Genomic DNA, 72,089 nt, shown 5'->3' with positions numbered 1-72,089 from the left:
TTTGGACCGTGGGCTATAGCCCATATCGTACGGCATACTATGGCACGCCGTTTTTCATCATTTTTGAGGATTTGAAAAAAATGAAAAATTGAAAAAAACGATGGGTTATAGCCCATGTTTTTTGAAATTTTGAAAAAAAAAGGTAGCCTCGTTTCTCATCATTTTGGACCGTGGGCTATAGCCCATATCGTACGGCATACTATGGCACGCCGTTTTTCATCATTTTTTGAGGATTTGAAAAAAATGAAAAATTGAAAAAAACGATGGGTTATAGCCCATGTTTTTTGAAATTTTGAAAAAAAAAGTTAGCCTCGTTTCTCATCATTTTGGACCGTGGGCTATAGCCCATATCGTACGGCATACTATAGCGCGCCGTTTTTCATCATTTTTGAAGATTTGAAAAAATTGAAAAATTGAAAAAAACGATGGGTTATAGCCCATGTTTTTTGAAATTTTGAAAAAAAAAGTTAGCCTCGTTTCTCATCATTTTGGACCGTGGGCTATAGCCCATATCGTACGGCATACTATGGCACGCCGTTTTTCATCATTTTTGAGGATTTGAAAAAAATGAAAAATTGAAAAGAACGATGGGTTATAGCCCATGTTTTTTTAAATTTTGAAAAAAAAAGTTAGCCTCGTTTCTCATCATTTTGGACCGTGGGCTATAGCCCATATCGTACGGCATACTATGGCACGCCGTTTTTCATCATTTTTGAGGATTTGAAAAAAATGAAAAATTGAAAAAAACGATGGGTTATAGCCCATGTTTTTTGAAATTTTGAAAAAAAAAGTTTGCCTCGTTTCTCATCATTTTGGACCGTGGGCTATAGCCCATATCGTACGGCATACTATGGCACGCCGTTTTTCATCATTTTTGAGGATTTGAAAAAAATGAAAAATTGAAAAAAACGATGGGTTATAGCCCATGTTTTTTGAAATTTTGAAAAAAAAAGGTAGCCTCGTTTCTCATCATTTTGGACCGTGGGCTATAGCCCATATCGTACGGCATACTATGGCACGCCGTTTTTCATCATTTTTGAGGATTTGAAAAAAATGAAAAATTGAAAAAAACGATGGGTTATAGCCCATGTTTTTTGAAATTTTGAAAAAAAAAGTTAGCCTCGTTTCTCATCATTTTGGACCGTGGGCTATAGCCCATATCGTACGGCATACTATATAGCGCGCCGTTTTTCATCATTTTTGAAGATTTGAAAAAATTGAAAAATTGAAAAAAACGATGGGTTATAGCCCATGTTTTTTGAAATTTTGAAAAAAAAAGTTAGCCTCGTTTCTCATCATTTTGGACCGTGGGCTATAGCCCATATCGTACGGCATACTATGGCACGCCGTTTTTCATCATTTTTGAGGATTTGAAAAAAATGAAAAATTGAAAAAAACGATGGGTTATAGCCCATGTTTTTTGAAATTTTGAAAAAAAAAGTTAGCCTCGTTTCTCATCATTTTGGACCGTGGGCTATAGCCCATATCGTACGGCATACTATGGCACGCCGTTTTTCATCATTTTTGAGGATTTGAAAAAAATGAAAAATTGAAAAAAACGATGGGTTATAGCCCATGTTTTTTGAAATTTTGAAAAAAAAAGTTAGCCTCGTTTCTCATCATTTTGGACCGTGGGCTATAGCCCATATCGTACGGCATACTATGGCACGCCGTTTTTCATCATTTTTGAGGATTTGAAAAAAATGAAAAATTGAAAAAAACGATGGGTTATAGCCCATGTTTTTTGAAATTTTGAAAAAAAAAGTTAGCCTCGTTTCTCATCATTTTGGACCGTGGGCTATAGCCCATATCGTACGGCATACTATGGCACGCCGTTTTTCATCATTTTTGAGGATTTGAAAAAAATGAAAAATTGAAAAAAACGATGGGTTATAGCCCATGTTTTTTGAAATTTTGAAAAAAAAAGTTAGCCTCGTTTCTCATCATTTTGGACCGTGGGCTATAGCCCATATCGTACGGCATACTATAGCGCGCCGTTTTTCATCATTTTTGAAGATTTGAAAAAATTGAAAAATTGAAAAAAACGATGGGTTATAGCCCATGTTTTTTGAAATTTTGAAAAAAAAAGTTAGCCTCGTTTCTCATCATTTTGGACCGTGGGCTATAGCCCATATCGTACGGCATACTATGGCACGCCGTTTTTCATCATTTTTGAGGATTTGAAAAAAATCTAAAATTGAAAAAAACGATGGGTTATAGGCCATGTTTTTTGAAATTTTGAAAAAAAAAGTCAGCCTCGTTTCTCATCATTTTGGACCGTGTGCTATAGCCCATATCGTACGGCATACTATGGCACGCCGTTTTTCATCATTTTTGAGGATTTGAAAAAAATGAAAAATTGAAAAAAACGATGGGTTATAGCCCATGTTTTTTGAAATTTTGAAAAAAAAAGTTAGCCTCGTTTCTCATCATTTTGGACCGTGGGCTATAGCCAATATCGTATGGCATACTATGGCACGCCGTTTTTCATCATTTTTGAGGATTTGAAAAAAATGAAAAATTGAAAAAAACGATGGGTTATAGCCCATGTTTTTTGAAATTTTGAAAAAAAAAGTTAGCCTCGTTTCTCATCATTTTGGACCGTGGGCTATAGCCCATATCGTACGGCATACTATGGCACGCCGTTTTTCATCATTTTTGAGGATTTGAAAAAAATGAAAAATTGAAAAAAACGATGGGTTATAGCCCATGTTTTTTGAAATTTTGAAAAAAAAAGTTAGCCTCGTTTCTCATCATTTTGGACCGTGGGCTATAGCCCATATCGTACGGCATACTATAGCGCGCCGTTTTTCATCATTTTTTAAGATTTGAAAAAAATGAAAAATTGAAAAAAACGATGGGTTATAGCCCATGTTTTTTGAAATTTTGAAAAAAAAAGTTAGCCTCGTTTCTCATCATTTTGGACCGTGGGCTATAGCCCATATCGTACGGCATACTATGGCACGCCGTTTTTCATCATTTTTGAGGATTTGGAAAAAATGAAAAATTTAAAAAAACGATGGGTTATAGCCCATGTTTTTTGAAATTTTGAAAAAAAAAGTTAGCCTCGTTTCTCATCATTTTGGACCGTGGGCTATAGCCCATATCGTATGGCATACTATGGCACGCCGTTTTTCATCATTTTTGAGGATTTGGAAAAAATGAAAAATTGAAAAAAACGATGGGTTATAGCCCATGTTTTTTGAAATTTTGAAAAAAAAAGTTAGCCTCGTTTCTCATCATTTTGGACCGTGGGCTATAGCCCATATCGTACGGCATACTATAGCACGCCGTCTTTCATCATTTTTGAGGATTTGAAAAAAATGAAAAATTGAAAAAAACGATGGGTTATAGCCCATGTTTTTTGAAATTTTGAAAAAAAAAGTTAGCCTCGTTTCTCATCATTTTGGACCGTGTGCTATAGCCCATATCGTACGGCATACTATGGCACGCCGTTTTTCATCATTTTTGAGGATTTGAAAAAAATGAAAAATTGAAAAAAACGATGGGTTATAGCCCATGTTTTTTGAAATTTTGAAAAAAAAAGTTAGCCTCGTTTCTCATCATTTTGGACCGTGGGCTATAGCCAATATCGTACGGCATACTATGGCACGCCGTTTTTCATCATTTTTGAGGATTTGAAAAAAATGAAAAATTGAAAAAAACGATGGGTTATAGCCCATGTTTTTTGAAATTTTGAAAAAAAAAGTTAGCCTCGTTTCTCATCATTTTGGACCGTGGGCTATAGCCCATATCGTACGGCATACTATGGCACGCCGTTTTTCATCATTTTTGAGGATTTGAAAAAAATGAAAAATTGAAAAAAACGATGGGTTATAGCCCATGTTTTTTGAAATTTTGAAAAAAAAAGTTAGCCTCGTTTCTCATCATTTTGGACCGTGGGCTATAGCCCATATCGTACGGCATACTATAGCGCGCCGTTTTTCATCATTTTTTAAGATTTGAAAAAAATGAAAAATTGAAAAAAACGATGGGTTATAGCCCATGTTTTTTGAAATTTTGAAAAAAAAAGTTAGCCTCGTTTCTCATCATTTTGGACCGTGGGCTATAGCCCATATCGTACGGCATACTATGGCACGCCGTTTTTCATCATTTTTGAGGATTTGGAAAAAATGAAAAATTTAAAAAAACGATGGGTTATAGCCCATGTTTTTTGAAATTTTGAAAAAAAAAGTTAGCCTCGTTTCTCATCATTTTGGACCGTGGGCTATAGCCCATATCGTATGGCATACTATGGCACGCCGTTTTTCATCATTTTTGAGGATTTGGAAAAAATGAAAAATTGAAAAAAACGATGGGTTATAGCCCATGTTTTTTGAAATTTTGAAAAAAAAAGTTAGCCTCGTTTCTCATCATTTTGGACCGTGGGCTATAGCCCATATCGTACGGCATACTATAGCACGCCGTCTTTCATCATTTTTGAGGATTTGAAAAAAATGAAAAATTGAAAAAAACGATGGGTTATAGCCCATGTTTTTTGAAATTTTGAAAAAAAAAGTTAGCCTCGTTTCTCATCATTTTGGACCGTGGGCTATAGCCCATATCGTATGGCATACTATGGCACGCCGTTTTTCATCATTTTTGAGGATTTGGAAAAAATGAAAAATTTAAAAAAACGATAGGTTATAGCCCATGTTTTTTGAAATTTTGAAAAAAAAAGTTAGCCTCGTTTCTCATCATTTTGGACCGTGGGCTATAGCCCATATCGTACGGCATACTATAGCGTGCCGTTTTTCATCATTTTTGAAGATTTGAAAAAAATGAAAAATTGAAAAAAACGATGGGTTATAGCCCATGTTTTTTGAAATTTTGAAAAAAAAAATTAGCCTCGTTTCTCATCATTTTGGACCGTGGGCTATAGCCCATATCGTACGGCATACTATAGCGTGCCGTTTTTCATCATTTTTGAAGATTTGAAAAAAATGAAAAATTGAAAAAAACGATGGGTTATAGCCCATGTTTTTTGAAATTTTGAAAAAAAAAATTAGCCTCGTTTCTCATCATTTTGGACCGTGGGCTATAGCCCATATCGTACGGCATACTATAGCACGCCGTTTTTCATCATTTTTGAGGATTTGAAAAAAATGAAAAATTGAAAATAACGATGGGTTATAGCCCATGTTTTTTGAAATTTTGAAAAAAAAAGTTAGCCTCGTTTCTCATCATTTTGGACCGTGGGCTATAGCCCATATCGTACGGCATACTATAGCGCGCCGTTTTTCATCATTTTTTAAGATTTGAAAAAAATGAAAAATTGAAAAAAACGATGGGTTATAGCCCATGTTTTTTGAAATTTTGAAAAAAAAAGTTTGCCTCGTTTCTCATCATTTTGGACCGTGGGCTATAGCCCATATCGTACGGCATACTATGGCACGCCGTTTTTCATCATTTTTGAGGATTTGGAAAAAATGAAAAATTGAAAAAAACGATGGGTTATAGCCCATGTTTTTTGAAATTTTGAAAAAAAAAGTTAGCCTCGTTTCTCATCATTTTGGACCGTGGGCTATAGCCCATATCGTATGGCATACTATGGCACGCCGTTTTTCATCATTTTTGAGGATTTGGAAAAAATGAAAAATTGAAAAAAACGATGGGTTATAGCCCATGTTTTTTGAAATTTTGAAAAAAAAAGTTAGCCTCGTTTCTCATCATTTTGGACCGTGGGCTATAGCCCATATCGTACGGCATACTATAGCACGCCGTCTTTCATCATTTTTGAGGATTTGAAAAAAATGAAAAATTGAAAAAAAACGATGGGTTATAGCCCATGTTTTTTGAAATTTTGAAAAAAAAAGTTAGCCTCGTTTCTCATCATTTTGGACCGTGGGCTATAGCCCATATCGTATGGCATACTATGGCACGCCGTTTTTCATCATTTTTGAGGATTTGGAAAAAATGAAAAATTGAAAAAAACGATAGGTTATAGCCCATGTTTTTTGAAATTTTGAAAAAAAAAGTTAGCCTCGTTTCTCATCATTTTGGACCGTGGGCTATAGCCCATATCGTACGGCATACTATAGCGTGCCGTTTTTCATCATTTTTGAAGATTTGAAAAAAATGAAAAATTGAAAAAAACGATGGGTTATAGCCCATGTTTTTTGAAATTTTGGAAAAAAAAATTAGCCTCGTTTCTCATCATTTTGGACCGTGGGCTATAGCCCATATCGTACGGCATACTATAGCACGCCGTTTTTCATCATTTTTGAGGATTTGAAAAAAATTAAAAATTGAAAAAAACGATGGGTTATAGCCCATGTTTTTTGAAATTTTGAAAAAAAAAGTTAGCCTCGTTTCTCATCATTTTGGACCGTGGGCTATAGCCCATATCGTACGGCATACTATGGCACGCCGTTTTTCATCATTTTTGAGGATTTGAAAAAAATGAAAAATTGAAAAAAACGATGGGTTATAGCCCATGTTTTTTGAAAATTTGAAAAAAAAAGTTAGCCTCGTTTCTCATCATTTTGGACCGTGGGCTATAGCCCATATCGTACGGCACACTATAGCGCGCCGTTTTTCATCATTTTTGAAGATTTGAAAAAAATGAAAAATTGAAAAAAACGATGGGTTATAGCCCATGTTTTTTGAAATTTTGAAAAAAAAAGTTAGCCTCGTTTCTCATCATTTTGGACCGTGGGCTATAGCCCATATCGTACGGCATACTATAGCACGCCGTTTTTCATCATTTTTGAGGATTTGAAAAAAATGAAAAATTGAAAAAAACGATGGGTTATAGCCCATGTTTTTTGAAATTTTGAAAAAAAAAGTTAGCCTCGTTTCTCATCATTTTGGACCGTGGGCTATAGCCCATATCGTACGGCATACTATAGCACGCCGTTTTTCATCATTTTTGAGGATTTGAAAAAAATGAAAAATTGAAAAAAACGATGGGTTATAGCCCATGTTTTTTGAAATTTTGAAAAAAAAAGTTAGCCTCGTTTCTCATCATTTTGGACCGTGGGCTATAGCCCATATCGTACGGCATACTATGGCACGCCGTTTTTCATCATTTTTGAGGATTTGAAAAAAATGAAAAATTAAAAAAAACGATGGGTTATAGCCTATGTTTTTTGAAATTTTGAAAAAAAAAGTTAGCCTCGTTTCTCATCATTTTGGACCGTGGGCTATAGCCCATATCGTACGGCATACTATAGCACGCCGACTTTCATCATTTTTGAGGATTTGAAAAAAATGAAAAATTGAAAAAAACGATGGGTTATAGCCCATGTTTTTTGAAATTTTGAAAAAAAAAGTTAGCCTCGTTTCTCATCATTTTGGACCGTGGGCTATAGCCCATATCGTACGGCATACTATGGCACGCCGTTTTTCATCATTTTTGAGGATTTGAAAAAAATGAAAAATCGAAAAAAACGATGGGTTATAGCCCATGTTTTTTGAAATTTTGAAAAAAAAAGTTAGCCTCGTTTCTCATCATTTTGGACCGTGGGCTATAGCCCATATCGTACGGCATACTATGGCACGCCGTTTTTCATCATTTTTGAGGATTTGAAAAAAATGAAAAATTGAAAAAAACGATGGGTTATAGCCCATGTTTTTTTAAATTTTGAAAAAAAAAGTTAGCCTCGTTTCTCATCATTTTGGACCGTGGGCTATAGCCCATATCGTATGGCATACTATGGCACGCCGTTTTTCATCATTTTTGAGGATTTGAAAAAAATGAAAAATTGAAAAAAACGATGGGTTATAGCCAATGTTTTTTGAAATTTTGAAAAAAAAAGTTAGCCTCGTTTCTCATCATTTTGGACCGTGGGCTATAGCCCATATCGTACGGCATACTATGGCACGCCGTTTTTCATCATTTTTGAGGATTTGAAAAAAATGATGGGTTATAGCCCATGTTTTTTGAAATTTTGAAAAAAAAAGTTAGCCTCGTTTCTCATCATTTTGGATCGTGGGCTATAGCCCATATCGTATGGCATACTATGGCACGCCGTTTTTCATCATTTTTGAGGATTTGAAAAAAATGAAAAATTGAAAAAAACGATGGGTTATAGCCCATGTTTTTTGAAATTTTGAAAAAAAAAGTTAGCCTCGTTTCTCATCATTTTGGACCGTGGGCTATAGCCCATATCGTACGGCATACTATGGCACGCCGTTTTTCATCATTTTTGAGGATTTGAAAAAAATGAAAAATTGAAAAAAACGATGGGTTATAGCCCATGTTTTTTTAAATTTTGAAAAAAAAAGTTAGCCTCGTTTCTCATCATTTTGGACCGTGGGCTATAGCCCATATCGTATGGCATACTATGGCACGCCGTTTTTCATCATTTTTGAGGATTTGAAAAAAATGAAAAATTGAAAAAAACGATGGGTTATAGCCAATGTTTTTTGAAATTTTGAAAAAAAAAGTTAGCCTCGTTTCTCATCATTTTGGACCGTGGGCTATAGCCCATATCGTACGGCATACTATGGCACGCCGTTTTTCATCATTTTTGAGGATTTGAAAAAAATGATGGGTTATAGCCCATGTTTTTTGAAATTTTGAAAAAAAAAGTTAGCCTCGTTTCTCATCATTTTGGATCGTGGGCTATAGCCCATATCGTATGGCATACTATGGCACGCCGTTTTTCATCATTTTTGAGGATTTGAAAAAAATGAAAAATTGAAAAAAACGATGGGTTATAGCCCATGTTTTTTGAAATTTTGAAAAAAGAAGTTAGCCTCGTTTCTCATCATTTTGGACCGTGGGCTATAGCCCATATCGTACGGCATACTATAGCGCGCCGTTTTTCATCATTTTTGAAGATTTGAAAAAAATGAAAAATTGAAAAAAACGATGGGTTATAGCCCATGTTTTTTGAAATTTTGAAAAAAAAAGTTAGCCTCGTTTCTCATCATTTTGGACCGTGGGCTATAGCCCATATCGTACGGCATACTATAGCACGCCGTTTTTCATCATTTTTGAGGATTTAAAAAAAATGAAAAATTGAAAAAAACGATGGGTTATATCCCATGTTTTTTGAAATTTTGAAAAAAAAAGTTAGCCTCGTTTCTCATCATTTTGGACCGTGGGCTATAGCCCATATCGTACGGCATACTATGGCACGCCGTTTTTCATCATTTTTGAGGATTTTAAAAAATTGAAAAATTGAAAAAAACGATGGGTTATAGCCCATGTTTTTTGAAATTTTGAAAAAAAAAGTTAGCCTCGTTTCTCATCATTTTGGACCGTGGGCTATAGCCCATATCGTACGGCATACTATAGCCCGCCGTTTTTCATCATTTTTGAAGATTTGAAAAAAATGAAAAATTGAAAAAAACGATGGGTTATAGCCCATGTTTTTTGAAATTTTGAAAAAAAAAGTTAGCCTCGTTTCTCATCATTTTGGACCGTGGGCTATAGCCCATATCGTACGGCATACTATGGCACGCCGTTTTTCATCATTTTTGAGGATTTGAAAAAAATGAAAAATTGAAAAAAACGATGGGTTATAGCCCATGTTTTTTGAAATTTTGAAAAAAAAAGTTAGCCTCGTTTCTCATCATTTTGGACCGTGGGCTATAGCCCATATCGTACGGCATACTATAGCGCGCCGTTTTTCATCATTTTTGAAGATTTGAAAAAATTGAAAAATTGAAAAAAACGATGGGTTATAGCCCATGTTTTTTGAAATTTTGAAAAAAAAAGTTAGCCTCGTTTCTCATCATTTTGGACCGTGGGCTATAGCCCATATCGTACGGCATACTATGGCACGCCGTTTTTCATCATTTTTGAGGATTTGAAAAAAATGAAAAATTGAAAAAAACGATGGGTTATAGCCCATGTTTTTTGAAATTTTGAAAAAAAAAGTTAGCCTCGTTTCTCATCATTTTGGACCGTGGGATATAGCCCATATCGTACGGCATACTATGGCACGCCGTTTTTCATCATTTTTGAGGATTTGAAAAAAATGAAAAATTGAAAAAAACGATGGGTTATAGCCCATGTTTTTTGAAATTTTGAAAAAAAAAGTTAGCCTCGTTTCACATCATTTTGGACCGTGGGCTATAGCCCATATCGTACGGCATACTATGGCACGCCGTTTTTCATCATTTTTGAGGATTTGAAAAAAATGAAAAATTGAAAAAAACGATGGGTTATAGCCCATGTTTTTTGAAATTTTGAAAAAAAAAGTTAGCCTCGTTTCTCATCATTTTGGACCGTGGGCTATAGCCCATATCGTACGGCATACTATAGCGCGCCGTTTTTCATCATTTTTGAAGATTTGAAAAAATTGAAAAATTGAAAAAAACGATGGGTTATAGCCCATGTTTTTTGAAATTTTGAAAAAAAAAGTTAGCCTCGTTTCTCATCATTTTGGACCGTGGGCTATAGCCCATATCGTACGGCATACTATGGCACGCCGTTTTTCATCATTTTTGAGGATTTGAAAAAAATCAAAAATTGAAAAAAACGATGGGTTATAGGCCATGTTTTTTGAAATTTTGAAAAAAAAAGTCAGCCTCGTTTCTCATCATTTTGGACCGTGGGCTATAGCCCATATCGTACGGCATACTATGGCACGCCGTTTTTCATCATTTTTGAGGATTTGAAAAAAATGAAAAATTGAAAAAAACGATGGGTTATAGCCCATGTTTTTTGAAATTTTGAAAAAAAAAGTTAGCCTCGTTTCTCATCATTTTGGACCGTGGGCTATAGCCCATATCGTACGGCATACTATGGCACGCCGTTTTTCATTATTTTTGAGGATTTGAAAAAAATGAAAAATTGAAAAAAACGATGGGTTATAGCCCATGTTTTTTGAAATTTTGAAAAAAAAAGTTAGCCTCGTTTCTCATCATTTTGGACCGTGGGCTATAGCCCATATCGTACGGCATACTATGGCACGCCGTTTTTCATCATTTTTGAGGATTTGAAAAAAATGAAAAATTGAAAAAAACGATGGGTTATAGCCCATGTTTTTTGAAATTTTGAAAAAAAAAGTTAGCCTCGTTTCTCATCATTTTGGACCGTGGGCTATAGCCCATATCGTACGGCATACTATAGCGCGCCGTTTTTCATCATTTTTGAAGATTTGAAAAAAATGAAAAATTGAAAAAAACGATGGGTTATAGCCCATGTTTTTTGAAATTTTGAAAAAAAAAGTTAGCCTCGTTTCTCATCATTTTGGACCGTGGGCTATAGCCCATATCGTACGGCATACTATGGCACGCCGTTTTTCATCATTTTTGAGGATTTGGAAAAAATGAAAAATTGAAAAAAACGATGGGTTATAGCCCATGTTTTTTGAAATTTTGAAAAAAAAAGTTAGCCTCGTTTCTCATCATTTTGGACCGTGGGCTATAGCCCATATCGTATGGCATACTATGGCACGCCGTTTTTCATCATTTTTGAGGATTTGGAAAAAATGAAAAATTGAAAAAAACGATGGGTTATAGCCCATGTTTTTTGAAATTTTGAAAAAAAAAGTTAGCCTCGTTTCTCATCATTTTGGACCGTGGGCTATAGCCCATATCGTACGGCATACTATAGCACGCCGTCTTTCATCATTTTTGAGGATTTGAAAAAAATGAAAAATTGAAAAAAACGATGGGTTATAGCCCATGTTTTTTGAAATTTTGAAAAAAAAAGTTAGCCTCGTTTCTCATCATTTTGGACCGTGGGCTATAGCCCATATCGTATGGCATACTATGGCACGCCGTTTTTCATCATTTTTGAGGATTTGGAAAAAATGAAAAATTGAAAAAAACGATGGGTTATAGCCCATGTTTTTTGAAATTTTGAAAAAAAAAATTAGCCTCGTTTCTCATCATTTTGGACCGTGGGCTATAGCCCATATCGTACGGCATACTATGGCACGCCGTTTTTCATCATTTTTCAGGATTTGAAAAAAATGAAAAATTGAAAAAAACGATGGGTTATAGCCCATGTTTTTTGAAAATTTGAAAAAAAAAGTTAGCCTCGTTTCTCATCATTTTGGACCGTGGGCTATAGCCCATATCGTACGGCACACTATAGCGCGCCGTTTTTCATCATTTTTGAAGATTTGAAAAAAATGAAAAATTGAAAAAAACGATGGGTTATAGCCCATGTTTTTTGAAATTTTGAAAAAAAAAGTTAGCCTCGTTTCTCATCATTTTGGACCGTGGGCTATAGCCCATATCGTACGGCATACTATAGCACGCCGTTTTTCATCATTTTTGAGGATTTGAAAAAAATGAAAAATTGAAAAAAACGATGGGTTATAGCCCATGTTTTTTGAAATTTTGAAAAAAAAAGTTAGCCTCGTTTCTCATCATTTTGGACCGTGGGCTATAGCCCATATCATACGGCATACTATAGCACGCCGTTTTTCATCATTTTTGAGGATTTGAAAAAAATGAAAAATTGAAAAAAACGATGGGTTATAGCCCATGTTTTTTGAAATTTTGAAAAAAAAAGTTAGCCTCGTTTCTCATCATTTTGGACCGTGGGCTATAGCCCATATCGTACGGCATACTATGGCACGCCGTTTTTCATCATTTTTGAGGATTTGAAAAAAAATAAAAATTAAAAAAAACGATGGGTTATAGCCTATGTTTTTTGAAATTTTGAAAAAAAAAGTTAGCCTCGTTTCTCATCATTTTGGACCGTGGGCTATAGCCCATATCGTACGGCATACTATAGCACGCCGACTTTCATCATTTTTGAGGATTTGAAAAAAATGAAAAATTGAAAAAAACGATGGGTTATAGCCCATGTTTTTTGAAATTTTGAAAAAAAAAGTTAGCCTCGTTTCTCATCATTTTGGACCGTGGGCTATAGCCCATATCGTACGGCATACTATGGCACGCCGTTTTTCATCATTTTTGAGGATTTGAAAAAAATGAAAAATCGAAAAAAACGATGGGTTATAGCCCATGTTTTTTGAAATTTTGAAAAAAAAAAGTTAGCCTCGTTTCTCATCATTTTGGACCGTGGGCTATAGCCCATATCGTACGGCATACTATGGCTTGCCGTTTTTCATCATTTTTGAGGATTTGAAAAAAATGAAAAATTGAAAAAAACGATGGGTTATAGCCCATGTTTTTTTAAATTTTGAAAAAAAAAGTTAGCCTCGTTTCTCATCATTTTGGACCGTGGGCTATAGCCCATATCGTATGGCATACTATGGCACGCCGTTTTTCATCATTTTTGAGGATTTGAAAAAAATGATGGGTTATAGCCCATGTTTTTTGAAATTTTGAAAAAAAAAGTTAGCCTCGTTTCTCATCATTTTGGATCGTGGGCTATAGCCCATATCGTATGGCATACTATGGCACGCCGTTTTTCATCATTTTTGAGGATTTGAAAAAAATGAAAAATTGAAAAAAACGATGGGTTATAGCCCATGTTTTTTGAAATTTTGAAAAAAGAAGTTAGCCTCGTTTCTCATCATTTTGGACCGTGGGCTATAGCCCATATCGTACGGCATACTATAGCGCGCCGTTTTTCATCATTTTTGAAGATTTGAAAAAAATGAAAAATTGAAAAAAACGATGGGTTATAGCCCATGTTTTTTGAAATTTTGAAAAAAAAAGTTAGCCTCGTTTCTCATCATTTTGGACCGTGGGCTATAGCCCATATCGTACGGCATACTATAGCACGCCGTTTTTCATCATTTTTGAGGATTTAAAAAAAATGAAAAATTGAAAAAAACGATGGGTTATAGCCCATGTTTTTTGAAATTTTGAAAAAAAAAGTTAGCCTCGTTTCTCATCATTTTGGACCGTGGGCTATAGCCCATATCGTACGGCATACTATAGCGCGCCGTTTTTCATCATTTTTGAAGATTTGAAAAAAATGAAAAATTGAAAAAAACGATGGGTTATAGCCCATGTTTTTTGAAATTTTGAAAAAAAAAGTTAGCCTCGTTTCTCATCATTTTGGACCGTGGGCTATAGCCCATATCGTACGGCATACTATAGCACACCGTTTTTCATCATTTTTGAGGATTTGAAAAAAATGAAAAATTGAAAAAAACGATGGGTTATAGCCCATGTTTTTTGAAATTTTGAAAAAAAAAGTTAGCCTCGTTTCTCATCATTTTGGACCGTGGGCTATAGCCCATATCGTACGGCATACTATGGCACGCCGTTTTTCATCATTTTTGAGGTTTTGAAAAAAATGAAAAATTGAAAAAAACGATGGGTTATAGCCCATGTTTTTTGAAATTTTGAAAAAAAAAGTTAGCCTCGTTTCTCATCATTTTGGACCGTGGGCTATAGCCCATATCGTACGGCATACTATGGCACACCGTTTTTCATCATTTTTGAGGATTTGAAAAAAATGAAAAATTGAAAAAAACGATGGGTTATAGCCCATGTTTTTTGAAATTTTGAAAAAAAAAGTTAGCCTCGTTTCTCATCATTTTGGACCGTGGGCTATAGCCCATATCGTACGGCATACTATGGCACGCCGTTTTTCATCATTTTTGAGGTTTTGAAAAAAATGAAAAATTGAAAAAAACGATGGGTTATAGCCCATGTTTTTTGAAATTTTGGAAAAAAAAGTTAGCCTCGTTTCTCATCATTTTGGACCGTGGGCTATAGCCCATATCGTACGGCATACTATAGCGCGCCGTTTTTCATCATTTTTGAAGATTTGAAAAAAATGAAAAATTGAAAAAAACGATGGGTTATAGCCCATGTTTTTTGAAATTTTGAAAAAAGAAGTTAGCCTCGTTTCTCATCATTTTGGACCGTGGGCTATAGCCCATATCGTACGGCATACTATGGCACGCCGTTTTTCATCATTTTTGAGGATTTGAAAAAAATGAAAAATTGAAAAAAACGATGGGTTATAGCCCATGTTTTTTGAAATTTTGAAAAAAAAAGTTAGCCTCGTTTCTCATCATTTTGGACCGTGGGCTATAGCCCATATCGTACGGCATACTATGGCACGCCGTTTTTCATCATTTTTGAGGATTTGAAAAAAATGAAAAATTGAAAAAAACGATGGGTTATAGCCCATGTTTTTTGAAATTTTGAAAAAAAAAGTTAGCCTCGTTTCTCATCATTTTGGACCGTGGGCTATAGCCCATATCGTACGGCATACTATGGCACGCCGTTTTTTATCATTTTTGAGGATTTGAAAAAAATGAAAAATTGAAAAAAACGATGGGTTATAGCCCATGTTTTTTGAAATTTTGAAAAAAAAAGTTAGCCTCGTTTCTCATCATTTTGGACCGTGGGCTATAGCCCATATCGTACGGCATACTATGGCACGCCGTTTTTCATCATTTTTGAGGATTTGGAAAAAAATGAAAAATTGAAAAAAACGATGGGTTATAGCCCATGTTTTTTGAAATTTTGAAAAAAAAAGTTAGCCTCGTTTCTCATCATTTTGGACCGTGGGCTATAGCCCACATCGTACGGCATACTATGGCACGCCGTTTTTCATCATTTTTGAGGATTTGAAAAAAATGAAAAAATGGAAAAAAAATCCGCAATTTCCGCAATTTCCATTTTCGCAATTTTCGCAATTACCATTTCCACAATTTCCACAATTTCCACAATTTCCACAATTTCCACAATTTCCGCAATTCCGCAATTCCGCAATTTGACAAAAACGATGGGTTATAGCCCATGTTTTTTGAAATTTTGAAAAAAAAAGTTATCCTCGTTTCTCATCATTTTGGACCATGGGCTATAGCCCATATCGTACGGCATACTATAGCACGCCGTTTTTCATCATTTTTGAGGATTTAAAAAAAATGAATAAATGAAAAAAAACGATGGGTTATAGCCCATGTTTTTTGAAATTTTCGGTTTCGGCCAATAGTTTCCCTTTCGGTGCATCCCAGTAATTTCCTAATAATAATGACTCAACCAGGCAATCCGGTACACTTCCCTGCCTTGTCTTTCTTATTCTGTTTTCTTGAACTCCAACTTGTCAGTAAATTACTACATGGATGATTATCATAGGTCATAGGTCATGATTATCATAGGTCATAGGTCATGATTATCATAGGTCATTCATTTCACTGATTCTCATCAACTAGTGGAAAGCAATTTCTTACTAAATGAATGGCCACTTGATCACTGGTCAGGGACCACTTGCAATTCTTCCACGGACCACCAGTGGTCCACGGACCACCTGTTGAAAACCCCTGTCACCTGAGGAAGTTATAGTTGTTTTTCAGTTTTTGTTACATTCATCTTACTTGTACTAACTAATGCATGCATCATCATAGTCTTTCTACATCTCTTGACCATAGATCAAAATGTCACTTTAGTCACTGCTGTGACTGAAGCTCTGCCTCCTGCCAAGTGCCCCATATCAACAATTGCATAATTGTTTATAGAAAAAAAAGAGGAAAAAAAAAGCATAGCCTACAATGCACTTTTATTTATTTTTATTTGAACATTACATTAATTGTTGAGTAGGCCTATACATAAGACTGATGTGGTTGAATACTTGAAAATGGTGTACTTATAGGCATATACCTATATATAAGTTAAATAACAAAATAGGCTTCAGTCTATTGACGATATGCAAATTAAGAAATGGTATAGATCAAAAATAGTAGATAGGCTACATATAGAACATTGATATGATGTTTTGTTTTCTCGTTTTGTGTTTTGTTTTGTTGTTTTTGTTGTTTGTTGTCTTGTTCCTGTTAACTGTATTGTCCTGTCTGTCTGTCTTTGTTTTTGTTTTATGTTATGTTTGTTTGTTTTAGTTTTGTTTTCTTGTTTTTTTTCCCCTTCTGTTTGCTTTGTTGTATTATTTTACCTATGAAAGCCATTTATTTGTTAGAAGGGGTATAGGCGCTATAAGCTTAGGCTTCAGCCTACACCTTTTTGGTCAATGTTTCTTTTGCAACAAAAAAAAGCAGGCACTGTATTGATTTGTTTTAATGACCAAAATAAATAAACTCTCTTTCTCTCTCTCTCATTGCTCACACAACAAAGTGTTTGTTTAGGCTAATACAATTGCGTGTGTGTGTGTGTGTGTGTGTGTGTGTGTGTGTGTGTGTGTGTGTGTGTGTGTGTGTGTGTGCGTGTGTGCGTGCGTGCATGTTATGTACTGTTGTACATGCATAGTATGTCTTATAAATGAAATGTAAAACTGGATTTATTCTGTGGAATTGGAATTATTTTGTGTCACAAAGTGTCGTGAAGTGTCGTGAACACGGCATATTACAACGACTATAAACCCTATAAACATAGATTATTATTTATTCTAACTCTACGGAGGGAGGGAGTCTGGCGCCCCTGTGTGGCCGTGAGGGGAGGTGTTGCGTTGTAGCAGCGGTCGGTAGCAGCCAGCCGAGTAGACCGACGACCTGCTGGGTAAACAACAGTGGATGCCTCGGAGAGAACCAGGAATGGGAACTTCGTCGAGGGCTAACGGTGAGGCGTCCGTGTCTTGTCTTACGGAGAACACACCGGGCGGATCGCACGACGCGGCCGGAATGCATCGCGGCGCATTAATCGTCAGAAATCACTTGAGTAATCATCGGTTCTTTTTGGTCAGTGAAGTGTAAGCTAACGTTAGCTTAGCTCGTCGCTAAAACCAGGGCCCTTTCCCTTCTCTGTGGTTCCTCTGCTGCTCGGGCTGTGTTGTCAGTTTCACAACCCCAGCTAGAGCACCAACCGACGGCGTTGGATCGCGATTTGTATTTAGGCCTCTCTAGTTTATGGCCAGCCGGTTGTGGATATTTCAACATTTGTGATTGCCTTTCCCACTGGCTTTAATCATAGACGTTACCAAAAAGGCCGGGGTGGCAGATTTTTGAAAAAGACTATCGTTGGCTTAAGGTATGTTTTGCCTTTGTTGTCGTCTCTCTCACATAGTATTATGTGCTACTAGGCTAGCTCGCTATAGCTATTATGACTGATCCTTCATCTGCTGTTTGCAATACCTATACGTCCAGGGCTTCTTCTTGCCAGACATATTAATATATGCCAGACTGTAATTTGTACTAACGCGAAATGTCATGTTGTATCATATGACCTCAAAAGCTGTGCTCAGTGATGTCATTTGGGGGCTGTGTGTGTGTGTATATCCCAGCAAACGATGGTGGGAGAAATTGGCGTCACCCATGGCTGTCATGATTCGTTTATATACCTATATTATGCTCGAAGAATACATGGAACAATAATAGCTTATAGCTCTTATTGCGACTGGTAGTTGATTGATTGCCTGCGAGGAATGGAGTGCAACATTACAACAGTCCTGGCTCAGAGGTTCATCTGGTGTTGGGATGTTGTATCAGACACGTATTGTGTTGTTGTTATTTATAGTATTCTATCGCGTGTGTAAACACGTACGGTAGTTGGGGGGGGTATTATAATCTGACTGGAAGTCATCCTCGTCATGTTGCATGTTGTATCCCTCCCTGCTGCCTCAGGGAGAGATTGCCTCCAGTGTAGCTCCTCTGAGGCCTGTTTTCATGCATGTCATTGCGCAGTCTGTTCTGTGGTATGTAAAAGGACTAGAGACTCATCAGTGGCTCGGAGAGAGAGTCTCTGTGGACGGTGGCATAGGTTGGGCCCCGAGGCTGTCTTTCGTTGGCAGGCAGCAGCTCATTTCTTCACTTATTAGTATGACAAAAACATCTCTGTTTCAACTAGTCATTTAATAATGATGACAAAAATAATAACACATGCAGTCATGATGATGAGCTTCAAAACGTTTTCCAAAAAGACTAATTCATTTACAAAGTAGATTACATTTATGTTATGTCAACATAATGTAAACATTAACATTTCTGTTAAATATCAGACACCTTTTGTGGCTCAGTGTAATGAAGACAAGGGCATAAATATTATGCATTTCCATATCATGAAAAACTGGCTTGCCACATCATGACTTACTTCCAATCTTGCAAGTTGGATCATTTGTCACCCTGGTTCCTTCTAAAAACAATTCACCTAGGCTGTTTTTTCCTACAATTATAATAGCCAAAGATTATTGTTGTCCATAAAATAATATATGTGCTCATTGTGCAGACATTCTGGTTTTACATTGTTTGCTACCACCAACAACTCATCCATTGTGGCTTTCATGAAAATTAACTTAACATTTTAACAATTTCTGATGTGAATAATGTTCTTGTAATAGAACCTGTAGCCTATAGTATACATTCATACAGTACAGTATACATTCAGTGCTCCCGTATGAATTTCACTTTATTTGTTCTCGTCAAAAAACATGGTTTTTCATACATTTCTGTTACGTTTTCTGTTTTTCCAATTTCAAAATATAAAGAATAATAACAATACAAAAAAAAAAAAAAATCCAAATCTGTTAGCTGGCCTATATAGTTATCATATCTATGCATAGTTATCTAGATATATGAGCATGTAAATAAATATCGCAAAACTCAACAATATAGATATCATTATCAATTTTCCCTCACCTGCCCTGCATACAGGTACAGCCAGCCAATCGCAACTATCCCTTGTATTATCAAGCCTCAAAGGAAATTCAGCCCTACTTTCCATTTGTGTCGATGACGAAAAAGTTAAAGAAAATTCCAATCTGGCATGGCGTAATAACTAATAATATAATAAATAATAATGTATTTATGGGGTGGGTGTGGATGAGACAAGCATGAAAGTTTCACTTGAATTGTCTCATATTGATCATTGCCTGTATAATTACCTGCTTGCTCGCATCTCATTGTATTGAATTATTATTGTATTATTACAGTAGCTTTTGTCTGGAAAGTCATTAACATCATTAATACATTTGAAATAAGTTGTAATATAGTATATACTGGTTTTGGAAGAACCTATAAAATGACAGGTGTGACTGAACGCATAGTCATATTGCTACAAAGATATTTGCATAAATATCGCTATATAAAATGTTGTCCATATTGTGCAGACTTTGTACACCACATGTTCTTACAGAACCTAGTAAGTAACTGTGCATCCTTCTCTTGGAAACTGGTTTAGATAAATACACAATCTGAAAACGTTATTTTGTGAGGGAGGGACGATTGGGCCGTAGAAAAACACCACAAGTATCGAGTAACTAAATTAGCCATTTGTGGTTAATTTAGGTTAGTTTGTGGCATATTATTTGAACCTCCTGTGGAATACCATGCAGCAGGCCAGATCATTTTGAAAGTAAGGGCTAACGCTGATTAATAGTCATAGTATATAAAGATGAGATGACCATTATGGCTGCACTGTTTTTGGCTTAATTGGATTTGCAAATGTTATTGTCGGCAAACAAGGTGCTTCTGTCAAACAATAACATGCAGTGGTTTGCATGAATGCTAATGGCGTCTTGTAATGGGAGAAAATGTATTTATGTTACAGTATGCACCATTGAGAATTAATGGCTTCGTTCACTTGACCTATACCTACAGTAGCAACTTGAGTTAACACAAATGTTAATGGTATATAATAATTAAAAATCTGTTTCCTTTGGGCATTTATGTTATGTAGATGTACTTATAAATGTTTTGCAATGAAAATGCAAATCTATTAGTTACACCAACATTGTATTGGAATTATTATATTTTTTTTGGTGAAGATTAAAATACTCACTGTCCTCAGAGACAAGCCTACTCTAAACTGACCGTTGCCTAAATACCTTCACCTAACCACAGCTAAATCCTAAATCCTAAATACTTCACCTAATCACAGCTAAATCCTAAATCCTAAATACTTCACCTAATCACAGCTAAATCCTAAATCCTAAATACTTCACCTAATCACAGCTAAATCCTAAATACTTCACCTAATCACAGCTAAATCCTAAATCCTAAATACTTCACCTAACCACAGCTAAACCCACAGACTACATCAGCAGAAAGGGGAAGTATTCTTTGAGTGTAGAAGCATTGAACTTATTGAAGTACTGTTTCATGGATGTTGTTGTGAAATGGCTGTCGAATGCATTATGGAGCATGGACTGTGGAGATTATTTATGAATTGAAACGTATTCGTGTGGATAGATTATTAGATTGTTTTAATTGTCATTTTCTTTTAAAAGATGAACACAATTAGCGTGCATGTATGTAACCTTAGAAAATATTTGGGCCAGTGGTCTATTAGGTGGTTGCCATTAGTGTGTGTGTGTGTGTGTGTGTGTGTGTGTGTGTGTGTGTGTGTGTGTGTGTGTGAGACTGTGTGTGTGTTTGCATAATTAATTAATTATGCACGTGCGTGTCTTTTTAAGATTCAAGTTAGTATTCAGTGTGATTCATGCTTGGAATGTTTTTTACCGCAAATATTAAGCAGTTCTGGAAGTTTTTATTTAATTATTTCATTCAAAATTACTAAAGGGGTGCAATATGTTACATATTAATTGCATATTGTGCAAGTGGCTGTATGGGAATACATTGAGGTCCTTACCTTTATGGTCATATAGCCCTAGTACACACAATAGTAAATAGTACAAAAGTTGAAAAATGATGCATAATAAATGTTAACTGATGTGGTTTGGTTAAAACAAAAAATGATGGGATCAGCCGAGTGAAGGAAAGGTTAGAATTACAAGCTATTCATTAAGACAAGTCCCTGATTGTAGCATTAAACTTTGAAAATGCCATGCTTAAAGTTTTTATGAGGATTCATGGCGTGCATGATGTTTAACACCCTCTCATTCTTCCTCTCCTTTCTCCCATGCTCCAGGTTGAGTGAGATGTCACCCATAGAAGCCTAGGACCCGGTGTGTGTGTGTGGGTGTGGATGTGTGTGTGCGCGGGTGTGTGTGTGCGCGTGTGTGTGTATATGAACCTGGCATTTCGTCTGTGAGGTGAGGACCTGCCACCATGAAGAGTGAGCTGCCAGCTGAGGCCACGGGCAGACAGGAGAACCTGAAGGAGCCACTGGTCCACCCACTGGTCCACCCACTGGTCCACCCACTGGTCCACCCGGAGCCGGGAGTGGAGGCCGCCAAGAGCTTCCCCGGAAGCATGGAGGTGATCGGCAAAGCGGGCGGTGAATTTGCGACGCTGTGCGCCGAGCCCCGGCACCGGTCCCTGAGGGACACCGGGGCGCGCAGAGACTCAGAGCGGAGCCTGCCGGGGCGCAAGAAGCGCAAGAGCCAACAGGCGGGGCCCTCGGACTGCTCCCTGAAGGAGGGCCACATCAGCGAGAGCTCGCTGGCCCCGCAGCGCCCCCGGGTGGAACTCTTGGAACACCCGAGCGAGGAGGACGAACACAACGACGAGTCCTCGTTCAGCGACTGCGCGTCCTCCCCGTCGTCCAGCCTGCGCTTCGGCGACTCGGACACCCTGAGCTCAGAGGACGAGGGGGGGGAGGGGGCCGGGGGGGCGGCGGGGGGAGGGGGGGGCCACCACCAACACAAGGCGGCGGCGGCGGAAGCAGCGACGGGTCTCGGCGGGCTGCGTCCCGTCCCGGGTCGGACTCGGGGAAGCCGCGGCTCGCACAAGTGGGCGCGGTCGGAGGCCACGGAGCCCGTGCTGCTGAAGCGGCCGTGTCTGAGCGCACGGCGTCTCACGCCCCACAGGAAGCGCTTCCTCAAAGCGACGCCCAGCGGGGGGGCGCACCGGACCCAGAAGCAGAAGGAGCGGCTGCTTCTGCAGAGGAAGAAGCGGGAGGTCATCGCCCGCAAGAAGTACGCCCTGCTCCACAGCACCTCCTCCTCCAGCGAGGAGCTGAGCAGCGAGTCGTCCTCGCCATCCTCCACCGAGGCCGAAGACGAGCTGTACGTCGACGTCAGCAGCACCAGCAGCCAGCCCAACAGCACCGCTGTGGCTACAGGTGAGAACCCAACAGAACCATGGTTATTACTGTATTATTACTGTATTCACCAGCAGCCAGCCCAACAGCACCGCTGTGGCTACAGGTAAGAACCATGGTTATTACTGTATTATTACTGTATTATTACTGTATTCTCCAGCCCAACAGCACCGCTGTGGCTACAGGTAAGAACCATGGTTATTACTGTATTATTACTGTATTATTACTGTATTCTCCAGCCCAACAGCACCGCTGTGGCTACAGGTAGGAGAACCCAACAGAACCATGGTTATTACTTTATTATTACTGTATTATCCAGCCCAACAGCACCGCTGTGGCTACAGGTAGGAGAACCCAACAGAACCATGGTTATTACTGTATTATTACTGTATTACTGTATTCACCAGCAGCCAGCCCAACAGCACCGCTGTGGCTACAGGTGAGACATGGTTATTACTGTATTATTACTGTATTCTCCAGCCCAACAGCACCGCTGTGGCCACAGGTAAGAACCATGGTTATTACTGTATTATTACTGTATTCTCCAGCCCAACAGCACCGCTGTGGCTACAGGTGAGACAAAACCCAACAGAACCATGGTTATTACTGTATTATTACTGTATTCTCCAGCCACACAGCACCGCTGTGGCTACAAGTGAGAGAGTTATTACTGTATTGTCCATCTTAAGATGGTGTCACGTGCCAAAAAGATATTTATGGCACACAACACAGACAGTTTGAAGTGTTGTGAGCTTGTACATTTCTGCGATTCATACTACAACAAAGTATATTGGGCTTGGGGATAAATGTGCTATATATATATATATATATATATATATATATATATATATATATATATATAGCTTTACAACACATGAACACACCGGCAGGCAGCAGAGAAAAGTCATACCGTTTGGGAGCAGTTCGGGGTTCAGTGTGTTGCTCTGCTCAAGGAAAGGACACTTTGACAGTAACACAATATGAGCCGGGATCGAACCAGAAACCTTACGATTCCTTTGAGACCACTACTGTACCTCCTGAGCCACTACTGTACCACTACTGTACCTCCTGAGCCACTACTGTACCTCCTGAGCCACTACTGTACCTCCTGAGCCACTACTGTACCACTACTGTACCTCCTGAGCCACTACTGTACCACTACTGTACCTCCTGAGCCACTACTGTACCTCCTGAGCCCTCCTGCGTACTTCCTTTTCATACAGTGCCATTTGAAATATTCACAATTTTTGTCAATTCAAATTGCTTTATCGCTAACAACCATATCCAGTAATCATATTGTCAGAGACAGTGAGATGAGAAGAAATGCTATTTTAGTCATGACTAGTTGTTATGAAGTCAATCACATCTAGTCACTGATGGTGAATTCATTCAATCACATCTAGTCACTGATAGTGAATTCATTCAATCACATCTAGTCACTGATAGTGAATTCATTCAATCACATCTAGTCACTGATAGTGAATTCGTTGCCATTTCCAGTTTTGAAGCCAGCTTCTCATCTTCATGGGTCGCCTCTTTGCTGACTAAAAGGCTTTAGTATCAATAATAACATTGTAATGCTTATAGGACAATCTACCATACTAGTGTTGAGGTGAATTTATTTAAGGAGAATATAACGTCTCGTTATGATGTTAGCGTAACCCATTTCAATCTGAGAACCCATTGGCAAATAAAGGAAAAACAGCGCCCCCTTTTCCTATGAATTTAACGGAGTCTGTCTTGAGAGACTAAACCCATTTACATTCTTAAAAACTCCTTCAATCCTGACTTTTCTGAAAACCTTCAAATATTTATTTCAAAATGGAAAGGTATAGTTACGTATAGGGGTTCCCGGTCTAGTCTGGTTAATGGCATCATGCAAGTTTCACTTACTTGAAGATGAAAACCAATACATCTGATAATGTATTCTGTGTGCCTGTGCCTCCTTTGAACGAGGGCTGAATCACAGTTGTGTTGCGCCTAACGCAAAACTACTGGAGGAGTTTCATTGGCTCTGAAATGGGTTGGGGCAGCTGTTGGTCCAAAACAAGCTAACCGATGCATCATTAGTTCAAAAGCAGTGGTGATGAGCGACCTTTTCCATCTCCCCTCGGCTCCCACACCTGGTCATCTAGAGCTCAGACTACAGACATCTCTGCTCCCACACCTGGCCAACTAGAGCTCAGACTACAGACATCTCTGCTCCCACACCTGGCCAACTAGAGCTCAGACTACAGACATCTCTGCTCCCACACCTGGCCAACTAGAGCTCAGACTACAGACATCTCTGCTCCCACACCTGGTCATCTAGAGCTCAGACTACAGACATCTCTGCTCCCACACCTGGTCATCTAGAGCTCAGACTACAGACATCTCTGCTCCCACACCTGGCCAACTAGAGCTCAGACTACAGACATCTCTGCTCCCACACCTGGCCAACTAGAGCTCAGACTACAGACATCTCTGCTCCCACACCTGGCCAACTAGAGCTCAGACTACAGACATCTCTGCTCCCACACCTGGTCAACTAGAGCTCAGACTACAGACATCTCTGCTCCCACACCTGGCCAACTAGAGCTCAGACTACAGACATCTCTGCTCCCACACCTGGCCAACTAGAGCTCAGACTACAGACATCTCTGCTCCCACACCTGGTCATCTAGAGCTCAGACTACAGACATCTCTGCTCCCACACCTGGCCAACTAGAGCTCAGACTACAGACATCTCTGCTCCCACACCTGGCCAACTAGAGCTCAGACTACAGACATCTCTGCTCCCACACCTGTTCAACCAGAGATTAAAATAGGGTGCATTTTGCATCCCAAAACGCAGTTTATAGTTAAGGGACACAATAAAACAACAACCTCTGCATCCACGGAATGCACTACTGTACTGTTTGTTTTTATTCTAGTTTATTTTGCTAGCTTTAGTTATAAGAATAATGTCTTCTCGTTTTTTCTACATTAATATAACATATAAAATGAAATGGGAGTTAAATGCTGCAATTTGTAAAAATGGCAAAATATGACTCCTAACGTTGTTGAAGTGGGACTCATAAAATGTCCCTGGGACCATCGCTGCATCCCGGGACTCATTACATTGAAAACCTATTTACATCACTGGTCAACTAGAGCTCAGACTACAGACATCTCTACTTGTGTCGTCAGTTCTTAAGTCATCTGAGTATGATGACACAGCTCAGTTCAGCGTGCGTCTAACAGGCACCCTCTGTTTCCTGAGCTGAAAAGAGGACTTTGTCACAAGAGAACTCTGTGTTTTAAAGGAAATGCGAACTGCCCTTGGATAAGTCTCACCTCTATCTCACTTCGTTGTATTCCTCTTCATGTAGCCTTGACAATGTTTGGCACGGCTGCGACCCTGAGGGGGCTATGAAGGGGGTCAGGGGAGATGGTTTGTGGTTGTGCCTCTGATCGTCATGGGAGGCAGGTGGGTGGAGAAGACTCTGCACTGCAGCTTCTACTGCTTAGAAACAGAGGGTCTCTGAGGGGAGCGAGGGATTTGTTTACAACCCAGCTGTGGAGGGAGGGAGGGAGGGAGGGAGGGAGGGAGGCAGGGAAGGAGGGAGGGAGGGAGGGAGGGATGGAGGCAGGGAGGGAGGGAGGCAGAGGAGGGAGGCAGAGGAGGGAGGCAGAGGAGGGAGGCAGAGAGGGAGGGAGGCAGGCAGGGAGGGAGGAAGGCAGGGAGGGAGGGAGGGAGGGAGGGAGGGAGGGATGGAGGCAGGGAGGGAGGGAGGGAGGCAGGGAGGCAGGCAGGGAAGGAAGGAGGGAGGGATGGAGGGAGGGAGGCAGGGAGGGAGGGAAGCAGAGGAGGGAGGCAGAGGAGGGAGGCAGAGAGGGAGGGAGGCAGGCAGGGAGGGAGGAAGGCAGGGAGGGAGGGAGGGAGGGAGGGATGGAGGCAGGGAGGGAGGGAGGCAGGGAGGCAGGCAGGGAGGGAGGGAGGGAGGCAGGCAGCTGCTGGAGCAAACTTTCTAGCCCAATGCTTTGGTACAATCGTACCTGTAATGGGGCACAGACTGTTTGGAATTCGTATACACATTTTTCAGCCTAGATCCAAGATTAAGAACCCATATATTGAAAAATTAACACATAATCAAGAGCACAGGTGACAAAATTGCTTCTTTTTTTACACAAGATCTGAGTGAGGTGCACCATCTGAGATATCAAAACGGTTTAGAGTCACAAGAACAAGTGCTTCTGTTCAAACATAAACCAATTGCAATTCATATGTATTTTCATTATTAACTGTTTGTGTAACAACATCCCAGGTAGCTAGGCTAGGAGAGGGTGCTAAGCAGCAGCTCCTAGGAGACCGTTGGAATAGAATTTACCTTGTGGGCAATAACTGAGTTCACCAGCTAAGCCGCTAGTTATTGCACACTACGACACCGCCTTGTTTAACCCTGTATACTTAAACACAGCTATTAAGCTTTTTTAATACATTATTTTACAATCGCCTATGCATTATTTTTTACATGTTTTATTTTAGTTATTTCTTAAAGGGCCACTTCACCCCTTTTGCAACCAGATACTTATTCTATTGATGTTTAGGACACAAGAAACACATTCCTGGGGTTGTGTTTTTAGATATTTTAGTAATGACGCCGTCTTCATGAAACATTTCAGGAAAATGTAGTCTCACTTCCTTCCTGGACTATAAGTCATGGCTTCCCCCCCTCTCCACAAGGAGGAGCAGTGCACCAAAGCATTATGGTCATTGTAGGAATTCAGCTATCCAGTCAAACCCTAGTCAAACACAGGGACTGCAGCAAAGCATTATGGTCATTGTAGGAATTCGGCTATCCAGTCAAGCCCTAGTCAAACACAGGGACTGCAGCAAAGCATTATGGTCATTGTAGGAATTCGGCTATCCAGTCAAGCCCTAGTCAAACACAGGGACTGCAGCAAAGCATTATGGTCATTGTAGGAATTCGGCTATCCAGTCAAGCCCTAGTCAAACACAGGGACTGCAGCAAAGCATTATGGTCATTGTAGGAATTCAGCTATCCAGTCAAACCCTAGTCAAACACACAGACTTCATTATTGTTCTGGCCACAGGGTGCACATTTCAAATACAAATGCTACTGTTATCTACTACAAATCCTTTTAACATTAACATTGAGTGACTGCAGTTTCTTCCAGCGGTGAAAATGTGCCTTTTAATTGTTAGCAGAACTGCTTGAGATGTCCCCCCCCCCCCCTGAGATCTGTACAGGACCAATCAGAGGCTAGATCAGCAAGGCCAGGCAGGGCGAGTGGAGAGAGAGAGAGAGAGAGAGAGAGAGAGAGAGAGAGAGATCTGTACAGGAACCAATCAGAGGCTAGATCTCTTGATGCAGCTGGAGGGGGAAAAAAGCCAATCCCACTGCAAACAGTTTGGAGCAGCATTAGATGACCTACATTTGTTTTAGGCCTAGTACTACACACACACACACACACACACACACACACACAGAGGGAGGAGTGACTGACCTTAAAGGACCATATATATATATATAATTTACTTGCTACTTGAAGAGGGCGGTCGCTCTGCAAGGAAGAAACTAGTGGCGGCACACTCAGTTGCAGCTGCTCAGTGCGCTCTTTGTACACCCTTCATTTCATTGTCTAAGTATTTGTATACTCTGTACAGTGACAATTAATTGAATCTAATCTAATATATATAGGGGAAAACATAAAATATCTACCAACTTTCAGTTTGCGGTTAAGTTAACAGTAACTGAGGGGAAAAGAGTCACGCTGGTTGAGTAAGAATGCAAAACAAAAGTAGGACAAGAGGAAGAGTCCGTCTCCCGCCACACATCAGTGTGTCTGTGTATCTATAGAGTCCGTCTCCCGCCACACATCAGTGTGTTTGTGTATCTGAAGAGTCCGTCTCCCGCCACACATCAGTGTGTCTGTGTATCTATAGAGTCCGTCTCCCGCCACACATCAGTGTGTTTGTGTATCTGAAGAGTCCGTCTCCCGCCACACATCAGTGTGTTTGTGTATCTATAGAGTCCGTCTCCCGCCACACATCAGTGTGTCTGTGTATCTATAGAGTCCGTCTCCCGCCACACATCAGTGTGTTTGTGTATCTATAGAGTCTGTCTCCCGCCACACATCAGTGTGTCTGTGTATCTATAGAGTCCGTCTCCCGCCACACATCAGTGTGTTTGTGTATCTGAAGAGTCCGTCTCCCGCCACACATCAGTGTGTTTGTGTATCTATAGAGTCCGTCTCCCGCCACACATCAGTGTGTTTGTGTATCTATAGAGTCCGTCTCCCGCCACACATCAGTGTGTCTGTGTATCTGAAGAGTCCGTCTCCCGCCACACATCAGTGTGTTTGTGTATCTGAAGAGTCCGTCTCCCGCCACACATCAGTGTGTCTGTGTATCTATAGAGTCCGTCTCCCGCCACACATCAGTGTGTTTGTGTATCTATAGAGTCCGTCTCCCGCCACACATCAGTGTGTCTGTGTATCTATAGAGTCCGTCTCCCGCCACACATCAGTGTGTTTGTGTATCTGAAGAGTCCGTCTCCCGCCACACATCAGTGTGTTTGTGTATCTATAGAGTCCGTCTCCCGCCACACATCAGTGTGTTTGTGTATCTATAGAGTCCGTCTCCCGCCACACATCAGTGTGTTTGTGTATCTATAGAGTCCGTCTCCCGCCACACATCAGTGTGTCTGTGTATCTATAGAGTCCGTCTCCCGCCACACATCAGTGTGTTTGTGTATCTATAGAGTCCGTCTCCCGCCACACATCAGTGTGTTTGTGTATCTGAAGAGTCCGTCTCCCGCCACACATCAGTGTATCTGTGTATCTATAGAGTCCGTCTCCCGCCACACATCAGTGTGTCTGTGTATCTATAGAGTCCGTCTCCCGCCACACATCAGTGTGTTTGTGTATCTATAGAGTCCGTCTCCCGCCACACATCAGTGTGTTTGTGTATCTATAGAGTCCGTCTCCCGCCACACATCAGTGTGTTTGTGTATCTATAGAGTCCGTCTCCCGCCTCACATCAGTGTGTTTGTGTATCTGAAGTTCACACGTTTTTATATTTAGCATTTCCCATAATGTACAACATAAACGCAGCAGAGCGTGGCCCACATTGCAAAAGGAAGTGGGTTTAAACCTTAGAGTATATATACTCTTAAGGTTTAAACCAGGTTCCATTTGAAAAGTTCTATGTTGATGAAAACATAATTGAGATCGCTTGCTGTATTGCATGTTCTGTCTAAGTTTGTGAATTGAACATTGTAACATATAAATACAAATTACATTTCTTTTTGGCTTTTAGGCTTCCATTTTTTTACATAGGACAGACCTGTACGTCTTAAGGATTCGAACCGAGATGTGCTAAGAACGTGTGAGGACGTCCTAGCGCATCCTCAATGATACGGGGCGAGATAAGAATATTCAGATATTTTTCCTATTTTATTTGTTTGCCCGTTCGACTTTCGGCTGCCGTATGCTACACTCTGGGCAATTATTAGCTTGCCGTTGACTCGCATGTTAGCGCGGCGGAAAGAATGACTCGTATCTCCTAATCCAGGGCGCTCTCCGTGGTGATGAATGGATCGATATGCTGGCGCTTCATTTCTGCTCTATGAACGCTTTTTGGATCATATATCGTATAAATTAAAATGATCGCAATGTAAGGTCAACTTTGTAAATTGTTTCCGGTTCATGGCTTTCAGAGTAAAAGCGCTAAAACAACTCCGGCACCCCAGAGCTCCTATTTTGAAGCACTCCCGGCACTGATTTTGTTAAAGAATAACTTCACAGGTCAGATATGACAAATAACTGAAATATACAAAGAAATTAAAATAAACTTTATACTTTCAAAAACAAAAATAACTGGAAATAGCCGATCTACATTAAGCTCAGACGAGTTTGTCGATCTGCAATATGATGATTATCGTCTCTGTCGGGTGGAAACCTCCATATCCAAAACTACAAGCTCAAAACACATAACTTAGAGCAGCTACTTTTGATACCATTGTCACGCTGTAGTATGACCACCATCCTAGAGGGCGGGAACCCCTTTTGGTGTTAGCATTATGCTACGCTTTAGCTATTAAAAAATAGCAGATCTACAAGCTCATAGCTACGAGCTTGTAGAACGACTGACATAGAAACATAGCTTTTTCAGAAAACTGTCAGGATGTAGAAGAATTTTTTTAGAATCTCATCTCAGGTCAGAATGGGTTAATTCACAGGGGGAAAAAAAGGTAGAATATGGACATAGGAGGTTTCCGCCCCGACAACAAGCAACGTCTCGCAAAAATAATTGCGATTATCTCAAATAATTGTAATCGGGCTATTTATGTAATGTCGGGGTTCCTGATGGCGTTGTTGTGTTCTTCTTCAGGTGCTCTGGATGAGGACGTGGTGGTGATCGAAGCCACCCCAGCGCCGGCGCCACCCGTCACCGCCAGCGAGGAGATCAACGTCACGTCCACTGACAGCGAGGTGGAGATAGTCACTGTGGGAGACGGCTTCAGGTGAGCCTCACGTCCATAGTACAGAGCATTTAATGTCTGCCTCTCTCTAGAGGCTTCAGGTGAGCAGCCTCACGTCCATAGTACAGAGCATTTAATGTCTGCCTCTCTCTAGAGGCTTCAGGTGAGCAGCCTCACGTCCATAGTACAGAGCATTTAATGTCTGCCTCTCTCTAGAGGCTTCAGGTGAGCAGCCTCACGTCCATAGTACAGAGCATTTAATGTCTGCCTCTCTCTAGAGGCTTCAGGTGAGCAGCCTCACGTCCATAGTACAGAGCATTTAATGTCTGCCTCTCTCTAGAGGCTTCAGGTGAGCAGCCTCACGTCCATAGTACAGAGCATTTAATGTCTGTTTGTCACTGTGGGAGACGGCTTCAGGTGAGCCTCACTGCCATAGTACAGAGCATTTAATGTCCGCCTCTCTCTAGAAAGCATTTTATGTCTGTTGGTCTCACGCACACGCACGCACACACACACACACACACACACACACACGCGCACACGCGCACGCGGCAGTTCCTCAGGCAGGTCACCCAAAGTCGAGGAGCCCTGACAGCGAAGGGAACGAACGCTCACCCTTTTGTCTTCAGCCTCGACTCAGGAAAAAACCTCAGGCTGCGTTAGCGTGCGCTCACAAGGGGTTAATGACTCTAAAATAGAATTAGGGGCCAGGCCATGAATTTTGCCTTAAAGGTAAATCATAATAATATTATAAACTATAACCTACACCTCTCTACCTGTATAATAATATTATAACCTATATCCTACACCTCTCTACCTGTATAATAATATTATAACCTATATCCTACACCTCTCTACCTGTATAATAATATTATAAACTATATCCTACTTCTCTCTACCTGTATAATAATATTATAAACTATATCCTACTTCTCTCTACCTGTATAATAATATTATAAACTATATCCACCTCTCTACCTGTATAATAAATAATAATATTATAAACTATATCCACCTCTCTACCTGTATAATAAATAATAATATTATAAACTATAACCTACACCTCTCTACCTGTATAATAATATTATAAACTATATCCTACACCTCTCTACCTGTATAATAATATTATAACCTATATCCTACACCTCTCTACCTGTATAATAATATTATAACCTATATCCTACACCTCTCTACCTGTATAATAATATTATAACCTATATCCTACACCTCTCTACCTGTATAATAATATTATAAACTATAACCTACACCTCTCTACCTGTATAATAATATTATAAACTATATCCACCTCTCTACCTGTATAATAATATTATAACCTATATCCTACACCTCTCTACCTGTATAATAATATTATAAACTATAACCTACACCTCTCTACCTGTATAATAATATTATAAACTATATCCACCTCTCTACCTGTATAATAATATTATAACCTATATCCTACACCTCTCTACCTGTATAATAATATTATAACCTATATCCTACACCTCTCTACCTGTATAATAATATTATAACCTATATCCACCTCTCTACCTGTATAATAATATTATAACCTATATCCACCTCTCTACCTGTATAATAATATTATAAACTATATCCACCTCTCTACCTGTATAATAATATTATAACCTATATCCACCTCTCTACCTGTATAATAATATTATAAACTATATCCACCTCTCTACCTGTATAATAATATTATAAACTATAACCTACACCTCTCTACCTGTATAATAATATTATAAACTATATCCTACACCTCTCTACCTGTATAATAATATTATAACCTATATCCTACACCTCTCTACCTGTATAATAATATTATAACCTATATCCTACACCTCTCTACCTGTATAATAATATTATAAACTATATCCACCTCTCTACCTGTATAGTTCTTGTTGTTGAGTTTCCTCTGTGTGTGACGCTAGGCGTCTCTTCCACCAGCTTGATTTGATTATCCCAATTCCTGCTGCCAGAAATAGCGAGGCTACAAACAGTGTTACTTTCACTCACATTGTCAACCCAGATGAACACGTCTCTGTTTGTGATGGGATTTGCTCTGCCAGAGACATTGTTGTCACTGCTCTGACAGGATTTCACCTTGATTTGCTCCAGCAATGAAAGAGTCACTGTCCTCCTGGCTGGTTAGCTATTAAGTTAAATGTCAGCCAGGTGTGGCTAATCCTTTGCAGCTTATCCAAACACCAGGTAATAAAGTAACATAACGGCATGCTAAGTGTCCCTGCAAGTATGTATTATTAAGAATAAATGAGTGCTGGCCTGGGTGATAAGGACCGGTGGTCTGGGGACCACCAGTGGTCCTTGAGGCGGTCCCAGCTATGGAGAGTTTGTATTTTGTTTAATTTTACACTCAAGAGTTAAATTATTGTTAAACGTCTCCATACTTAACCCATTCTGACCTGAGATCAGATTCTAAAAATGTTCTTCTACATCCTGACAGTTTTCTGAAAAAGCTATGTTTCTATGTCAGTCGTTCTTCGATAAAAAAAAAATAGCAGACCTACAAGCTATGAGCTTGTATATCTGCTATTTTTCAATAGCTAAAGCATAACAATGCTAACACCAAAAGGGGTTCCCGCCCCTTTACAAGATGTCTACACAATTAGAGAATGTAGAAGAATTGTTATTTTGATCAACGTCTGCCTGTTATTTCTCGTAATTGTGCCACAACGTCAATACAGCTCAGAAATGTGGACGACAGCGATAACACAATATCCTTTTTTTTGGGTGTGTGAGGCTAAAATGTCATCAAAAGGTTTAAAACCACTGATATGGACAACATAAAATACTACAATATTCTTGACCTGATGGCCGTTGCGACGCTCATCGGAATGCTTTCAGGCTGCCTTTATATACTACTCGTCTCTTTGAAAACGCTTATTTTTTTTAATTATCTATTTGCTTTTGACATTTCATTTACATACAGTTGTAAAATGCAAGTTATAAATATATAAATACATTTCCTAACTGAACAATTACAATACAAACCCTTCCCCGACCCTTCCTAGTACAAGAAAAAAATCAAATGCGTGATTTACTTTTTGACCATGATTATCTGTGCTACAACATGAATAAAATAAACATGACAACAAAAAGAAAGACAAGCAGACAAAAAAGACAACGTCAACAATCTCTGTTACGCTTCAATTAGCTCTCTCCAGTTCTCTCCAGTTCTCGAAGTTGACAATGGAAAACTTTGTGGAATGGTGCTGCTGGATTTACGGCGAGCATTCGACACAGTGAACCACTGTAGGTTACTGAGCAAGCTTGAGGCCCTGGGGGCAGACAGGGCAACATGTAAATGGTTCAAATCATATCTGACAGGGCGCGAACAAAGGGTAGAGGTGAATGGCATATTATCTGACCCAAACACCATGGAATGTGGAGTTCCACAAGGAAGCATTCTAGGTCCAGCCCTATTTTCAGTGTACGTGAATGATATGACAGATGCTTGTAACTGTGATTTGTTCCTGTACGCTGATGATTCTGCACTGCTAATGTCCCACAAGGATCAAACCACATTAGAAAGCTCCCTAAGTGAGGAAGTAGCTAATGTTAGTTCCTGGCTTATAGATAATAAATTATCTTTACACTCAGGGAAGACAGAATCAATTCTTTTTGGCTCGAAAATCAAATTAGGAAGAAGCACAGACTTCAAGATCAAAATAAATTCGGAATTCATAGCAGCAAAATCATCAGTGAAATACCTGGGTTGTATTTTAGAGGGTAACTTAGACGGCCGAAATATGGCCAGCAAGGTGCTAAACAAGGTCTCCGGACTGACTAAGTTTCTAGCTCGAACAGCAAGATACATGGATAGGGAGACAAAATTAGTGGTGGCCAACTCCCTTATCCTGTGCCACTTTGATTTTGCGTGTACATCGTGGTTCGAGGGCTTGATTAAGTCTTTTAAAACAAAGCTACAGTCAGCTCAAAATAGACTGATCAGGGTTATACTAGGGATGGAACCGAGAACCCATATAGGAAGGAACCAGTTCAGAGAGCTGAACTGGCTCCCAGTAGAATCAAAGGTTACAATGGCTAGACTTAACATGGTCCATAAAATTAAATACGGAGAGGTCCCAGAAGTTTTAAGAACATGTTTCAGGCAGGTAAACGAGGTACACAACCATTTCACCAGAGCCAGTATTGCAGATGTGGTGCTCCCTGCTTTTAAAAGTAAAGTGGGCAAAGGCTCATTCATTTATATAGGAGCCACACAGTGGAATAGCCTGGAATCCAGCGTTAAACTGACCTACAATTTGAGGACATTTAAACAGAAGACAAAAAAATGGCTACTGGAAAAGGTTCCCCTATAAAGGGTCATCCTAGAGGGATGGATAGGGATGTACTTGTGGTGTTGTGTAAGTAATGTATATGTACTGTTATGTATTTCAAAGTATTGTTCAGTGTGAGAGGACCCCAGTGGAAATAAGTCTTTGGACTTTACTGTGTAATCCTTGAATCGCTGATTATAATGTTGTATTATAATTGCTTTTCTAAATAAATCAAATCAAATCAAAAAAAAAATCGTCCCATATTTGGTATGTAATCCATTGCCCGACCCCAGATCTTCTGAAAGTGTAATATCTTTCCGGTGTGCAATAGGATAGAAGTTCTGCCCACCATTGTTTAGTCGTGGGAGGGGGTTCAGATTTCCAATGACAAAGAATTAAAAAAAATTGCGGCAGACATTGCTAACAGGGTAAATTTCTTCTCAAAGATGTCAAGGTTACTCAGCATACATCACCCAAAATAGAAAAAAATTGAATTTGAAACGCTTCTGATTGTGATTGTGGGGGGGGGACCAAACGGCGGTGAAAAGTTGACTCGTCCGTTCACTGACAGATCAATCAGAGTCAATCAGAAGTTCTATCTGATTGTATTTTTTTTTCAATAATGTTTTTATTGATTTTTCATTTTATGACAAAGACAAGACAGGAAAAACAAAACAAACAAACAAAAACAGACAGCTCAGCTCAGGCGTGTTGTGGAACAAAGGACACAATTATACACTTATACCAAATAAAAATAAAGTGCAAAAAGAATAACAAATATGGACACATTTGCAGTTTGGTGCACGAAAGTTTAGATGGGTTAACTCCAAATAAAATAAAATAAAAGATACGCATTATACATACATAGATACATAACAATATCCATAACTTTATCAATCAAGGTTAGTGGCGTCACTTCTGTCCAGGAACCCTATGGTCAAGGTGGTAGCTAACTGAGGGCCAACAAATCTCAAATATGGGTCCCATATTTTATAGAAGGTATCTGTGGTGGAGCGTAGTAGGCAGGTTAGGAATTCCAACGGCATGCACTGCATGATTATTTTGTGCCAGTCTTTTTTTGTTGGTGGTTTCTCATTGATCCAGGACAACAGAATATTCTTCCTAGCAGCATAGGTTAAGAGATTAAACAGACGTGTATGGAACTTGTCAACAATCTTGTCATCAGGCAGCCCAAGAATCAAACACATAGGGTCAGGTTCAAACTTATCTGATCGTATTAAACAACGTCAAACCCACCAACATTGCAGCTGTGCGAAAAGCTTGAATTATCCTCTTTTTATCTTTAGTGTTTGTTTCATAAGAATCCACTATAGACTTGTTACGTGCTATTTCCTTGCACAAGAAATTATTTTTCTCTAAATATTGGAGTTTGGAAGCACTCGTTTTTAGTAAAGCTTAACCTGCCGCCTCCTGCATTATGTGCACATTAAAAACGGGTGGTATGCGCATGGTTGTTTAGTGACATCCATGACCACTCCCAAACTCTGACTTATCATGCACAGAATGTCTTTTCATGAAACAAAAACTTTACAGATTGAAAACGGGTAATTCAAGCTTTCCGTACAGCTGCAATGTTGGTGAGTTTGATGTTGTTTAATACAATTAGAGAGGACTTTTCTGTGTGGATGAATGGATGTCTATGGGAATGTCTATGGGGATATCTAGGGGAATGAATGGATGTCTATGGGAAGTAGCACCTAGTTAGCACCTTGCTGGAAAGATGGCCACGGTCTGAATATCGTCAGTTGTGGCATACAGCACATTAACGCAAACAGGTCTCTCTCCATCTGCTAAATACTGATGGTCTGCAGCCTTATTTATTTTACACACACCCTGGGTAAACATAGTACCTTTCCTTTCCTTAGTCCAGTTACCCTGGGTAAACATAGTACCTTTCCTTTCCTTAGTCCAGTTACCCTGGGTAAACATAGTACCTTTCCTTTCCTTAGTCCAGTTACCCTGGGTAAACATAGTACCTTTCCTTTCTTTAGTCCAGTTACCCTGGGTAAACATAGTACCTTTCCTTTCCTTAGTCCAGTTACCCTGGGTAAACATAGTACCTTTCCTTTCCTTAGTCCAGTTACCCTGGGTAAACATAGTACCTTTCCTTTCCTTAGTCCAGTTACCCTGGGTAAACATAGTACCTTTCCTTTCCTTAGTCCAGTTACCCTGGGTAAACATAGTACCTTTCCTTTCCTTAGTCCAGTTGTAACGGTTTGATAATTAAATTGAACTGTTACTCTTTTTTAAATTACGAGATATTGACTGATCTCCTTACGACACAACTGATTTCTGTATGACAGGAATAGCTTAATTGACAATAGACACACAGTAAACAAACTCATGAGAACACAGCGAAGTAGTGATGAACTTAGGTGATGTTTTATCCAACCAGATTAAATAATAATAATAATACAGCCAGTTGTAAACTCCCACAAAATCAAAAGAATGAGCTGAAAGTTCTGAACCACCGTTTGATCGAATGTCCGTGATCAACGCTCGCACGCACGCACGCACGCACGCCCGCCCGTTTAAATAGTTTAATAGATATGTCTGTAAGAAAAGAGTAAATAAAAGTCCGCGTCTCGACCGTGCACGCCCGCACGCTATATTGTTCCTTGTCGCTCCGTATAGATCCAAACGGCTCCAATAACGTCCCAGAAACAGGGAAAACCGAAAGGTCACTCCAAAAAGGTTATGCAAAAAGTAAAGGGATCCCCAGAAACGATATAATCCACAGTAATGATTCCAGGGCAAACAAACACAGTGGATCCTCGCGGGGTGTAACAGAAAATATAAACGGTCTCACCGGTCTCTTCAGTGTTGCAGTCTCGTGCGCTGCAGTGTGGCCTTAGCTATATTCCACCTATAGCGTTCGTTCGAGCAGAGTAATTATTTAATAAAATAATCGATCAAACTGATCCAGGTCTCCCGTGGACTTCCTGGATGGTTTTTCTCTCTCGTTCGTTCCTCCCGCGGGCCGGCGACCAACGCCTCTTTTGTCGTGCGTCAGACAGCCTCAGACCCGTCAATCAAAATAATCCCCTCAAATCATAACATAGGCTTTCAAAACACCCCTTAAACAATAACAAAACAAAACAACTTAGGGCCTTACCCTTAAAGGATGGCGTTAAATAAGGACCATTATTACATAAATGACATACACTTTTAAATGCCATAAATAAAATAAATCCTTTTTTCAACTTAATGTGTGGCAGCGCTACACAGTTACCCTGGGTAAACATAGTACCTTTCCTTTCTTTAGTCCAGTTACCCTGGGTAAACATAGTACCTTTCCTTTCCTTACCTCCCAGCTTTAGTAGAGCCCATAGCTGTGTTACCCCTCCACAGCCCTCTCCTCTCCCAGGAGCCTTCAGGTATTTGGCTCGTATCACTGACTACAGTGACTACAGTGACAAAACCTCAGGTTTTTGCCAAGCCCCCCCCCCAGTCCCATAGTGATCATGTTTACCGCTATGTAGTGTTTTCCACCCACTTAACCCCCCCAGGGGGCCGTGGCGGTAAACAGATATTTACACAATAATCCCAGGTCTATCTTGTGGGTAATTAAGGGGTACCTCCCTAGTGGGCGTTCTCCTTGGTCCCCCTAGGTTCATCCCAGAGCTGAGGGCCAATTAGACCCCCACATAGCCCCCAACCTTCCCCTCTGTCTGTGTGTGTGTGTGTGTGTGTGTGTGTGTGTGTGTGTGTGTGTGTGTGTGTGTGTGTGTGTGTGTGTGTGTGTGTGTGTGTGTGTGTGTGTGTGTGTGTGTGTGTGTATTTGCTAACCTAGGATTTCTTATTGTTTTGTACAACGTCGTACAGGGAATTAAATGGTTCTCACTGAGCTAAAGGGAATCCCCCCTTATCACTAGCAGTGGTGAGATTGGCATTTCCTGCTCTGAACTGTGTGTATGTGTGTGTGTGTGTGTGTGTGTGTGTGTGTGTGTGTGTGTGTGTGTGTGTGTGTGTGTATATATGTATGTATATATTATATATATATATATATATATATACACAGGCTTATTTAAAACGGCTGCTTCTCAAAAGACAGGTCTAGAATTTAACCCAGAACTATTCTACAGGGGGTGATAAGGGCAGGGTGAGAGAGGTACAGGGGCTGATAAGGGCAGGGTGAGAGAGGTACAGGGGCTGATAAGGGCAGGGTGAGAGAGGTACAGGGGGTGATAAGGGCAGGGTGAGAGAGGTACAGGGGGTGATAAGGGCAGGGTGAGAGAGGTACAGGGGCTGATAAGGGCAGGGTGAGAGAGGTACAGGGGCTGATAAGGGCAGGGTGAGAGAGGTACAGGGGCTGATAAGGGCAGGGTGAGAGAGGTACAGGGGCTGATAAGGGCAGGGTGAGAGAGGTACAGGGGGTGATAAGGGCAGGGTGAGAGAGAACAGGGGGTGATAAGGGCAGGGTGAGAGAGGTACAGGGGGTGATAAGGGCAGGGTGAGAGAGGTACAGGGGCTGATAAGGGCAGGGTGAGAGAGGTACAGGGGGTGATAAGGGCAGGGTGAGAGAGGTACAGGGGCTGATAAGGGCAGGGTGAGAGAGGTACAGGGGGTGATAAGGGCAGGGTGAGAGAGGTACAGGGGGTGATAAAGTGAGGCGTGTAGAACTAAATAATAGTAGCTCTGAGAGAACAAAACGTCCCTGTTTTCTGTAAGCGCCGTTTCTACGCAGACGACCCGTGTGTACATCAGATATTTAACCATAGACTGTAAAAAAATATGGACAAAGCGTTCCCCGGGTCTAACATGAACGTAAAATGAAGCCTGTCAGTCCTTGAATTGTAAGTCGCCATCTTTTCTAGATCCGTTTTGGCCCAGCTGGCCCATTGGCTGGCCCAGACAACGAGGCGGGACTTCCCCCCCTTCTTCTTAGTTGGTTTTTATTTTGTCTCGAACGGGGGGTGGCTCCCGATCATAGACTGTAACGGTAGCCACGCCCCTCAGAACATACGCAACTTTATGGTCATTTTTTTAAATACATGGGACCATAATTTTCCAAAAAGAATATTATGACATGAGAAATGAGACTTTAAACTAGTGACTGGAAGCAGAAAGTATTCATGACCACGTTTATTAAGGTAATACAGTCTAGGTGAAGTTGGGCCCAAATACATGGACTTCTATGGAGCTATGGGTTTTTTGGGCCCAATGACAGCGCCACAACAGGCCATTATATGAACTTTCAGGAAATCCCGATTTCCTTGTGGCTTCACGAAATATCTGTCTGACTGCCGCCCTGTATTTAACATACTACCCTGTTACAGTCTGGCCGAGGGACAAGTACATGAAACATTCTGGTAGTAGTTGCTCTGGTTTTGGTGAATATTAAGTAGTTCCTTATATTCTTATTTCACCGAAACCAGAGCAGAACTCCCACCACGGGACTCAACCAATCAGAACCAGAGCAGAACTCCCACCACGGGACTCAACCAATCAGAACCAGAGCAGAACTCCCACCACGGGACTCAACCAATCAGAACCAGAGCAGAACTCCCACCACGGGACTCGGCCTATCAATGAATACAGTTGCAACCACTATATTAATGGCAAGAAATTCATACAGCTTAAGTTTTAAATAAATCTTTAAAATAGCAACTAGATAAAGTAAAATGTGGTTTCAGGAATCATTGTTGTAGCTCTTCTTCTTTATTTCCTTTGTAGCTGTACGTGGTGTACTATTATGTATTTTTTTTACTTTGAGTTGTCTCTCTCTCTCTCTCTCTCTCTCTCTCTCTCTCTCAATTTTTTTCTATTTCAATTTCAAAAGGCTTTATTGGCATGATAAATATGTTTTACATTGCCAAAGCGTACATACAACAAAACAAAAGTCAATAAACATCCCAACAATAATGAACAACAAGCAATACAGTAACAATGAAAATAAATTGACAAACATAAACATAACAACTTAACCCATTCTGACCGGGAACCCGTTTTGGTGTTCAGCATCATGTTATGCTTTAGCTATTGAAAAACAGCAGACCTACAAGCTCATAGCGCGCCACCGAGTGGCGCGCTACGAGCTTGTAGGTCTGCTATTTTTGAAAAATCGAAGAATGACTGACATTTTTAGAATCTGATCTCAGGTCAGAATGGGTTCATCAGACCAGTGTGTGTCCATAGTGGAAACCTCGTTATGAATCTGATCTCAGGTCAGAATGGGTTAATGACCCTGTTCAGACAGATATACCTGTCTCTACTGTCCACTGTCTGTCCCTCAGTTGATGACAACTCCATACATATTTTGCTGCCAAAACTGTGCATTTGGACTGTTCTCCCAGAACATATTGGAGTGTTGAGTTATTAATGGTCGATTCAAATTCTTTATATTTTTCTTTAAATTTAGGGAAGAATGCTCTCTCTGAGTTAGCTTCGGTGCTAGCCAGTAGCCGTGTCAGCTGGCTCTTATTTACATTCCAGTCAAGCGTTCTAGAACCTCAGAGAGACGGCGGGCTGCTTTGGTGCTTTGCTATTCAGAAAAACAACAACAGGGGCCGCCATAGAATGACAACACTTTTCGCTGTCACTGAGGAGCTGAATTATGAACCCATTTTGACCTGATATCAAGATTCTAAAAATGTTCTTCTACATCCTGACAGTTTTCTGAAAAAGCTATGTTTCTATGTCAGTCGTTCTTTTATTTTTTTGATGTTTCAAAATTCAAACCACCACTGGCCTATTTATTGTCAAACCTGTTGAGGAAGGTTTATTTAATGTGTTGGTTGTTACTCGGCAACCATAAGCAAACCATATCACTTCAAAGTGGTAAAGCCAGACAAAAAAATTAAGAAAAAATGTAAAAACTATATATATATATATATATATATATATATATATATATATATATATATATATATATATATATACACACACGCATACATACATCTCAGAAGTTGAAGCAGTTTTTAAGGACCCACTTTTAGGCAACAGCGCATGCTTTTGCCTTTTTTTAAACCCTACCCATTTTAACCAAATTCATGCATACACACACACACACACACACACACACACACACACACACACACACACACATAGTATTGAGTGTCTGAGTTGTTCAGCTCACACGTGACTTGACCCTGTCCTAGTTGAAATCTGCGTTTGTGGTGTGTGTGTTTGTGTGTGTGTGTGTGTGTGTGTGTGTGCTGTGAGCATATAGAGCTTATAGATCTGCTATTCTCGACACGAGACACCGCTGTGTGATGAAATATGAATCGCTGGTCTGTTTTATTTTAATCCTTGTGTGGTAAATATGCAGGGATCTTCAACAGGGCGTCCAGAACCCCTAGGGGGTCTTCAGAGTTACTACATTGGGACCGCCAATGTAGATCTTTGTGTGATGAATAGAATTTATATATACAGTATATAGATATATATATTTTTACATTAACCACTTGAACCTTGTCTGTCTGTCTGTCTGTCTGTCCCCAGGTCTTAACCTACTGTCTGTCTGTCTGTCCCCAGGTCCCGCTCGGTGGGCGGTCTGAGCCGGATCTGGAGCACCAGTTGTTCCCAGAGCCGTCTCCAGGAGCCTCGCGGACGCCACCGGCTCTCCACCGTCATCCAGCCGCTGCGGCAGAGCGCCGGGGAGGTGGTGGACCTCACCGTGGACGAGGACGGTAAGAATACTGACCTGAGATCAGATTCTGAGAATGTCTTCTACGTCCTGACAGTTTACCATTCTGACCTGAGATCAGTTCTAAAAATGTCTTCTACATCCTGACAGTTTACCATTCTGACCTGAGATCAGATTAAAAAAATGTCTTCTACATCCCGACAGTTTTCTGAAAAAGCTATGTTTCTATGTCAGTCGTTCTTCGATTTTTCAAAAATAAAAATAGCAGACCTTGTAGATCTGCTATTTTTCAATAGCTAAAGCATAGCATAATGCTAGCACCAAAAAAGATCTACAAGCTTGTAGATCTGCTACACCAAAAAAAAAGTACTCACATTTTGGCTCCCATGAAAGTGTCCATGAAAGTGTCATGAAAGTGTCATGAAAGTGTCCATGAAAGTGTCCATGAAAGTGTCCATGAAAGTGTCATGAAAGTGTCATGAAAGTGTCATGAAAGTGTCATGAAAGTGTCCATGAAAGTGTCCATGAAAGTGTCCATGAAAGTGTCCATGAAAGTGTCCATGAAAGTGTCATGAAAGTGTCATGAAAGTGTCCATGAAAGTGTCATGAAAGTGTCATGAAAGTGTCATGAAAGTGTCCATGAAAGTGTCCATGAAAGTGTCCATGAAAGTGTCCATGAAAGTGTCCATGAAAGTGTCCATGAAAGTGTCATGAAAGTGTCCATGAAAGTGTCCATGAAAGTGTCCATGAAAGTGTCATGAAAGTGTCATGAAAGTGTCATGAAAGTGTCATGAAAGTGTCATGAAAGTGTCATGAAAGTGTCCATGAAAGTGTCCATGAAAGTGTCCATGAAAGTGTCATGAAAGTGTCATGAAAGTGTCCATGAAAGTGTCATGAAAGTGTCCATGAAAGTGTCATGAAAGTGTCATGAAAGTGTCCATGAAAGTGTCATGGCGCAGCCCAGTCTAACTAAGTGGTGCGCGCACGTCGGATCCCTATGTAGGCTGTCTAACATGCAAGTAAAAGTAAAAAAATAATAAAAATACAAATAAATATTATTTTTCAATTACTCGATTAAATGAAATTAAAGAAAGACGAGGTCCCTGGTTTTGGCACAGGCGCGTCGTGGAGAGAACTATTTAATACGGTTAACAAAGTAACTTTAACAAAAAACATATCTTCTTTGCAATTAAACTTCTTCCAATGTGGGGTAACTGAAATGATAGATAAATAGAACTGACCCATTTTGAGCGGGAACCCTTTTTGGTGGTTACAGACATTATGTTATAATTTAGCTCTTGAAAAATACAAGCGCATAGCGCGCCACTCGAACTTGTAGCTCTGCTTTTTTTGAAAAATCGCTAAAATGCGCCTCAAATCTTTCATTATTGTCATTATTTAGAAGACTTTTCTTCGACGTCAGGCCTGAATGGGTTAATTGATTTTGAAACAGTCCTAATGCCTTAATGTTGTTTATTGTTTCACCATATAGGTACATACATTTATATTTTCAAGAATGGGATAATTATTTTTTGGTTAACTTGGGCTGGCAATTTTAAAAGTAGACCTCAAGTCAAAAAAGTGTGGGCACCCCTGCCTTAGCGCCAAGTTGCTTGTCAGGGTTGAAATATGATTATTTTGGGAGTTCCCCAGTTGAAATATGATTATTTTGGGAGTTCCCCAGTTGAAATATGATTATTTTGGGAGGTCCCCAAGACTCCACAGTTCAAATATGATTATTTTGGGAGGTCTCCAGTTCAAATATGATTATTTTGGGAGGTCTCCAGTTCAAATATGATTATTTTGGGAGGTCCCCAAGACTCCACAGTTCAAATATGATTATTTTGGGAGGTCTCCAGTTGAAATATGATTATTTTGGAAGGTCTCCAGTTCAAATATGATTATTTTGGGAGGTCTCCAGTTCAAATATGATTATTTTGGGAGGTCTCCAGTTAAAATATGATTATTTTGGGAGGTCCCCAAGACTCCACAGTTCAAATATGATTATTTTGGGAGGTCTCCAGTTGAAATATGATTATTTTGGGAGGTCTCCAGTTGAAATATGATTATTTTGGGAGTTCCCCAGTTGAAATATGATTATTTTGGGAGTTCCCCAGTTGAAATATGATTATTTTGGGAGTTCCCCAGTTGAAATATGATTCTTTTGGGAGTTCCCCAGTTGAAATATGATTATTTTGGGAGGTCCCCAAGACTCCACAATTCAAATATGATTCTTTTGGGAGGTCTCCAGTTCAAATATGATTATTTTGGGAGGTCTTCAGTTCAAATATGATTATTTTGGGAGGTCCCCAAGACCCCACAGTTCAAATATGATTATTTTGGGAGGTCTCCAGTTGAAATATGATTATTTTGGGAGGTCTCCAGTTCAAATATGATTATTTTGGGAGTTCTCCAGTTCAAATATGATTATTTTGGGAGGTCCCCAGTTCAAATATGATTATTTTTGGAGGTAACCACTGCTTTACCAAGTTCTGTTTGTTGTAGCACTATTTCACACACCGTACAACGTTCCTGATTCCATCCAAACAAAGCGTTTATGGGACTGTCAGCTCCAGCCTGTGACTGATGGCAGAATAGCAGTGCAGTGAGAGATATTAGAGGACTGTCAGCTCCAGCCTATGACGGATGGCAGAATAGCAGTGCAGTGAGAGATATTAGAGCATTTGCATTTCTTTGGAGAAATTAATTTGATTCTGAAAGGCAGATGGATGAACACACGCTGGAATACTAATGAGTTCTGTGGCCGTCTGTCCCCCTGGCTGCCAGCACGCTGCACTGCAGCCACTATCCACTGCAGCCACTATCCACTGCACTACACCCTGTTCAGACTACAACTATTCTTTGCCATGGTGTGTGTGTGTGTGTGTGTGTGTGTGTGTGTGTGTGTGTGTGTGTGTGTGTGTGTGTGTGTGTGTGTGTGTGTGTGTGTGTGTGTGTGTGTGTGTGTGTGTGTGTGTGTGTGTGTGTGTGTGTGTGACTGAAGTGACCAATGTTTGCTGTGAATAAGTTCATGTGTTGCCTACTGTATATTCTGTACATTTAGGGCTTGTTTGGACTCAAGCACTGAGACACGTGATGTTTCGAGTGCGTAGTATATCAGAAGCAACTGAAAATATTTGTGCCCTTGATAATGTATTTATAAATGTGGACTCAAATAAAGAAATCGAAGTGTGTGTGTGTGTGTGTGTGTGTGTGTGTGTGTGCCTGAGCCTGAAGTAGGCCACATTTTGGGGCAAACTTTGAACATCAAATGGGTTAAATTGGGATGCATACATTGGTTGGTTAAAGTAAGAGCAGAGTGTGTGTGAGAGAGTCAGAATCTAGCAATTATCTACTTTGAAGTTAAAGATAAAATTAAACTTTTTCCATTTCTTTTGTGTTTTTGGGGCTCCCATATGTGTTTTCTATCCACCACAAATAACCAATTTTGAACAATCAGGCTTTAATGGAAATTGCTGATCTGATCTCAGGTCAGAATGGGTTAAAGTCCTGACCTCTTCTCCCTCCTCCTCCCCCAGAGGGTTAGGTTAACCTCTTCTCCCTCCTCCTCCCCCAGACCTCTCCGTGGTGCCGACCACCTCGGGTTAGGGTTAGGGTTGACCTCTTCTCCCTAGGGTTAGGGTTAGGGTTAACCTCTTCTCCCTCCTCCTCCCCCAGAGGGTTAGGTTAACCTCTTCTCCCTCCTCCTCCCCCAGACCTCTCCGTGGTGCCGACCACGTCGGGCGGCGTCCACCACCACCACCACGCCCAGACGGTCAGGTCGTCGTCGTCATCCTCGTCCCATCATGCCTCTACCTCAGAGCTCAACGACGCCGCGGGGCCTTCCACTAGCTGCTCAGGCTCCGCCCCCGACAGCACGCATCATCACCACGCCCACGGGTCCACCGGCTCCGCCCGCACCGCCACCGATGGTAAGACCCCCCCCCCCCCGCACCGCCACCGATGGTCACCAGATGATGATAATAATAATAATAATAATTATCATCTCATCCACCAGACGATAGCAGGCGAGGTTTGTCCAGTGCAGCTGGAGGGGGCGGAGCCACGGCCATGCCCAGACTGCCCTCCTGTTGCCAGCAGCACTCTCCATGCGGAGGCCCCTCCCCCTGCGGAGGCCCCTCCCCTCACCTGTCCCTGAGCCACTCACACTCCAGCTGCTTGCAGGTAATGGCTGCAACTATCCAATGACTTACCCAACAATGACTCTGTCCATTAAACACAGGGGTAAGGGGTTGACAGACACTATGCCAGTCTAACCACAGGTCCCACACAGGCGTAAGGGGTTGACACTATGCCAGTCTAACCACAGGTCCCACACAGGGGTAAGGGGTCGACACTATGCCAGTCTAACCACAGGTCCCACACAGGCGTAAGGGGTTGACACTATGCCAGTCTAACCACAGGTCCCACACAGGGGTAAGGGGTTGACACTATGCCAGTCTAACCACAGGTCCCACACAGGCGTAAGGGGTTGACACTATGCCAGTCTAACCACAGGTCCCACACAGGGGTAAGGGGTCGACACTATGCCAGTCTAACCACAGGTCCCACACAGGCGTAAGGGGTTGACACTATGCCAGTCTAACCACAGGTCCCACACAGGGGTAAGGGGGTTGACACTATGCCAGTCTAACCACAGGTCCCACACAGGGGTAAGGGGTCGACACTATGCCAGTCTAACCACAGGTCCCACACAGGGGTAAGGGGTCGACACTATGCCAGTCTAACCAGTGATCCCACACAGGGGTAAAGGGTTGACACTATGCCAGTCTAACCACAGGTCCCACACAGGGGTAAGGGAGGGGTTGACACTATGGCAGTCTAACCAGTGATCCCACACAGGGGTTGATACTATGGATGGTAAATAAGGTTTTTTGTATTTCTTCCTTTTATGTCAACGACGATAATAGGTAAAATTAAGATGTAATCTCCATAATCGATTAGTCTTCATGAAAACCAATTGTGGATATATATATATATATAGTTTCTGTTTTTTTTCTTTTTTTTTTAATATATATTTTTTATCCCACAATTTTGAAACCCATTTTTCACCCCTGTGTCAATCATCTAATGTGATCCTGGGCTCTACACACCCTCCGCCAACCTAGTCCCCATATATGGGGGACAAGGGGAGAGCAACGGACTTGAACTCATGCTTCCTTCCAGCCTGAGTGTCCAAGTTGCTCCTTTACACCTGACAGGGGGGAGTTTCCCTGGTTGGACGTAGCGCGTGGAAGGAACACGTCATTCCAACCAGTTCCTTTCCCCTCCATCAAGCGCCCCGGCTGGCCAGGGGGAGGCAGTTTAAAGACCAGGATTACTGCATGTTTTTTGTGTGAGGGTACCTACCCTAGGGGACACGGGGAGAACATGTGAGGGTACCTACCCTAGGGGACACGGGGAGAACATGTGAGGGTACTATACCCTAGGGGACACGGGGAGAACATGTGAGGGTACCCACCCTAGGGGACACGGGGAGAACATGTGAGGGTACCCACCCTAGGGGACACAGGGAGAACATGTGAGGTTACCTACCCTAGGGGACATGGGGAGAACATGTGAGGGTACCTACCCTAGGTGACACGGGGAGAACATGTGAGGGTACCTACCCTAGGGGACACGGGGAGAACATGTGGGGGTACCTACCCTAGGGGACACGGGGAGAACATGTGAGGGTACCTACCCTAGGGGACACGGGGAGAACATGTGAGGGTACCTACCCTAGGGGACACGGGGAGAACATGTGAGGGTACCTACCCTAGGGGACACGGGGAGAACATTTGAGGGTACCTACCCTAGGGGACACGGGGAGAACATGCAAACTCCATGAAAATCAATTGTGGATATATATAAATATATAGTTTCTGTTTGATTGAACAGACGGGCGGCTCCCAGCACAGCCACAGCCACGGCCACGGCCACAGCAGCGCTCACCACTTCCTCCACCACCTCCACCACCCGACCCCCCAGCCCGCCGGCTCCGCCATCCCCTTCCCCGAGCCCAGCTGCCCCGTGGTGGAGCGGCCCACGGCGCTGCCCGCCGCCGGGGTCAGCGGCACCGGTACCAACGCTGGTACCGGCGGCAGCACGGCCCAGTACCACGACCAGGTAATACAGTCTATGGTCCACACACTGCCCCAGTACCACGACCAGGTAATACAGTCTATGGTCCACACACTGCCCCCAGTACCACGACCAGGTAATACAGTCTATAGTCCACACACTGCCCCCAGTACCACGACCAGGTAATACAGTCTATGGCCCACACACTGCCCCAGTACCACGACCAGGTAATACAGTCTATGGCCCACACACTGCCCCAGTACCACGACCAGGTAATACAGTCTATGGCCCACACACTGCCCTGTAGTACCACGACCAGGTAATACAGTCTATGGTCCACACACTGCCCCAGTACCACGACCAGGTAATACAGTCTATGGCCCACACACTGCCCCAGTACCACGACCAGGTAATACAGTCTATGGCCCACACACTGCCCTGTAGTACCACGACCAGGTAATACAGTCTATGGTCCACACACTGCCCCAGTACCACGACCAGGTAATACAGTCTATGGTCCACACACTGCCCAGTACCACGACCAGGTAATACAGTCTATGGCCCACACACTGCCCCAGTATCACGACCAGGTAATACAGTCTATGGCCCACACACTGCCCTGTAGTACCACGACCAGGTAATACAGTCTATGGTCCACACACTGCCCCAGTACCACGACCAGGTAATACAGTCTATGGTCCACACACTGCCCAGTACCACGACCAGGTAATACAGTCTATAGTCCACACACTGCCCTGTACCACGACCAGGTAATGCAGTCTATGGTCCACACACTGCCCACAGTACCACGACCAGGTAATACAGTCTATGGTCCACACACTGACCAGTACCACGACCAGGTAATACAGTCTATGGTCCACACACTGCCCCAGTACCACGACCAGGTAATACAGTCTATGGTCCACACACTGACCAGTACCACGACCAGGTAATACAGTCTATGGTCCACACACTGCCCCAGTACCACGACCAGGTAATACAGTCTATGGTCCACACACGGCCCAGTACCACCACGACCAGGTAATACAGTCTATGGTCCACACACTGCCCCCAGTACCACGACCAGGTAATACAGTCTATGGTCCACACACTGCCCAGTACCACGACCAGGTAATACAGTCTATGGTCCACACACTGCCCCAGTACCACGACCAGGTAATACAGTCTATGGTCCACACACTGCCCCCAGTACCACGACCAGGTAATACAGTCTATGGCCCACACACTGCCCCAGTACCACGACCAGGTAATACAGTCTATGGTCCACACACTGCCCCAGTACCACGACCAGGTAATACAGTCTATGGTCCACACACTGCCCCAGTACCACGACCAGGTAATACAGTCTATGGTCCACACACTGCCCCCAGTACCACGACCAGGTAATACAGTCTATGGTCCACACACTGCCCAGTACCACGACCAGGTAATACAGTCTATGGTCCACACACTGCCCTGTACCACGACCAGGTAATACAGTCTATGGTCCACACACTGCCCCAGTACCACGACCAGGTAATACAGTCTATGGTCCACACACTGCCCCAGTACCACGACCAGGTAATACAGTCTATGGCCCACACACTGCCCTGTAGTACCACGACCAGGTAATACAGTCTATGGTCCACACACTGCCCCAGTACCACGACCAGGTAATACAGTCTATGGTCCACACACTGCCCCAGTACCACGACCAGGTAATACAGTCTATGGTCCACACACTGCCCACAGTACCACGACCAGGTAATACAGTCTATGGTCCACACACTGCCCCCAGTACCACGACCAGGTAATACAGTCTATGGTCCACACACTGCCCTGTAGTACCACGACCAGGTAATACAGTCTATGGTCCACACACTGCCCCAGTACCACGACCAGGTAATACAGTCTATGGTCCACACACTGCCCACAGTACCACGACCAGGTAATACAGTCTATGGTCCACACACTGCCCCAGTACCACGACCAGGTAATACAGTCTATGGTCCACACACTGCCCCAGTACCACGACCAGGTAATACAGTCTATGGTCCACACACTGCCCCAGTACCACGACCAGGTAATACAGTCTATGGTCCACACACTGCCCACAGTACCACGACCAGGTAATACAGTCTATGGTCCACACACTGCCCCAGTACCACGACCAGGTAATACAGTCTATGGTCCACACACTGCCCCCAGTACCACGACCAGGTAATACAGTCTATGGTCCACACACTGCCCCAGTACCACGACCAGGTAATACAGTCTATGGTCCACACACTGACGGCCTCGGCTGGAGCTAGTCCATTGTGTTCTTAAGCCTTTTTTGGTTTCTCTCTATGAGGGTCCATTTGGATACCAACTCGCCATTTAGCTGGGGACCACCTGGGCTGGAACTTCCCTCAAGGACCACTGGTGGTCCCCGACCAGGACCCTGGTTGAATGATCCCATCTCCTCACCCTGTGTGCTCCTCTCCTCTCTCCAGCAGACCCTGGTTGAATGACCCTCTCCTCTCCTCTCTCCAGCAGACCCTGGTTGAATGACCCTGTGCTCTCCTCTCTCCAGCAGACCCTGGTTGAATGACCCTGTGCTCTCCTCTCTCCAGCAGACCCTGGTTGAATGACTCTCTCCAGCAGACCCTGGTTGAATGACCCTGTGCTCTCCTCTCTCCAGCAGACCCTGGTTGAATGACCCTGTGCTCTCCTCTCTCCAGCAGACCCTGGTTGAATGACCCTCTCCTCTCCTCTCTCCAGCAGACCCTGGTTGAATGACCCTGTGCTCTCCTCTCTCCAGCAGACCCTGGTTGAATGACCCTCTCCTCTCCTCTCTCCAGCAGACCCTGGTTGAATGACCCTGTGCTCTCCTCTCTCCAGCAGACCCTGGTTGAATGACCCTCTCCTCTCCTCTCTCCAGCAGACCCTGGTTGAATGACCCTCTCCTCTCCTCTCTCCAGCAGAACCTGCCCGTGGACCTGAGCAACAGCAGCGTGCGGGGCGGCGGCGGTAACGGCGCCGCCGGCTTCCACACCAGCACGTCGGCCTTCGACCCGTGCTGCCCCGGCTCCACCGCCCGGCCTCCTCCCTCCTACGGCTCCCAGAACCAGCAGCAGCAGCAGAACCAGGCCGCGCCCGGGCAGAGCCAGCCCGCCGTGGTGGTGGACTCCTTCAGCTCGGCCATGGTGGCTCAGCCGCAGCCGCAGACGCAGCTGTCCTCCTGTAGACACTACATGCACCCCTCCTGTGAGTATAGGCCCCTCCTCCTCCTTTAGGCCCCTCCTCCTCCTATAGGCCCCTCCTCCTCCTGTAGACACTACATGCACCCCTCCTGTGAGTACATAGGCCCCTCCTCCTCCTGTGAGTACATAGGCCCCTCCTCCTTTAGGCCCCTCCTCCTCCTATAGGCCCCTCCTCCTCCTGTAGACACTACATGCACCCCTCCTGTGAGTACATAGGCCCCTCCTCCTCCTGTGAGTACATAGGCCCCTCCTCCTCCTGTGAGTACATAGGCCCCTCCTCTTCCTGTGAGTATGCTAAACCCTCCTATAGGCTCCTCCTCCTGTGAGTATGCTAAACCCTCCTATAGGCTCCTCCTCCTGTCACATTTATAACATTACACCAGTGGTTTTCAACCCTTTTCATACCAACACACTATGGCCCATGGTAGAGCCACGCGCCCCTAACCCTAACCCTTATACCACTGTCCTTACACTATGGCCCATGGTAGAGCCACGCGCCCCTAACCCTAACCCTCATACCACGGTCCTTACACTATGGCCCATGGTAGAGCCACGCGCCCCTAACCCTAACCCTCATACCACGGTCCTTACACTATGGCCCATGGTAGAGCCACGCTCCCCTAACCCTAACCCTCATACCACGGTCCTTACACTATGGCCCATGGTAGAGCCACGCGCCCCTAACCCTAACCCTCATACCACGGTCCTTACACTATGGCCCATGGTAGAGCCACGCGCCCCTAACCCTAACCCTCATACCACGGTCCTTACACTATGGCCCATGGTAGAGCCACGCGCCCCTAACCCTAACCCTCATACCACGGTCCTTACACTATGGCCCATGGTAGAGCCACGCGCCCCTAACCCTAACCCTCATACCACGGTCCTTACACTATGGCCCATGGTAGAGCCACGCGCCCCTAACCCTAACCCTCATACCACGGTCCTTACACTATGGCCCATGGTAGAGCCACGCGCCCCTAACCCTAACCCTCATACCACGGTCCTTACACTATGGCCCATGGTAGAGCCACGCGCCCCTAACCCTAACCCTCATACCACGGTCCTTACACTATGGCCCATGGTAGAGCCACGCGCCCCTAACCCTAACCCTCATACCACGGTCCTTACACTATGGCCCATGGTAGAGCCACGCGCCCCTAACCCTAACCCTCATACCACGGTCCTTACACTATGGCCCATGGTAGAGCCACGCGCCCCTAACCCTAACCCTCATACCACGGTCCTTACACTATGGCCCATGGTAGAGCCACGCGCCACTGCCTTGGAATAAATGTATAATTGATACAGAGGGTTGTTTTGTTTTGTTTTAGCGTAAAAAAAGAAACCATACAGCACACAATACATACCACACTTACAACAAGTACAGCGAGATGGACCTGGTCTTGATTTTCTATCGTTGTCTTGGATGGAACCAACCAACCTCTTCCATGTTCCAATATTCAAAAAACATCTAAAGAAATATCTTATTTCTTCCTCTCTGTAGATTACATGTTTTACTTTGATGCGTTATAATTTCTTTTGTGTGTTTGTTGTTGTATTGTTTATTTCTGTTTTTTGTGCAGTCTGTGTTTTTATTTCTTTACTGCACAGCTGCCCCCCTTTGCCAACTTGTAGACTTATGTACTGTTCTTTATGAACTTTTAAAACCAATGACCTCTTCCTACAGGAAAGGATTCCAAATAAGCCTTCTTCCCTTCCTTGCATTGTATTTTTGTTGTTTTTTCTTGTTATTGTCTATTTTTTGTACTACATGCTAAATAAATAAACCTAAAACCTAAACCTTCTCTCTCTCTCCCTGTCCTCAGACGGCCACCTAGCGCGCTCTCTGCACCACCAGCCCTCCTCCTCCTGCCCCCACTCCCACGGGAACCCTCCCCCCCAGCCGCCGCCCCAGCCCCCACCGCAGAGCGACTACGTCCTCCCCCACGCCGTGCACCCCTTCCACACGCCCCTGCCCTCCCACCCCGGGGTGGCGGGGGGCCACGCCGGCGTGCCCCCGGCCCCTCCCCCGGGGCCCCTGCCCGCCCATCACCTGTCGGGCGCCGGCGCCCCGCTGGCGGACCACCAGGGGGCGCTGCCGCACCACATGCCGGCCCTGGGGGCCTCTGTGCAGCGGCTGCACCAGCACGAGATGCTGCAGAGGATGGAGGTCCAGAGGCGCCGGATGATGCAGCACCCCACGTGAGTTCTGACATGACATCACCCCACTGGGTTCTGACATGACATCACCCCACTGGGTTCTGACATGACATCACCCCGCGTGAGTTCTGACATGACATCACCCCACGTGAGTTCTGACATGACATCACCCCCCACGTGAGTTCTGACATGATGACATCACCCCACTGGGTTCTGACATGACATCACCCCACGTGAGTTCTGACATGATGACATCACCCCACGTGAGTTCTGACATGACATCACCCCACGTGAGTTCTGACATGACATCACCCCACGTGAGTTCTGACATGACATCACCCCGCGTGAGTTCTGACATGACATCACCCCGCGTGAGTTCTGACATGACATCACCCCACGTGAGTTCTGACATGACATCACCCCACGTGAGTTCTGACATGACATCACCCCACGTGAGTTCTGACATGACATCACCCCACCCCACGTGAGTTCTGACATGACATCACCCCACGTGAGTTCTGACATGACATCACCCCACGTGAGTTCTGACATGACATCACCCCACCCCACGTGAGTTCTGACATGACATCACCCCGCGTGAGTTCTGACATGACATCACCCCGCGTGAGCTCTGACATGACATCACCCCACGTGAGTTCTGACATGACATCACCCCACGTGAGTTCTGACATGACATCACCCCGCGTGAGTTCTGACATGACATCACACCCCACGTGAGTTCTGACATGACATCACCCCACGTGAGTTCTGACATGACATCACACCCCACGTGAGTTTTGACATGACATCACCCCACGTGAGTTCTGACATGACATCACACCGGGTTCAGGCCTCCATTAGGAAACACTAGTGCAGCTCAATCAGCTTTCGTTGCGTTGGTTTATGTGCTAAAAGAGGGACTCTGAGAGCGACGTGGATGCTGTTCTAGTTCTAACGGGTTAACTGTGTGTTGCAGACGAGCTCATGAGCGCCCCCCTCCACACCCCCACAGAATGCACCCCAACTATGGACACGGACACCACATCCACGTGCCTCAGACCATGTCGTCCCACCCTCGTCAGCCGGAGCAGCGGACAGCCTGGTCAGTACTGGTTCCTAACCCACTGGTACCGGTTCCTAACCCTTACCCTTAACCCTAACCCACTGGTACCGGTTCCTAACCCTTACCCTTAACCCTAACCCACTGGTACCGGTTCCTAACCCTAACCCACTGGTACCGGTTCCTAACCCAAACCCACTGGTACCGGTTCCTAACCCTAACCCACTGGTACCGGTTCCTAACCCTTACCCTTAACCCTAACCCACTGGTACCGGTTCCTAACCCAAACCCACTGGTACCGGTTCCTAACCCTTACCCTTAACCCTAACCCACTGGTACCGGTTCCTAACCCTAACCCACTGGTACCGGTTCCTAACCCTTACCCTTAACCCTAACCCACTGGTACCGGTTCCTAACCCTAACCCTTAACCCTAAGGGTTCAACCTATCTTCAGATAATAGATCCTCACTAATAATCATGAAAAAATTGCACGATTTTTTTCTACTCAGTCTGTGTGCAGTTTAGAAACCGTCTTCCAGTGACATCATCATTAGGCAGATTCTTTTTTTTTTTTAAACAAGAATCTTTTTACAAAAATATTTCGATTTTCATTATCGTGAGAACGACGATGGCTTCCATTTTCGCATTGCACCTTTTCAGGACTAGAAAGCCTGCCGTTTCTATTAGCTTGTATTCCCCATCGATGATGTCTGGTTTCTGAACTGCCCACAGCCCTCCTATGAGACACAGACAGAGTAGAAACTAATTGCACCATTTTTTCATGATTATTAGTGAGGATCTATTATCTGAAGATAGGTTGAAAAGTGGTGAAGTGGTCCTTTAATTAACTGGCCCTAGTTCTGTGGTCCATGTAAGCATGCTGTTCCTGTGACGACTGACAGGTCTGTGCTTTTCCGAGAGTAAAACATGTTTCTATGTCAGTGGTTCTCAAACCTTATCATGTCAAAGACCCCCACAATTATATATGTATTTGACCGCCGAATCACATCTCAAAAAATGTTGTTCCAGAGACCTCCCAGAAAGCAAAGATTTGAGCTAAAACGTTAGCCGTGTGCAAGAATATGTATTCAAAGATTTGTACACGTTTTCAAGATTTCTTTTCAAAAATGGCATAGCTAAAGTTTAAAAATAACGGTTAAAATGGGTTAAAAGCTCAGGTGACACAGATGCGTTCCAGGTCCTAATGTGTGTTTCCTTCAACAGGGAGCTGGGCATCGACGCTGTGGCGCCGTACCCTTCAGGGCACCTGCACCCCCACCTGCCCCACTACCACCCCCCCCCACGACTGCACCACTTCCCCATCCCCTTCATGGTGAGACCAGTACACACATATATATATATATATAATATATATATATAATATATATATATATTATATTAGGCATGTAACGATTTCATTTAGTGCCGGAAGTGCTTCAAAATAGGAGCTCTGGGGTGCCGGAGTTGTCTGATCGCTTTTACTCTGAAAGCCATGAACCGGAAACACTTTCTTAAAAAAGTTGACTTTACAAAGTGACCTCACATCCCCGATCATTTTAATTTATACGATATATGATCCAAAAAGCGTTCATATTTTGCGGGAGAGACGGATGAGGAGCAGAAATGAAGCGGTAGCATATCGATCCATTCATCACCACGGAGAGCGCCCTGGATTAGGAGATACGAGTCATTCTTTCCGCCGCGCTAACATGGGAGTCAATGACAAGCTAATAATTGCACAGAGCGTTGGCATACGGCAAGAGAAAAGCGAAATGCCAAAAATAATAAGAAGAAAAAATCTGAATATTCTTATCTCGCCCCGTATCTTTGAGGGTGCGCTAGGACGTACACAGACGTCCGTAGCACCTCTCGGTTCGAATCCTTATGACGTACAGGTGCGTCCTATGAACTGAAACGGTTAATACATCAAGGAAGGCAATTATCTTTGCAATGTAGTTAAATAAAAATAGTGAAAAAAGCTTTGGGGGGAAGATAAATCATTAAAAAAAAAGGTCATTTGTCTGGAAAATCATTGTGTTGAAAATATCGTGAAAAGTCGTATCGTGAACCTCGTATCGTGATTCGTATCGTGAGTTGAGTGTATCGTTACATGCCTAATATATATATAGGAAACTTTGACAGAAAAAGACTCGCTCACCGTATAGAAAATAGAAATAAAACTCCTTAGACTGAGACTTATTTTATCATCCTCAGACCTTCGTCAGTGCTATATACTAGGTCTTAGGACCGAAAACGTTTGCTTTTTCGTGAGATTTTATTTTGCTTTAATCCATGCATATATTAGCATAATTGAGAAAGTAAACCGTTTTTATTTGAAGTATGGCATAGATTTATTATGATAGTCTCCTATTTATACCATCGGTTATTTCAAGGGTGTCTTGGTGAGTTGTATGAATAATGCATTGGCAATTAATAGAAGACTCGTCAAGCATTTGGGGCGTGTACCCAACTACGTAACACATCCAGAAGCCTTGAGACAGTCTGCATACATACTGTACTGTATGTTGATACATACTGCATACATACTGTACTGTTACAGTGTTTGAGCGTGTGAAGTATGACCTTGAGCTGACAGTCATGTTGTCTTCTTGACCAAAACATAAACAAATCAAAGCCAGTGATTACATTTAGAAAATGGAAGCTATGCTGTATCATAATCAGTCAACTGAATTCCAAAGGTGATTGCTGAAGAAATCCTAGGACATAATTATGAATTATTATTATTATTATTATATAAATGTATTTCCAATACAGCAGTTTGTAAACGTCATCTTTGTGTATATCCTCTCTCAGCACACTGGCATATCTGAAGTGACCTACCCACATATTCGGTACATCTCATCCAGAATGACTGGCTTTGGAAGAACTTATGAGGTAAGATTCTAGACAAAAAGATCAAGGTTGAACTAAAATGCAATACAGTTCACCTCTGTTCTGGTCTGCATTGTGGTTAGCCAAACCTGTGCATTGTGAACACAATGTGCTCCAGGTTCACTTCGTATTTTAGCCATCTAGGCGTGCTGTAGAGTCAGACGGATCGGCTGCTGTGCCAGCCCTGAAAAAGCACAATAGTGTGAACAGAAAGAGAACTGAGAATCATCAAAGCTGAAGTTGACCAGAAATGGAATCGAGTCCTCTTTCAAATTAACTGACAATGGCTGCGGTTACATGAGGGCTTTTTCATTCAGAATGAAAACTTCAGAATGAATTAATTCAGAAGTAATCTTTTTTGCTGCGTGTTTACATGGGAAAGGTCATTCCGAATGAGTGTTTACATGGACAATACTTTTAAATCCCATTATTTCATTCCACATCAGGTTTGGGGCTGGGAAGGCTTCTGATTGGATAGGGGGCGGGGCGGATATGTTTACGTCCAGTGGTGGAAAGTACATTTACTTTAGTACTAAAGTACAATTTTGAGGTATTTCTACTTTACTTTCCAATTGTTTTACTTTTACTACACTACATTTCAGTAAAACAAAATAATAATAATAGAAAAACACTTTTATGCCGTATTACTTTATATTTGATGTATCCTGTAGCCTATGAGAGGTTTCTAATATAATTTCTTAATATAATTAATCGCAAAACAAGAGCATAATATAGCCATACCAATTACATGGAAACAAGCATGCACAGAAAGACCAGAATGAACTTCAATCCGAATGAGTGTTTACACAAGTCCACAATGGTTTCAATAGGATTTAAAAATGGAATAAACCGGTCAGTTACATCAGATCCAAGTTTAAATCAGATTGGCCATTTTCATTCCGATTTAAGTTTTTGTAGGTGTTTACATGAGAACTTTTAATAGGATTTAACTTTTATTCTGAATGAAAAGGGGATTTAACTGTCCATGTAAACGTAGCCAATGTGAGAACTCTGTCCCTTTTCTGTTGATCCACTTCTTGGTAGACTTGGATGGGACTCAATTTGCTTAGTTTAAAATGATTCATATGTGACAAAATGCCCTTAATTGGGTTCATTTAAAGGGGGACTTTCACAGACGGATGTGCAAAGACTCTTATATTCACACACATTATACATATTATATACATATTACATATTATAGCCACATTTCTTTCTCTGCACAACTAAAGCAAGGTGAGAGAGAGCTGAGCTCACGGCTGTTTGCGTTGTTTATCTCCTTTCCTTATTCAGGATCTTCTGCATTTAGAGGAGAGATTGGGAACTGTGAACCGAGGGGCCTCTCAGGGAACCATAGAGAGGTGCACTTATCCACACAAGTACAAGAAGGTAAGAGCACGTCTGTGTGTGCATGTGTGGAGTGGATAGCCAACTGTTTGCATAGGTGAATTATATGGCCATTGCATCTTATGGAGATTTGCTGATATAGTTAAATATATTTTGCATGTCTGTTAGTTGTTCTGGGACAGAGTGCACAGTGGACCTTTTGTGCTCGTTTCAAAAGACTGATGATGTTTTCCAGCATTTAACAATTTTAGGGAAAGGTTCCATAGTTTTCCAAATGTATCTAAATAAGCAATCTAACACCCTGCTGCCCAATACAGAAGGTGTTGGAGACTGAGAGAGACATTGACCATCAGTTAACCCCTGAAGCATGGGCATCTATTGGAAAAAATATGCACGCAACCACAGAATCGGTGAGAAATAAATGAAAAAATTCAATTTGGAAACATGTCTCTGCTCACATATTATACAGTAGATGTTAGACTTGGGGGGCCAGGGAATTCGGCTCTAATAGCATAACGTTTACCTCCCATCCTTTAGAGATGACAGACAGAAGCTTGTTCTGTTGCCAGGACAAAATGATCCATTCTCTCTGTCCATAAAGGAATATAACATGTTCATTTTCAATTGTGTGTTTTGGACATTGTAACCCCACTTTTATAGACCACATTGTGTTTCCATTCAAACATAGTGTTCAACACATATGAACACACACACACACACACACACACGCACACACACACACACACACACACACACACACACACACACACACACACACACACACATATATATACTGTACATACATGCACACACATACAGTACATACATATGTTCGACTATTATTCCCCCATTAAGTAATGAGTGCTAAATGAGACTGCTGACTAAGGCAACGCAGCCGTTTGATCACTGTGTCTGAAACTGTCATCTTCTTCCATCTCCTCCCATCTTCTCCCATCCTCTCCCATCTCCTCCCATCTTTTCCAATCTTCTCCCATCTCCTCCCATCTCCTCCCATCTTATCCCATCTTTTCCCATCTACTCCCACCTCCTCCCATCTTCTCCCACCTCCTCCCATCTTATCCCATCTTTTCCCATCTACTCCCACCTCCTCCCATCTACTCCCATCTTCTCCCACCTCCTCCCATCTCCTCCCATCTTCTCCCATCTCCTCCCATCCTCTCCCATCTTATCCCATCTTTTCCCATCTTCTCCCATCTACTCCCACCTCCTCCCCATCTTCTCCCATCTTCTCCCATCTCCTTCCGATGTACAGAGAAAGCTTGGTAAGGAGGAGGAAGACGAGTTGGCGGATGAAGACACAGAGGAGAAATGTACCATCTGTCTGTCCATACTGGAAGAAGGGGAGGACGTCAGGTAAACCAGTGGTTTACAGTGGTTTAGTGGTTTACAGTGGTTTAACCAGTGGTTTAACCAGTGGTTTAACCAGTGGTTTACAGTGGTTTAGAAGAAGGGGAGGACGTCAGGTAAACCAGTGGTTTACAGTGGTTTACAGTGGTTTAACCAGTGGTTTACAGTGGTTTAGAAGAAGGGGAGGACGTCAGGTAAACCAGTGGTTTAACCAGTGGTTTACAGTGGTTTAGAAGAAGGGGAGGACGTCAGGTAAACCAGTGGTTCTCAAACCTTTTTTTGTTTTAACCCATTCTGGACGGGAACCCCTTTGGGTGTTTCAACTAAGCATTATGTTGTACTTTAGCTATTGAAAAATAGCAGACCTACAAGCTCACAAGCATAGAGCCACTCGCTATGAGCTTGTAGGTCTGCTATTTTTGAAAAATGCGGCACACATTTTTGAATATTATATTATTTTAGTGCGAACTTATTTTTTTTGACGCCAGGCCTATAAATTAAGCACCCCTGTTTATTATGCATTAGATTAGGCCATGGACCCATCATTAATAATAATAATAATTAAATTAACTGTTACATAATTAATAATAATAATGGGCTGTTACTAATTAAGAATAATAATTATTAAATGGACTGTTACATAATTAATAATACTAATTATTAAATGGACTGTTACATAATTAATAATACGAATTATTAAATGGACTGTTACATAATTAAGAATAATAATAATTAAATGGACTGTTACATAATTAATAATACTAATTATTAAATGGACTGTTACATAATTAATAATGATTATTATTAAATGGACTGTTACTAATTAAAAATAATAATAATTAAATGGACTGTTACATAATTAATAATACTAATTATTAAATGGACTGTTACATAATTAATAATTATTATTATTAAATGGACTGTTACATAATTAATAATACTAATTATTAAATGGACTGTTACATAATTAATAATTATTATTATTAAATGGACTGTTACATAATTAATAATAATAATAATAATGAAATAAACTGTTACATAATTATTAATAATTATTATTATTAAATGGACTGTTACATAATTAATAATAATAATAATGAAATGGACTGTTACTAATTAATAATAATAATTAAATGGACTGTTACTAATTAAAAAATAATAATTAAATGTACTGTTACATAATTAATAATTATTATTATTAAATGGACTGTTACATAATTAATAATAATGAAATGAACTGTTACATAATTAATAATTATTATTATTAAATGGACTGTTACATAATTAATAATACTAATTATTAAATGGACTGTTACATAATTAATAATTATTATTATTAAATGGACTGTTACATAATTAATAATAATAATAATTAAATGAACTGTTACATAATTAATAATAATTATTATTAAATGGACTGTTACATAACCCCGGACCCCGGGCCCCCGGACCCCCAGATCTCCCTACTGGGAGGCCCTCTGGAAATCCCTCAAGGACCCCCGGGGGTCCCTAGCTTGTTTGCATGTTTTTCACTTGCCATTGTTGCGTGCATGTGTGTTCAATTAACACTCGTTAGCGAATGCAGACATGCTTGTATGCGAGGCGTGGTCGCTTTCTCACACTGACAGATTTTGGAGTTGCTGTTAAAAAAAATAAAACCTGAAAGTACAGTGTAAAGTACAGTAGCTCAGCAGAAAGATGGAAAAAAGAAAACGGTTCCCCAGTGCCTAAAAATGACAGTCCTCGAGGGAAAGCTTTTAATATCCAACATTCTTTTAAAGGTTTCTGCCAATCCTGTTTTAAGCTTTCACATTGAAACGACACAATTAAGTACATTGTCTGGTTCTAAATGAAGTCTACTTTTTTTAATATCTGCGGTGCAATTCATTCCCCCAGAAAAGATTATACAGTATATGTATAGATTATACAGTACACAGTGAATAGATTATACACTACACAGTGTATAGATTATACAGTACACAGTGTATAGATTATACACTGTGTACTGTATAATCTATACACTGTGTAGTGTATAGATTAGTACACAGTGTATAAAAGGTGATAAAAAATATCTCATCAGCTGTGATGTATCTTTATGCTGTTTTATTTTTATATAGATATTTGACCCGGACGCTCATTAGGATTATTTTGACAATGATAATCGAACCCTGTAAATGTGCTGCTTTCAGACCCAGTGATATTACTTTAAGGGTCTCTCTTAACTCGGGACTAGCTTTTACATCCGACAGGTCTGCTAGAGCAATGGGTGCCATCATGATACCGTTACAAGATTTAAAAACAAATGACTGCAATAACCTTGAAATCATCTTTAAACCGATTAGCTGACCGGTGGATTAACTTCAAAACGGATGTATTATACCGTATGCTTCCCTGAGTTTTGAAATAGCTCTCAGTTTTTGGCAGAGCAGTGAGAGAGAAGAGGCTTTGCAGTGAGAGAGAAGAGGCTTTGCAGTAACAGCAGTGAGAGAGAAGAGGCTTTGCAGTGAGAGAGAAGAGGCTTTGCAGTAACAGCAGTGAGATAGAAGAGGCAGAGCAGTAACAGAGCAGTGAGAGAGAAGAGGCAGAGCAGTAACAGCAGTGAGAGAGAAGAGGCTTTGCAGTGAGAGAGAAGAGGCTTTGCAGTGAGAGAGAAGAGGCAGAGCAGTAACAGCAGTGAGAGAGAAGAGGCAGAGCAGTGAGAGAGAAGAGGCAGAGCAGTGAGAGAGAAGAGGCAGAGCAGTAACAGAGCAGTGAGAGAGAAGAGGCAGAGCAGTAACAGCAGTGAGAGAGAAGAGGCTTTGCAGTGAGAGAGAAGAGGCAGATCAGTGAGAGAGAAGAGGCAGAGCAGTAACAGCAGTGAGAGAGAAGAGGCTTTGCAGTGAGAGAGAAGAGGCAGATCAGTGAGAGAGAAGAGGCAGAGCAGTAACAGCAGTGAGAGAGAAGAGGCTTTGCAGTGAGAGAGAAGAGGCAGATCAGTGAGAGAGAAGAGGCAGAGCAGTAACAGCAGTGAGAGAGAAGAGGCAGAGCAGTGAGAGAGAAGAGGCAGATCAGTGAGAGAGAGGAGGCAGAGCACTAACAGCAGTGAGAGAGAAGAGGCAGAGCAGTGAGAGAGAAGAGGCTTTGCAGTGAGAGAGAAGAGGCTTTGCAGTGAGAGAGCAGTAACGGAGCAGTAACAGAGCAGTGGCTTTGCAGTAATCTTAGCCTGTAAAAGCAAAGCATTTTGTGTTTGCCTGAGGAGCCCATTTGTAGAGATCGGCCTAGTTTAGCAATATTCTGAAACAATACGAGTGCACTCTAAAATTCTGTGTGTTAAGGGTCTATTTGGATTCATTTATAAACTCTTAAGAGTTAAAGCTGCAATCCAAAATGTATTTTAATAAATAAAATGAGTGTGTATATATATATATATATATATATATATATATATATATATATATATACTACTATATTACAACATATACAGTAATATACAGTACAATATAACTAGTATATCGTCTGTCGGGTGGAAACCTCATATATCCCAAACTATTACTTTTCAGGATTCAAAAATGGCAAAACTAGCAGATCTACAAGCTCAAACCGCATCGCTTCACACAGTGTTACTAGTGTAACTTTTGATGTTACACTAGTATGATCAAGTAGGACATTAAATTACTAAAATAAACACGTAAAAGAGGGTTCTGCGCCACAGCAACGGCCTCCTTACTCTTACGTTATGCCATATCTGCCCTCCTCGCCAAGCAGGGATTCTGTAGAAAATAGGTTTCCCACTCAGGGGAGCCAGGTTCCAATCCCAGGTAGGGGGCGTGGAACTTGTGGATTGCAGATTTAACTCATTTGCAACCAACACTGCCATCTGGTGGCTGAATTTATACTCTACTCTAGTTGAGTGGAGTGCCTTTTTTTTTTTTTACTATTTTGAAAAACATTTTTGAATAGTTCGACTAGCCAATCTACATTGACACGTTGTGAGCTTGTAGACTGGCCATTTTAACTATTCAAAAATGTTTTGCAAAATAGTAAAAAAAAGAGAAAAAAAAGGCAAAGAAGTTTAGGGATAAGGGGTTTAGCGAACGCTAGGTATCGCTAAGAGCTTGTAGGTCTGCTATTTTTTGAAAAATCGAAGACATTTTTAGAATCTGATCTCAGGTCGGAATGGGTTAATAATGACACTGTCAGGATGTAATAGACATTTTTAGAATCTGATCTCAGGTCAGAATGGGTTCAATTTCAATTGTTGTTTTCCTCCCCTCTCTCCCCACCACCAGACGCCTACCATGTATGTGTTTAAGTTGTTTTAAGTGTTTAACCACGTTGTTTTCCTCCCCTCTCTCCCCAACACCAGACGCCTACCATGTATGCATCTGTTCCACCAGCTGTGTGTGGACCAGTGGCTCCTCACCAATAAGAAGTGCCCCATCTGCAGAGTGGACATTGAGGCTCAGTTGTCTGCTGAAAGTTGATGCTGTTTTTTTTTTCTAACAACCTTTTTGTTTCCATTTTCTTTGTCGTTTATCATATTATTTTTTTTCTCAGTCAACCAAAGATGGCATGAATTACCTGCTCCTCCGCTCTAATAAGAAAATGAAAAAAAAAAAATGAAAAAAAGAGGAAAAAAAACAAAACAAACAAACAAGCAAAAAAACACCTGACAAAAAAGCACCAAGCCTATAGAGTGCCAGCTATCACATAGTACAACTGCTAGAACTCTCCGTTGAAACGAAGGCACTTCACTCGACATACAAAGAGATATTAAAATATGATGTTTTCCCTCTTACTGGGGGTCCCTGTCTATCTATCCATCCACATGGTGTTTTTGTTATTTGCAGAGATTCCCGCCATCACCCAAATACAATGCAGCGCAATGCAGGCATTTGGTTTGTGGCACTCTTGAGTTGAAAACATCTATCAGAAATCATGACCCCGGTGTTTAATACACAGGCCTGGTCTTGGACAGTTATATTGAGATGTATTTTATGCTGAATTATGCTCGCCAACAGTCTTATTGACTTAAAGCTTCAATCGTTTTAATGAATAAAATATTATTTTAACCAATCTGTACGGTAGAGTATGCTGTTTTTATAAGGGTATCAAATTAGATTTTATGTGACATGTACATAGATTGGGCAACGCATTTAGTTATCAATTGGACTGATGACTACAATTTTAAGCTACAATTCATTGCTGTTTGCTATAAAATTGCACTGTACTGTAATCTGTTAATCCATTAGCCTGCTGTAACTGATGAAGCACATTGAAATTAATACAACCATTCATGTCGCCTAGTCATTTTCAATCATCGATATTCAAATAAACAGATTACATAAAGGTTGTGTGTTTTAATCTCACAATGGAACAGGTAACTCTTGATCAAGTAAAATTGATATTAAATGGGTCTCTTCTTTCCTGAGAATTAACAAGAATGTAATTGTATTCCTATAACTTTGTTATTTGGTGTCTGGATATTAGATGACCTCAAACAAAGTTTGATTATTCCAACAGGCACCCATAATATAGTCATGTGAATTTAGATTTAGATGAGATCCTTCTAATCACAATCCGGTGAACAAAAGCCTACAGGGATTATAATATAATCATTAATAGTGTAATATGTTAAATACCGTTCAAGTAGCACATCTGCTCTCCCTTATGAGGCCCTTGTGTTGGGAAGGACTAAATGGATGACAAAGTTAATAAAGTTATTTGAAGCGGTTGGAGTCGTCTATATTGTAGTTATAAATAAAGTTATAAATACCTCTACATCGGCAGAGGGCACAGACAAAATGAAGGGATCGCAGCTTTAACTGCAGAAATATCCAAACCTCAGCAAATCACGCAAAAAAAACTATCTGGATGTATAAATGGCACTCAGGGTAACGGGGAAAACGTGTTTTTCTTTTTGTATTTTGGGTGAAATGCCTCTTTTAAGGATTTAAAATTTTTATTGTATTTATGAAGCTTTTATGTAGCTTTTGATTGTTTCCTCAAGTGTCATTTTCTTTGGTTTTGTTTTATGCATGTTTCCTTGCAATGCATTTCTTTGCACATATAATGTGGGCTTAACATGGCCTAACAACTTGCAGGTGAGGATTGCTGCTCTGGTAAAGAAGCATTTCTGTATACCTAATGCCTTGCTTTACTGGAATAGAATGTCAACCTCCATTTAAAAAAAAAAAAAAACATTGCAGGATTCATGATTCTTACCAATCATTGTATTGATTAGTTTATGTTTAGAAGATGTGGATTGTTAGTGAAAGATGTTTTTTAAGTAAATCAAAACATTCCTGATTAGGAAAAAAAATAACCATGTCAACAACAGATCAGCTGCTGTATTAGTGCACACACCCAGTATTTCTAGAGGAAATAAACTCACTCACCAGAATATGCACATGCTTTGCTACCATGACACCCTGTCTCTCCCCCTGCACCTTCCTTTTGACTCCACACCATTAGCAAGTCATCTAACGTATTCTAGAGAAGAACAAACTGAATGTCACAATGTTCTTTTTCAACTGGATGATTGTTGAGGTTCTGAGAAAGTCTAGTCCGTTTTGTTCAGATGCGTCCCTGCAGATGGGTTCTCCATGACCGTTTCTGACTGCCTAGGCCAGAGGGATGCTTCTAAAACTAGGGGTTCTCCGACCGTTTCTGACTGCCTAGGCCAGAGGGATGCTTCTAAAACTAGGGGTTCTCCGACCGTTTCTGACTGCCTAGGCCAGAGGGATGCTTCTAAAACTAGGGGTTCTCCGACCGTTTCTGACTGCCTAGGCCAGAGGGATGCTTCTAAAACTAGGGGTTCTCCGACCGTTTCTGACTGCCTAGGCCAGAGGGATGCTTCTAAAACTAGGGGTTCTCCGACCGTTTCTGACTGCCTAGGCCAGAGGGATGCTTCTAAAACTAGGGGTTCTCCGACCGTCAGAGAAATGCTTCTAAAAGGAGGGGTTCTCCAACCGTTTCTGACTGCCTGGGAAAATGTGTCAAATGGAAACCGAGTGGCATTGACTTTATTCCTCCCTTTATCCTTTTAGCTGTGTTTCTTTCAGAGGGAAATACAAAGCTCAGTTTGAGGCAATGATTTACTGTTTATTCTCATTAGATCATCTGTTAATTCACGCTCTCCTTTGTCTCTCTGTTTATAATTATGCAGCAGTCTCCATGTTTTGCTGCTGGAGAAGAGATAACACTAATATTATTGACTAACTCACTTGCATATACTTGCACAAGAGAGAAAAGATAGGAGTGCAACAGTGAATATGACCGTGCGCTGAGGCCATGTATTTCCACTCTGAATATTAAAAAGAAAGAAAAAAAAATAGACTAACATTATGAATGGAGTGTTGGAATGCAGTACTTAAAGCAGGTATCCATGCATTCGTTGATTTAATGGCATCAGGATCATATTCTGTGGGATTTATATTAGTTTAAAAAAATATTAATAAACTTGGATAACTCTTTCTTGAGTCCTTTCCTTGGTGTCCTTTTTGAAAATAACAGCACAGCAAGACAAGCTTTGTCAAGCATTGTGTGTTTACAACCAGGTAATATTTTTCTGTGCATATATAAAAACAATAATAAAGAAAATAAAGAAAACTACATTTAGTAGTATTTCCAATTGTCAGTAGCCTACTCAAAACAAAGAAGAGACCACTCTTATTTTATTTCATTTATTCAAGAAATTAAAAATCATGGATTATTTTTCTTGCAAAGTCATGAAAAGTTTAGCTTTTTTGGGGAATGAATGTAGCCTACAATATGTGAAATAATAATTAAAAACAAAATGCATAATTATGTGTCAGCGACCCACAAAGGGTCCCAACCCACTGTTTGGGAACCAGTGGTATAGAGATGTAATTTCATTGGACAGTAGACATTAATTAGCAGGATAATATGAATTAATATGTATTTATCGCCAGACTGCATCTGATAATATTTGATTTGTGTTGTTTTCACTAATAGGATATTGCACATTTTTCACCCTTTTAAATGATTTGATGATTGATTGAGTGAGTGAGTCAAACAAGTAGACTAGCCTATGTACAGATCAATTACAAAACATGCTACAAGGATAAAACCAGAAAAAATAAGCTCACAATGTTGAGCTTGTAGACTGATTGATCGATTGATATATTGATTAACAGTTTGCAGAATTACAGTACATTTCAAGCACAAACTCAATACAAAGACTGTTAACTGTGAGTGGACGACCCAATAAAGCATTATACACTTGTTTACAAGAGGGTCCACCATGTTCAATTCATCAAAACATTTAGAGCCGTACAAATAGACACTTCTATCCAAAGAACAGAACAGGAATTCATCAGACCAGATATTTTCAAATAGCCATGATGAATATGTTTAATGTGTAGGCTATGTTAAAAAACGAAGGAGTATGAATTAATTAATGATTACCCCAACAACAAGAGTCGCCGCTCGGTGCAGGCAATCGCTGCATAAATAAAATAAAATAAATGTTACTTTATTGGCACGAGGAAAAAACATACTTTTATATTGCCAATATCTCTCGTCGCCAGGCGGTCCGTGGTGTCTGTTCTAAACAAACCAGTCAGATCCGGTCTAGAGCCCGCCCACTACATCCGGTACTGACTTCCACATTGCACGCGCACACCGTTTCCGTATCCGCCCTTCGCAGAGGAGCAGCCGACTGAGCCCAGCAGCAGAGTGTAAACATTAACACACACAGAGTCAAATAAAAGCAATTAGGACAAGTTACAACTAACGGAACCAAAGCATTGACTGATTAGGACAAGTTACAACTAACATTGGAGCTGCTCTTCAAACCAGGTGAGGTTCCGTTGACTTTTATCTGTTGTGTGTGTAAAGTTTAGTCACAAACGGATTGATTGTGTGAGCCAGGTGTGTGTTCGTCCCTCGGTGTGTTGTGTTTGTGGCAGAGAGTGAAACACTAACTAAATGGATATAGTGGTAGATATGTCTCTATGGTGATATCAAGGCAGCGTTTAAACTTCAGTGAAAGTTTTGCCTCCACTGAAAAGTCTTCACATTTATTTACAAACACAGAAAAGAAGAGAACCACCTGCGTGTCTTTATTTTAGTGGTGATGATGATAGTTCGCCACTAGGTGGTGGCATTGTAACACCGTGTTTAGTGACAAGTGTTACTGTGTTACCGTGTGTGTGTGTGTGTGTGTGTGTGTGTGTGTGTGTGTGTGTGTGTGTGTGTGTGTGCGGCACCAGCGTGTAAGTGTGTGTGTGCGCCTGTTTGTGGTTGTTGGTCCAGCATCTAAGAGATATTGCTCTGCTGTACCAAGTGTCAAGAGGATGGATTGAATATGCAGAAAAAACACAGACTATTTCAAATATTCCTACTATTTCATATTCCATATAGGCCTAACTCTCATTCTAACTTAAATCCAGATCTACATGATTATGTTACTGCTGTAGCATATGTGTTTTTCTCAGGGTAGATGCATTTCTAATCATGTTGGGCTCTATTGTTCTATTGTTCTTATTTGCAATGTGTGTAGTTGTAAGCTGGGTTTTTCAGGAAATGAAGATAACCTTATATATTATTAAACGATGCAATACTGCCTCATGTAAATGACTTGCATGAGAAGGAGAGGTGGTGGAGTGAGCTGGTTTAGACAGTTTGAGGGTGCAATGGAGTTAAGAGGTTTAGTGCGATGTAAGTTGAATTTGTTTCCACTTTAGTATAGAAGACAGTGTGTGTGTTGTTGAGGGGAAAGGGGGAGGCAGGCAGGGGGTGGGGGGGGGGGGGGGGGGTATTGGGCCCCCATTAGCCTAGAAAGAGCCAGTTGTCCCCTGTTGTTGTTGATGTTCTATGAGTTTAGGTTTTGTGTATTATTAATATTTTTTGTTACAAACTTGCACAACTGAAGCACTGCTATAAAAGCTGGATTTCAAATAAAGCTTGATGACATCATCAAGATGTGATTCACCATAATGTTCTCCTACTGGAGACTGATGCTATCAAACTATACGGTATGGATATTATGTACATGCACTGAGCATCTGGATAAATATGTACAATCTAACTGAATAAGTGGATATGAATGAATTGTTACTGCAGCAGAGCCATTAATCTTGAGGATTTCTCCACATTATTTCAGTAACATCAGAACCAAGTATAAGCAAAGCAAAGTTCTTTGTTTTCCCAGGGAAGTGGACTAAGCTCAGTAACTTGTTTACAGCCATGCCCTGCTCATAGAACATTTCATGGTAGGGGTTCAATGCCTTGCTCAAGGGCACTTCAGCCATGGTAATTTTAACGTGCCGGTCCCGGGGATTCGAACTGGCGACCTTCCGGTATCAAGACCGCTCTGATAAAAAACAAATCTTGACTTTAAACATGTATTAAAAACAAGAAAACAGAACTAAAAACAGTTAACAAGACTGCCACCCACCCACCCCCTAAAATGATTGCACAGTCTTTATACATTGTAGAAATTCACATCTTGTCTTTTACAAGTATACATATCCCCCCCTGTAATTTTATTATTTTATGTGTTGGGTTCAATTTGTTTCCACTTTAGTATAGAAGACAGTGGTCTGGTTTCTGTACAGGACTGGTCAAAGCCTAACGGCAAATAAGTATATTGTCAAATCAAAGTCTCATATCCTATTGTGCTCTATTGGTTTCATTTTATTTCTAATCTATATTATTTACAGTGAAATTCCATTGTGTAAATGTGTAGGCCTGTGTGCAGAAACATGTGTCCATAGTGTAAGGTATTATTAATAAATGATCAGGATAAGTCAAGATAAATCAGGATAAGTCAAGATAAATCAGGATAAGTCATAATCCTTATACAATTATATCCTATATTCATGATTTGTTTGTTCAGTAACAGAGGTTACTGTC

The 72,089-nt window shown here is 41.5% G+C and overlaps 1 protein-coding gene across 7 annotated transcripts; it reads left to right on the top strand.

Annotated features, from left to right (window-relative positions):
• Nucleotides 1-17,242: 17,242 nt before the first annotated feature.
• rnf111 (ring finger protein 111) lies at nt 17,243-68,683 on the top strand. Of its 7 annotated transcripts, XR_013964088.1 has the most exons (17): nt 17,243-17,358; nt 21,601-22,695; nt 31,052-31,184; nt 42,962-43,116; nt 46,790-47,005; nt 47,092-47,258; nt 48,975-49,202; nt 52,121-52,406; nt 54,232-54,607; nt 55,542-55,667; nt 56,850-56,958; nt 58,440-58,520; nt 59,808-59,903; nt 60,179-60,271; nt 61,135-61,235; nt 65,575-68,035; nt 68,106-68,683. XR_013964088.1 is itself a non-coding variant. In XM_080764027.1 (16 exons), exons 2-16 carry the CDS (start codon nt 21,741-21,743, stop codon nt 65,690-65,692), a joined length of 3,237 nt encoding a protein of 1,078 aa, XP_080620153.1. In that variant the 5' UTR covers nt 17,243-17,358; nt 21,601-21,740; the 3' UTR covers nt 65,693-68,683. The 7 variants fall into 7 exon arrangements, 6 of the variants coding, with proteins under 6 accessions (XP_080620153.1, XP_080620150.1, XP_080620155.1 ...); XM_080764027.1 differs by having other exon boundaries at nt 52,124-52,406; nt 65,575-68,683; XM_080764024.1 differs by having other exon boundaries at nt 65,575-68,683.
• The last annotated feature ends 3,406 nt before the right edge of the window (nt 68,684-72,089 follow it).

The sequence above is a fragment of the Protomyctophum bolini genome (genome assembly GCF_963924005.1).
Source record: "Protomyctophum bolini genome assembly, chromosome: 1".
NCBI classification, from domain to species: Eukaryota; Metazoa; Chordata; class Actinopteri; order Myctophiformes; family Myctophidae; genus Protomyctophum; species Protomyctophum bolini.
Note: the sequence above shows the minus strand (reverse complement) of the source record. Positions and strands in the feature narration are given on the sequence as shown.

Coding starts and splice junctions, on each gene's coding strand:
- rnf111 (XM_080764024.1), top strand. CDS start 21,741: ATGAAGAGTGAGCTGCCAGCTGAGGCCACGGGCAGACAGGAGAACCTG. Junction 47,006..47,091: donor CGCCCGCACCGCCACCGATG/GTAAGACCCCCC, acceptor CTCATCCACCAG/ACGATAGCAGGCGAGGTTTG. Junction 49,203..52,120: donor CGGCCCAGTACCACGACCAG/GTAATACAGTCT, acceptor TCCTCTCTCCAG/CAGAACCTGCCCGTGGACCT.